Raw genomic sequence first — 72,089 nt, 5'->3', positions numbered from 1 at the left:
CCATTAGCCCTCTTTCTCCTTGGTATCTGTGGCCACTCGCACCTGGTTTCCCTGGGTTTCTGTGGCTATGAGTTATCTTTCATTCTTACTCCACAGTATAAATATTTCCCACTTTCTCTGTCTGCTAGCTGTGACAAAGAGTCATCGGACTCAAAACTTTAGCTCTTTCCTCTCCTTACAGATGCTGCCAGACCTGCTGAGATTTTCCAGCATTTCCTCTTTCCCTTCCTCCCTCACTTGTACTGTGCCCGCGCAGCAGCTTGTCGCTTCAGTTGACGTGTGAGCATGCGGCTGGCCTTCTCCACATACTCGAACAGGGCCCGCCTCGCTCTCCGAGGCTGAACCACCGCCTTCCCTGTCACAAACAAATCGAATTCCTCTTGCAGCTTCTTCCGCCAAGAGTTCCCTGGTCAGGGCCATAGAGTACTGCCCATCCACCTCCAAAATAGCACCCACCAATCACCGCCTCTCCACCTTCTCCCAATGGACCTGGTAGAAAATCACCTCCCGCCGCACCATCACCTTCTACACCTCCCACAACATGGTGGATGAGCCCTCCCGGTTCTGATTGAACTCTCTATACTCCTTAATTACCAAAACCATCTTTCCGTAAAATGTTTCATCCGCCAGTAGCGCCGAGTCCATCCTTCATGGGGAGACCCTGTGATTGGCCCTCATTCAACCTCACATCCATAAAATGCGGTGCATATGTGGCATATACCCATATGCCACCCCCACTATCCCAGAGAGAATCGAGTTGCCCACCACGAGAAACTCTATACGGAGGTACACCTGTGCACATGGGAGAAATATGAGAACTGCTTCCTTCCCAGATGCTGAAACCACCTCTCCCTCCCCATTTGGTCCACAAACACCCCTAGTCCCTTCACCATTCCTGACCTAACCAGTGTCCTTGGGCTCGATAGTTCCAACTGAGGCTCCATCACAGTTTAAATTGTCACCCAGTATTAATTTATGCGAGTCCAGATCTGAGATATCTGCCACCATCTGCTTAACAAATTCCCCGCTATCCTAATATAAACATAAACATTTATTAGCATTACCAGGGCACCCTCCAAAAGACCACTGACCATTACAAACCTACCTCAAAGTTCCTGCAGCTCCCTAGCCGTCACAATTGTCCCTTTCTTACTAAATAGAATAAGAACCAGTCTCGACTTGGAGTCAAATCCTGAATGGAATGTCTGACCATCCACCCCTTTCGCAACCTCACCTGGTCCTTAATCTGAAAGTGTGTCTCCTGGAGAAACACCATGTCCACTGTCGGACTTCTCAAATGCGCAAATACCCGAGAACACTTCATCAGCCTACTCAACCCCCTCACACATTCCAAGTCATTTTCCTCACCGGGGGTTTCTGCCCCCCATCCACAAATTTAAATCCATAAGACCATAAGACATTGGAGCAGAATTAGGTCATTCGATCCATCGGGACTGGTCCGCCATTCAATCATGGCTGATATGTTTCTCATCCTCATTCTCCTGCCTGCTCCTCATTCCCCCTGATCTGCTTATTAATCAAGAACCTATCTATCTCTGTCTTAAAGACACTCAATGACTTGACCTCCACAGCCTTCTGCAGCAAAGAGATCCACAGATTCACCACCCTCTGGCTGAAGAAATGTCTCCTTACCTCTGTTTTAAAGGATCGTCCCATCAGTCTGAGATTGTGCCCTCGGGTTCTAGTTTCTCCTACCACTGGAAACATCATCTCCACGTCCACTCTATCTAGGCCTCTCAGTTTCCTGTAAATTTCAATGAGATCCCCTCCTCATCCTTCTAAACTCCACTGAGTACATATGACCTCATATGACATCCCAATCCATCACCAAACCATTTCTACCCACATTTTCCTTCTTGTCCAAGTCAGCCCAAAATGGCCGCTCACTCCCCTTTGCCCTACTTTTGCACAGTAAACTATCCGGCCCACTGCATCACCAGCACCCTCCCCCTCCCAAAATCCCACTCCACCGACCAGTCCCACCGCACCTACTTCCTGCCCCCCACCCTGGCTACGCGTTGCAGCCTCCACCCCCACATTGCTTCTGTTTACCAGCATGCTTGTTAGAATCCCAACTCCCACCTGAAGACCAAAAGAAATGTTCCCCTGCACATATCACCCAAACAGGCCCTCCCCCCACATTGCCTACCCACCTCCAACCTTTGGAAGGGTCCTGGCCCTGACCCACTCCCCCACCTAGATCTTCCCCCGCCCCCAACCAACAGGAGTGGGACACCCATGATTTCAACGCATCCCCCTTCAACCATGTAAAATACCAACAAGGCCAACATATGAAAATAGCTCAAAACATTACTAAACATTCTACACGCATTTCATAAAACCCAAAGCATCCGAAAACATTCATCCGAATTAACCCTCCTCCAAGCCATGCTCTTTAATAAAGCTGTGTGCCTCTTCAGGTATCGCAACATAATGCTCCTTCACCTTAAAGGTCACCCAATGTTTGGCCAGACACAGCATGCCTGATTAAAGCCAGCCTGCCATTTGGCCGGGTCAGCACCAATGTCTATGTATATTCCAATACGCTGGCCCTCCCAAGTATAGTTTCTTGTAGTCCTTGCCCTCCTCAAGACCTGCTCCATCACTTGGAATCAGTGCTTTCTCACTATCACCGCCCTCGGTGACTCCCCTGCTCTCGGCTGCTGCCTTAACAATTGATGTGACCTGTCCACCTCCGGGGCCTTCTCACAAACCCCTCGTCCACCAGCTTCGTCAACATCTTCGAGGCATAGGTTGTGGTTCCCTCCACCCTCTCTGGCAGGCCTACAATGCGTGGATTATGCTGCCTGGAAAGATTTTCCTGATCATCCACCCTTATTTTCAACTCCTTGCAGACTGCACCCAGCATCGCCATTTCTGCCTCCAACTCCACAATCCGATCATTGTGGTCTGTGGCTGCCTTTTCCACCTCTTGGATTGTCGTACCTTATGGCTCCAAGCGCTTCTCTGCCTGCTCCATGGCGCCCGGAAGAGGGACAACTGCTCTCTCAATCGCCATCAACCAATCTTTCTGCATCTCTAGCCAATGCTGCTGAAGTTCTCCATTAATCAGCCCACCAATTGCTCCACTGGCAATGGAGTGGACGAAGGTGATGATGCCCCCGTCTCCACCATGCCTTCTGCAACTGCGCCACGCAGGCCCTCCACCTCCAACATCGGCACCTTATTCGACTTCTGTCGAGTGTAGTAACCCGCCGACATCCCACCTAGGAGGAGAATTCACTTCCCAACACTTATTCCACAAACATTCCGACCAAATAGCTCATAAAGTGGGCAGAAAGGGCCAAAACCGAAACCTTCAAATCAGAGCTACCCTGTGTGCGACCAATCTGCCCATAAATGCCACCAGAACTCCCCGGACAGGCGCCGGAATGTGGCGACTAGGGGCTTTTCACAGTAACTTCATTGAAGCCTACTCGTGACTAAGCGATTTTCATTTCATTTCATTGGATTTATTGGTGACTCTCTTACATTTTTTAAACAATATTTTTATTCGCCTCCTTTTTCACAATTTCTCCCGAATTTACACCCACCATCAACAAACAATAATCAACAACAAATATGTCAAACCCCATAACAATAACAATGATCCCATCCTCCCACCAACCCCCAAACATTAGCCCGCATGTTCACACAAACAAATGACAAAAAGGAATCGGGATTACCCATAGTCACCCTTAATACACACAGCCTCCTCCCCCCCAAACCCTCCCACCCATCCCCCCCAATTAATGTTTGATGTTATCCAGTTCTTGAAAGTGCATAATAAATAGTGCCAATGACTTGTAGAACCCCTCCGAGCTTCCCCTCAGTTCGATCTTAACCTTCTCAAGGGTCAAGTATTCCAACAGGTCCCCCTGCCACGCCAGGGCACAGGGTGGAGAAGCCGCCCTCCACCCCAGCAGGATCCGCCTTCGGGCGATCAACGAGGCGAAGGCTACGATATCTGCCTCCGCACCCGTTTCCAACCCTGGCTGGTCCGACACCCCGAATATGGCCTCCCGAGCACCCGGGTCCAGTTTCACGTGCATCACCTTGGAAATTACCCTAAACACCTCCTTCCAGTACTCCCCAAGCTTCAGACAGGACCAAAACATACGAACGTGATTGGCGACCCCCCCCCCCCCCCCCCCCCCCCCCCCGCCCCCCCCCCCCCCCCACCACAATGCTCACACACATCTTCTACCCCTTCAAAGAATCGGCTCATCCTCGCCCTCGTGAGGTGTGCTCTGTACACCAACTTCAGCTGTATCAGCTCCAACCTCGCACATGAGGTGGAGGCCTTCACTCTCCGGAGCACCTCACACCAGACCCCCTCCTCCTATAACCTCTCCCAACTCTTCCTCCCACTTTGCTTTGATCCCTTCCAGTGGTGCCTTATCCTTTCCCAACATAGCTCCATACACCACTGGCACTGCCCCCTTCTCCAGTCCCCTTGCCTACCTGCTTTCCCCTGCCTGCCTTCCCCTCTGTAGCAGCACATTCCTCACTCTGGCCACCTTCCCTCCCCATATGAACAAGGTAATCCTTCCCTCAATCTCCCTGAAAAAAAAACTTTGGCAGGAAAATCAGTCGGCATTGAAAAATAAACAGAAATCGCGGCAACACATTCGTTTTAACCGCCTGTACCCGACCCGCCAGTGACAGCGGGAGACCATCCCACCTTGCGAGATCGGCTTTCACTCTCCCCACCAAACTAGTGATGTTGTACCTGCGAAGCCTTCCCCACTCCCGGCAAACCTGCACCCCCAAATACCTAATGTGAGTCCCTGCCCTACGGAATAGCAGCCCCCCCCCCCCCCACCCTGCCCCCACCCCCGGCCGAGACACCACAAAATACTCACTCTTGCCTAGGTTCAGCCTGTACCCCGAGAAAGACCCAAATACCCGCAGTAGCTCCAATATTCCTCCTATCGACGCACTCGGTTCTGACACATACAGCAGCAAGTTGTCGGCATATAAGGACACCCTATGCTCTATCCCCCCCACGCTATTCCTTTCCATGCTCCCGAACTTCTTAATGCGATGGCCAACGGCTCAATGGCGAGTGCAAACAGCAGTGGGGCCAGAGGACATCCCTGCCTCGTCCCACAGTGGAGAGAAAAGTATCTCGAACTGATATTGTTCATGCGGACACTCGCCTTTGGCTCCTTATATAATAGCTTTACCCAGTTCACAAATCTTGGTCCAATCCCAAACTGCTCCAGAACTGCCATCAGGTACCCCCATTCCACCCGATCAAACGCCTTCTCGGCATTCAATGCCACAACCACCTCTGTTTCCTTCCCTTCAGCCGGTGCCATAACGACGTTCAAAACCCTCCCAATATCCAAAAACAGCTGACTCCCTTTCACGAACCCCGTCTGATCCTCACCTGTCACATTCAGGAGGCACTCCTCCAGCCTAGCCCCCAGTACCTTCGCCAATACTTTTGCGTCCACATTCAAAAGTGATATGGGCCGATACGACCCACACTCCGTCGGATCCTTATCTTTTTTTAGCAACAGTGAAATCGATGCCTGCCCCAAGGTTTGTGGCAGCACTCCCTTCCCTATCGCCTCTTCAAACATCCCCACCATCAGGGGTGCCAACTTATCTTTAAAATTTTTATAATATTCCACCGGAAACCCAACTGGCCCTGCCATCTTCCCCGACTGCATCCTCCCAATTGCATCCTTTATCTCCTGCTCCAGTATTGCTCCTTCTAATGTAGCCCTGTCCCCCTCCCCTAACCTCGGGTACTCCAACCCATCTAGAAATTCCTGCATTTCACGGCCTCCCCCGGGTGGCTCTGACCTGTACAACCTCTTGTAAAACTCCTCAAAAACCTTGTTAATCAGCTCCGGAGCCACCACCAACTTCCCGGCCCTATCCCATAGCTGAAGAATTTCCCTTGCTGCTGCCTCCCTCCGGAGCTGACCCGCTAACATACGCCTTATCTCCATGTTCATAAACTGCACCCCTTGCTCGTCTCAGTTGGCGCACTGCCTTCCTGGTGGACAGTCTGTCGAAGCTCCTTCCTCTTTTCCAGCTTCGCTGTGTCTCCATCTTCTGCATAACTCCTATCTAACTCCAACATCTCATATATTACCCTCTGCCGCTCCAGCCTCTCCTCTTTGTCCACCCTGGCCTTAAACAAAATTACCTCACCCCTCACCACCGCCTTTAGAGCCTCCCAGACGACTGCCTTCGACACCTTACCCGTACAGTTGAAACCTACATATTCCTTAATTACCTTTCCAATTTTCTCACAGAACACTTGGTTCCCCAAAAGCCCCAGTTGAAACATCCAGTTTCTATCCCGGCCTCTGCGCTACCCCCTTCTCCAGCACCATATCCACCCAATGTGGAGCATGATCTGACACAGCAATTGCAGAGTATTCCGACCCCTTGACTCCAGCCAGCAAAGCCTTTCCCACCACAAAAAAGTCGATCCGCAAGTATGCCTTATGGACTGCTGAGAAAACAAGTACTCCCATTCCTTTGGGTGCAGGAACCTCCAAGGGTCCACCCCTCCCATTTCCACCATTAGCCCAGCCAGCGCCTTCGCCCCCTCCCCCTGATGGGACCAGCGAGCGCAGCCGTGATCTGTCCAACCTTGGTTCCTGCACCAAGTTCCAGCCCCCTCCCACACAATCAGCTCATGTGTGTCCAAGTCGGAATGGCCCCAAACACCTTCCTCGCGAGTCCCACATTGTCCCAATTGGGACCATATACACTTACCAGCGCCACTAATCTCCCGCCCAGCGCCCCTGCCACAATCACATATCTAGCCCCCTGATCTGCCACCACCTTCTCCATCTGGAAGCGTACCCTTTTGCTGACCAACACCGCTACCCCTCGAGCCCTTCCATCAAATCTAGAATGAAACATTTGACTAACCCAGCCCTTTTTAAGTCTCACCTGGTCCTTCATCCTCATGTGAGTCTCCTGCAGCATTGCCACATCGGTTTTCAAACTTTTAAGATGCGAAAGCACCCTTGACCAGACCTCCTAGCCCTCTCACATTCCACGTGACTATCCTTACTGGGGGTCTCTCCCCCCCCCCCACCTTTCTTATCCACCATCATCATACCCCCAGGCCCTGCCCCATAAGCCTGACCCGCCCCTGTCCATTGTTAACATCGAACCACTTCCCCCCCTCCCGAGAACCCCCCTACATTTCCCCCTGAAACAACATCCCCCAACATCCATCCCTTCCCCCCCTCTCACTCGCCTCGTAGGCCCATTGAAGCCTGCTATCCAGGCTCCAACGTCCGCAGCCTTCCTCTCCCCTCACCTCCGTTCACTAGCTGACTTTAGTTAGCTAGTGCGGGTGGCTCCCCCCCCCCCCCCCCCCCCCCCCCTCCCTCCCCGCCAAGACATATCGTCCCCTTCCACCCAGTCCCAGAGAAAGAAACAACAAAACAGACCCAACAATCCAACCCCTACAATTCACTAACATAACATTTAACCATCGCAACACAGAACGCCAATCAACCCACCATTAACTTGAACTCTGTAACAATGCAAAGAGAAGTAAATTACAGTACAAATCCGGAAAAAGAAATTTGTGACATTTATATATTTCCAGCTGTTCAAACACAGTCCACAGTCTCTCTTCCAGTTCCGCTCTTCACGTCTGTCCCAAGCCTTCTGCCCTCACGAATGCCTCAACTGCATCCGCTGTCTCAAAATAAAAGACTTTGGCGTTATACGTTACCCTCAACTTGGTGACTCTTACATGTAAAGCTGTTGACTTCTAAACAAGTGGGAACACCTTTGTTACATCTGGACTAACTTCAAACTTTTACTTGCACCATAAGCAATGTATAATATTGGAATTTTTAAGGTTATGTATTTAATCAGGTTATTTTACTTTTTAGTTTTTAATATTGATAATTTTTTAACTCAAGGTGTAGATATTAAATTAAATCTTTGCCTACAGATGTAGCCCTAGACGCCTTCTTGTGTTATGATGATGGTATGTGAAGGTTCACACCAACTTTCATTCACAGAATCAGAGTGAAAGAGAAAAGTGAAAGTGAGAAAAAAGCACAAATGTGAGAATGAGAGAACAAGAAAGAAAGAGAGAGAGATCAAGAAACATAGCAAGAAAGAGGAAGAAAGAATGAGAGAGAGAGAGAGAAATACAACTGCATGCACACCTTAGCCTCTGTGAACATTATGCTCTGCTCACAGCCTCGTTCTCTCTCACCGCACTGTTCGGGGCATTAACCTCTGTGAAGGTACGATTCAGGGCCTTAGCTGAACACGGAGACCATTCTGCTCACAGCCTCGCCTTCTCTAAAGCCATGTATATTGAAGAAACGAACAGAAAAGGATGTGTATGATAGATATCAGGTGGATCAACAATTGAGACTTAGCCTGGATTTAGGAGGTTCAGCGCGGAAGCCAGAAAACAAATAAAAGAAACCAGAAGAGACGATGGTTGGAGACTGGCAGCTAGCTCATTTCTAACCGGGGTACTGGGCCACAGTGAGTTCTACCAGGGGTAGACTGAGCTGCGGTGAGTTCTGCATGGGGTAGACTGGGTCACGATGAGATCCTACCCTTGGTAGACTGGGCCGCACTGAGGTCCTACCCAGGGTAGACAGGTCTGTGATGAGGTTCTACCCGGGATAGACCAGTCCACGGTGACTTTTACCTGGGGTAGACCGTGCCACGGTGAGGTCTCCTGGGGTAGACTGGGCCGCAGAGGGTTCTACCTGGAGTAGACCAGGCCACGGTAACTTTTACCTGTGGTAGACCATGCCATGGTGAGGTTCAGACAGGGTAGACGAGGCTGCGGTGAGTTCTATCCAGGTTAGACCAGGCCGTGGTGAGGTTCAACCCAGGGTAGACAAGGCAGTGGTGAGTTCTATCCAGAGTAGACCGTGCCGCAGTGTGTTTTGCCCGGGGTAGACCCGGCTGTGGTGAGATCTACTCGTTGTAGACCGTGCCATGGGGGGTTGTACCCAGGGCAGACCGGGCCATGGTGAATTTTACCCAGTGTAGACTAGGCCACAGTGAGATTTACCCGAGGTACAATGGGCACAGTGAGATTTACCTGGAGTAGACAGGCTGCGGTGAGATTTACGCAGTGTAGATCGCGCTGTGGTGAGTTTCTACCCAGGGTAGGCTGGGTTGCATTGAGTTTCTATTGTGGTGGGCTGGGTTCCATTGAGTTTCTATCGGGCTGGGCTGGGTTCCATTGAGTTTCTATTGGGCTGGGCTGGGTTCCATTGAGTTTCTAGCGGGCTGGGCTGAGTTCCATTGGGTTTCTATCGGGGTGGGCTGGGTTCCATTGAGTTTCTATCGGGCTGGGCTAGGTTGCATTGAGTTTCTTTCGGGCTGGGCACCATTGAGTTTCTATCGGGCTGGGCTGGGTTCCATTGAGTTTCTATCAGGCTGGGCTGGGTTGCATTGAGTTTCTATCGGGCTGGGCTGGGTTCCATTGAGTTTCTATTGTGGTAGGCAGGGTTCTATTGAGTTTCTAGCGGGCTGGGCTGGGTTCCATTAGTTTCTATTGGGGTGGGTTGGGTTCCATTGAGCTTCTATCAGGGTGGGCTGGTTTCCATTGAGTTTCTAGCGGGCTGGGCTGGGTGCCATTAGTTTCTATTGGGGTGGGCTGGGCTGCACTAAGTTTCTATCCGTGTAGACCGGGTTGCATTGAGTTTCTACCCGTGTGGACTGGGTTGCATTGAGTTTCTACCCGGGGTAGACTGGGTTGCATTGAGTTTCTATCCGGGGTAAACTGGGTTGTATTGATTTTCTACCCGGGGTAGACTGGGTTGCATTGAGTTTCTATCCGGGGTAAACTGGGTTGCATTGATTTTCTACCCGGGGTAGACTGGGTTGCATTGAGTTTCTATCCGGGGTAAACTGGGTTGCATTGATTTTCTACCCGGGGTAGACTGGGTTGCATTGAGTTTCTATCCGGGGTAAACTGGGTTGCATTGATTTTCTACCCAGGGAGACTGGGTTGCAATGATTTTCTACCCGGGGAGACTGGGTTGCATTGACTTTGTACCCGGGGGAGACTGGGTTATGACGCTAATTTCGGCGCCGCCTCCTGGGATGTCGACGCGTGTTTACGTCGTGACGTTATTGTCCCCGCAGCAAGATGGCGGCGGACCCGGAGTCTCTGCTCCGCTTCCGGAGTCAGTTCCGAGCGGAGGGACCAGCCAGGGTCATCGGGGAGTATGTGCGGCCCGGGCCGGAAGGTGAGAGGAAATGGCGACATTTTTACTGCAACCCAGGCAGCGGGAAATGGGCGGAGCTCGACCTGGGACGACCCCCTCCCACCCACGACCCCCATCCACCCACGACCCCCATCCACCCACGACCCCCATCCTTCCCCTCTCTAGCCCCCGCCCGCCCGCTTTCTCTACCCCCTCCTTATTTTCGCCCACTCTACCCTTCCCCTGTCTATCCCATCTCTCTACCACCATCTCACTGCCCCCTACCCTCCCCATCTCTCGACCACCATCTCTGTGCCCCCTACTCTCCCCATCTCTACCCTCACCCTTGTTCCATCCACCCCTTCCCTCGCCATCCTGTTGGAGTAGGCTTGCCAACCCTTCAGGATTTTGTGCAAGAATTGAAATCAATTGCTGCTGGGTGCAGCCCTGGAGAAAAATCATTGGAACATTAAGAAAGATGGTTTCAAATGTTCTTTGGACAGATATTGAAATTTTGAAAAAGGTGGAGGAGAGGCTGTTTGGTGGACAGTCAAGCATCATCCAATTGGGCAATCAGTCGTTTTACTTTTCAATTGGGATCAGAAGGTAGTGTGTCACATGGATGGATGTCTTGGCTAAGTAATAATTGGAACATTTTTTAAGTCATATGATGAAATCTCCAGGAGTACATTTACTCACATTTGGCACCCCTGGTTGTATTGAAGTGATAGTTCTGTGTGTCACCAGCACACATCTGGAAGCCAATCCGTTGCCTCTTGATGATGTCATTTGGGGACTGCATGTGGGTATGAGAGGATTATGGGTCAGATACAGATCCTTGGAAGATTCCAGAAGTGCCAGTATGAGAGATGCAAGTGAAACTATTTCTGGCAATGGTCTCGCCACGGTTTGGATCATTAAGTGCGAAACCCAGTGAAGAAAGTAGCACTGAGATGGGAAGATTGACTAGGGAAAGCACCGGTTCAGGGAAAGCAGGGAAGAGCTTGAGAGAGGATTGGCTAGCTGGGAAAGGAGTGAGCCAGCTGGAAAATAAGTTTCCATCTTAGTGACCACAAGTTCTGTGCAAATTTTTGAGTTGTGGGTGGAGGAAGCAGGGAAGAGGTGTTTTGGTGATGGAGTGGAAAAAAAACTAGGGTCGTCTTTGCTTACCAGGATGTTCTTGGTGTAATTGCTGGTTTTGGCAGGAGAGTGGACATTTTATTCTCTCTATTACACAGCAAACATGTTTGATTGATTCACACAACTAACAAATGAGCAGATCTTGTGAAGTAGCATTTGTGTCATTGTGTGTGAAAGCAATAATTGTGGTAAGATTCCAATACCCATTTGAAGGAAAGACTGGTGTTCACATTTCATATCACGTAACATTTTTTAGAATGGGGATGGAGAGCAAAACAAAGATTAATGGTTACGTTTACATTTCATTTTTTATACGATTTGTGTTCAATGCCATTAGGCGTCAAAAGGACTCTCCAGACACACGGGAACTGCATTAGACAGGGCCACTTGAAAATAAGGGGTTGCCCATTTAAAACATGGCTTAAACAAAACATTTTCTCTGAGGGTTGTTGGGTGTTTGGTGCTCTCTTCCTGGAAAGGCGGTGGAGGTAGTCTTTGAATATTTTTAAGGCAGAGGTGGATAGATTCTTGGTAAGCAAGGGGGTGGGAAGTCATTAGGTGGGATACAGATTTAAGGCAACTGATCACATCGGCCTAGAAAGCATCCTAATGGGCTGCATCACAGCCTGGTATGGCAACTGCTCGGCCCAGGACCACAAGGAACTTCAGAGAGTCGTGAATACCGCCCAGTCCATCACACGAACCTGCCTCCCATCCATGGACTCCATCTACACCTCCCGCTGCCAGGGGAAAGCGGGCAGCATAATCAAGGATCCCTCTCACCCGCTTACTCACTTTTCCAACTTCTTTCATCGGGCAGGAGATACAGAAGTCTGAGAACTCGCACGAACAGACTCAAAAACAGCTTCTTCCCCACTGTCACCAGACTCCTAAATGACCCTCTTATTGACTGACCTCATTAACACTACACCCTGTATGCTTCATCCGATGCCAATGCTTATGTAGTTACATTGTATATCTTGTGTTGCCCTATTATGTATTTTCATGTATTTTCTTGAATTTTGTTTAATTCCCTTTTCTTCCATGTACTGAATGATCTGTTGAGCTGCTTGCAAAAAAATACTTTTCACTGTACCTCGGTAGATGTGACAATAAACAAATCCAATCCAATCCAGTGATCTTATTAAATGGCGGAGTAGGCTTGAGGGGCCACTTCTGCTCCTTGTATGGTTTGTATGTACTTCATCAGTCTTTGCTGTCATACAAGCTGCTCACATATCTTCTGTACAATATGAAAGTAATTGCTGATCGACTAGTATTGAGCAGTTTTAACAATATCCTTTGTTTATAAGCAGATTTGGATGATGAAGAGAAGAAAAAGGAAAAACCGCTTCCTCGATTTAATATGCACTCTGTATTCTGGATTTTATCTTCAATTGCTGTGACGTATTATGTTGAATTTTTTTCCACAATTAAAACAGATTACCGAATAGAAGGGTAAATCATCTGAATATGTTTAACTTTTCATATCTCTTATTGGTGTAATTTGAAGTTTCAGAATGTGGGATATTAGGAACGTTTTGCTATTTTGCCCAACAGCATTATGATGGGTGTTCTTGAAGTCTACTGCTAGAGGCAATGCGAAGAACATTAAATGTTGCTACAATCTGGCAATATCCCGTTGAACAGGCTATAATACACATGTGAAAATGGAGACTCGCATTACTGTGGGTCAATTCCACAACCATCAGGCTTCCACCGCCTATCTGTTTGTGCTTCACAATTGCCGTGTCTCGATTTAAATTTATCACTTGTGAAATAAAAACTCTAATGGTTTTCAAATCCCTTTGGAAAAATGTAAACTCTCATCTTTCAACTCTGTTGAATGCAAAAATTGTAGTCTAAAAATTGGACAAACTGCACATGCTCAGAGTGCACATTGTAAAACTCTGTTGTGAGTAACAATATTCAATTGAAGCCCAGGCTTTAAAGACTGACAGAGGAGTTCATGTTAAAACCCTGAAGGAATTAAAGAAAGAAATGTGAATTTAATGGAAATGTAATTGTTACTGTACAATGTAATTTTTTTGGGATTAAATTTGGGCATTTCAGTTACTGAAAGAGGACAGCGAAAAAAATCTTCAGAGAAAACATTTGTGATTTTTGCACCATCACTAATATTTTAGTTATTAAATAGTACCAGTTGAAGTCATAGAATCCCATTTGGCCCATTGAGTCTACACTGACCCATCTGATAGAGCACCCTATCTAGGCCCCTCCCTTCCCGATCCCTGTAGCCCCCCCGCCCCACCTAACCTACACATTTTTGGACACTAAGGGGCAATTTAGCATAGCCAATCCACCTTACCCGCATATCTTTGAACTGTGGGACGAAACCAGAGGAAGTCCACGCAGACACGAGAGAATGTGCAAACTCACCCAAGGCTGGAATTGAGCCCATGTACCTGGCACTGTGAGGTAGCAGTGCTAACCACTGTGCCACCATGCTGCCCTTGAAAATCTAAAGATGAAAATATCACCATCTTACAGGAATGGCATTTCCGTGCTCAGTGGGCACCGCAGGAGTTGGACTGCCTTATCGACCCCGATTCTCGCACTTTGATTTGACGGGTTATGTTACGTTTCTGTTTCCCTTCTTGTTCCTTTTGGGCTGTGCTCCACTTGTTGTTTTGGAGCACCCCCATTTTGTTTTATCTACCAGTTACTTTGTGTTTTGCTTAGTTGACACACCGAGCATCATGCCAGTATAAGTGGCGGATGCCGTATTGACTCCTGCTACGTGTAGATAAATGTAGCAGGTCAACATTTCACCAAAAGTCGCAAAAAAATTTTTTAAAAATACAAAAACAAAAAAAAACATTTTCTTTTTGCCTTTCTGGCCTTAAAATTATAGTAGTTAGACCTTATAAAAGGTCCAGGAGTGGCATGTAATGCAGGTGCTAAGATGTTTCATGATGAGTATTAAGCACAGCTGCTTGATAAGACTAAATGTCTCTTCCACTTCCTACTTGTGATGCAAGTATTTATAATTTGGTCGTACTTGCTATACCTTGCCCTGATATGTCTCCGACAGTACATGAACTACATTTCTGCTACTCATATCTGTTTCTTCTTAGTAATCCTTTTCTCTCTCTCCAAAACAGTCGATGGTTCCTTTTAGGCACCTCACTGCTGATTATTAGCCTGCTGATTGCCTTCTACTGCATCTTCTACCTGGAATGGTACAGAGGAATTGGAGAATATGAGCAATATAATCCTACCCTTGTTCCTTCAGCCACAGCTTCTTTCATTGCTGCAGCAGTGTGGTAGGTTTTTATGGTCTGTGCCCTAAAATCAGCCTGCTGATTTTTAACTTGGGGTTCTGTCTGAAATAAAATGTAATTAAATTGAGCTGCTGTGATGTGCTGGTACTAAATGCAAATCTTAAAACTTGCTGTCCTAGTCTATATTCGGAAATAGTGCAAAGGGGTTTTGGTGGTTAAATCTTAGTGGGATAATTGGAGGAATTACTGTTGATTAAAGCCAAATAAGATGATAACCTAATTTATACTATTTGTTTCACATTCTTTATCCTTGAGTGTTAGCTTAATTTAGGGGTCAGGGGATACTTGCCTTCAAGTTGGAGTGAAGCTCCACTGCAGAACTGACATGTTTTCCAGGCAACAACTTCAGTGCAGCAGTGAGGGAGTACTGCGTTTTAAAAAAATATATATTAAAGGCATTTTACATATATACATAATAATATCAGAAGTCCAAACAGCAAGGAATCCTGCGTTGTTGATGTCGTTCAGATGCAGTGTTTTAAACGGAGACTTCTACAGGGAGAAGTACAAGACCGCATGGCAGTATTTGATGAAGAACAGCGAGTTGTTCAATCGCCCTGCTGAATATCCCCCATCCCTATCATTTTTCTGTAATGATACAAAGGCCCAATTATTCAAAAGGGATTGGATAAACACGTGGTTTTATTAATTTCAACTAGGCACATGAAAACATATATTCATGGGTTGAAAGTTGAAGATATCAGCAGCTGACCTTTGCGTGCATGTGTTCTGCTCAGGGACCAAGTGAAACTGAGGCTGGATCACATCTGGTGATGGCATGCTGCTATCCCACACCAGCATTGACACTTAAAAAAAAAAGGCTATTTGTCCCATTTGTGAAGTGGGATCTTGCTGTGCACGTTTGCCAGCTTACACAATCATGAATGCACTTGGAAATAAATGTGTTGGTTGTGGAATGTGTGCTACAAAATAATTTGGTGTTCATTTTTTTACTTTAATATATAAATTATGCACAACTGCTTTAAACTGATCGCAATGCAGAAAGCTTTAATTTTGTGATTATAGAGTGAACATGTAGAATCTTCAAACTAAACAGTGGCAATTCATCTTTTCTGATTAAGAATTGAATACAGTTTTTGCTATTCAATCCATATTTACCTTTGCCTCAGGGGGTCACAGCTACCTTTTTTATTGTTCTTAGAAGCAGTTTGTGAAATCAGAAAGGAAATATAATTCCCCAGTTTCTAAAGTAGAATGTCCACTGTCAAAAACATAACTTGCTTCTGGTGTAAGAGTCTAACTTTTAAGCTGGAAGTAACAGTTTACATAATTAAGAATCTTTTTAATTTGTAGTATGTCCTGAATAATTTACTAATCATGTTTAGCATTTCATTGGGTATCTTTTGTCTTTCATGATTTTATTCTGTTTACTTCAGTAATAAACGTGGGGCGGGAAAAGGATAGATGAGTATGTTTAACAGTAAACACAATAAACAAATAAATATTTTTATTGTCACAAGTAAGCTTACATTAACACTGCAATGAAGTTACTGTGAAAAGCCCCTAGTTGCCATATTCCAGCACCTGTTTGTGTACACGGAGGGATAATTCAGAATTCTCAGCTGGTACGGGAATTGAACCCGCACTGCTGGCCTTGTTCTGCATCACAAACTAGCTGTGTAGCCCACTGAGCTAACATTGCAGTCTGTGCAATGTTGAAAAAAATCTGCAAAAAAAAAAAGTGAATCTTTATCTTGGTTTTTGGATCTTCGACTCCTTAGAGAAGTGTTCTAAAAGGGTACTGGCGCAATAATAGAGCAATTCTATTAATTCATTTGTTTGCTCAAAAAAACTGGAATCTAATTCAAATTCTGCAATTTAAATAAAACAAAAACAAGTATTTTTCTGCTGTTTTAATTTTAATTCGTTGATTTTATTAACTGGCAATGGTCAAAATGTTTGTCAGTCTTCTACTTTGGAGCCCAAGCATATGCACTCTGACTTCCTTAGAAAGAACTCTTCTTTGTTCGAAGTTTCAATCATTGACAGTGTGTTCTTAGTCAAGTTTAAGTGAAAATAGTTCAAACGTTTGTATAAATTATTTTTCAATTAATTTAATAAATGTATTTTGTGATGGACCTTGGAATGGATCACAATTTGTAACCCCATCCATATAGTTGAAATTTATGAAGTTCTCAAAGTAAATTAGGGGTGTGCAATAAATGCTAGCCTAGCCAGCAATGACTGCACCCATGAATAAATTTTTTAAAACGTGCTGCACTGCTTCTGCATCACGTTATTTGAAACTAAATGGCAAGGTTTGAATGGTATTGTCACTCAATAATTCAAATTCCAATCTATTTTCTGTTTATGTATATGCAGTAATTACATAAATCAACTATTGGACTATATTGGTAATAGAAAATTCTAAAGATACCATAAGGTGACCAAACATCAATCAAGTCCCTCAGTGTGTAGCAACTTTTCTAGTTAACACTTTACAAATTTCAGTGATATATAAAGAAGTTATCTCCGGTCCAGAAATACACAGATTGTAATATAGGTATAGCACATGTTATTGAACTTGACTAAGTTCTTATTTTCACAATGCAATTAATGTCAATGTGTACCAGACTGTACGTATAGAGTTCAGATACCTCAAGGACTGAAGCTAGATTGTGTGTTATCACATTTGAAATGCAGAAGCACTCAATATATCTGTAAACAATATACTGAATTTAATCTTTCTTTTTACAGCTTTAACATTGCACTGTGGCCTGTGTGGTCTTTCTTTACTCCTTTTATCCTTTTCACTCAATTTATGGGTGTCGTAATGTTTGTATCATTGCTGGGATGATGTTCTGCAGGTAAGTTTCTAATAACAGTTCCAATTGTTTTTGACGAAATGGATTTTATAATTCTCATGTTCTGGGAAGCATTGCAGTTGGTGGTGATCAACAACATCGACAAGTGGTTGTTAATTGATCTCAGTTGGGGTGCTACAGTTCTCCGCACTCCTGGCCTTGGTGGGAGTAGAGTGAATTCATCCAGGCTTCTTTCTCCCGATTGCTTTCCATAATCACTGCTGGAAAGTGCATGTGAATGCTTGGTGAAGGGAAGATTGGGTTCAGTTGTGAAAGCCTCCATATTTGAAGAGCTTGAATTGTGCTTACTGACCAGGGCCACAAGGTGAATGGCTTCTCCAGGGCACCCACAGAACCACTGTGTACCCTATCAAAGATGAGTGGCAAGCAGGAGAGGAGCAAAAAATGAAATAGTTTAAAAGGAAAGGATTTGTTCGTTTGGATCTGTTAAAAATAGAATTTTACAATATAAACAAAGAATTTGTAAACTAACATCAGTGGAAAAATAGGTTTTCTTAAGCTAATTTAATCATTGCTCCATTGATTTTTTTTTGAGTATTTTGCTTAAATCTTTGTCAAATTTCTGACCCTGACCCAAAAATAAATTGAGTGTCCATAAGTTCTTCTGACATTGGTGACTTTATAGCTCTCATAATTTCAGAAGTTTGTGCCTGCATAAAGTAAGACAAAATGTGTAAATATTTAGTTTGTAGCAAAAAAACTGAAACTAAAGCTTTTGGTTTCATTTTTTTTTCTTTTTTTTTAAATTTAGATTACCCAATTATTTTTTCCAATTAAGGGGCAATTTAACGTGGCCAATCCACCTACTCTGCACATTTTTGGGTTGTGGGGGCGAAACCCACGCAGACACGGGGAGAATGTGCAAACTCCACACGGACAGTGACCCAGAGCCGGGATCGAACCTGGGACCTCAGCGCCGTGAGGCGGTTGTGCTAACCACTAGGCCACCGTGCTGCCCAAGCTTTTGGTTTCATGAAGTGAGCTGAGCACAAGTACATTGCTGCTGCCATTCACTTCGCAATCAACTGAAATATAAGGAAAAAAGTGCTGAATTTCATGTTTTCAACTTAATTTTCAATTAATTAAGGTAAAAAGGCGCATTGGCCTCAGTTTTCCTCCCCATTTCTACTTTAATTATGTCGATCTCCTTGGTCAGTTATTGCAACCTAGCATAAAGAGCAGGCAGGCAGACTAGCTGCTCTCATCGTTTTTATATGATCAGCTGCTGAGAGATGCTCAAGAAGAGGCCACACGTCTCTTTCTCCCCTGGCTTTTTATCACTACCTTTCTGATCAAGCATTGGAATTGGAAGTGTGAAACATTGATCATGAAAATCAGATATTTTGCCACTCAATGGCACAGCTCTTGAGGATCCAGCAGCCATGGTTGTGATTATATGTACACCACATTTATTACTTTTTCCCACAATTAGTCTGCATCCAATCAACTCTTTAATATTGCCTCATTTTGGAAAGAAATTGACAAAATTAACTTAATTATAATATAGTTGAGAATTGTCTAGTTGTGCCAGTGAACTTGTTAATATTTTAAATATATAAAAATGCGTTGTAAGTTGATTATTTTCTTAAGGAATTCTTAATAATTTTTCTCATTTCAGAGTTCAGCTTGATGTATCCTGTAAATATAGAACTTCTCTTTCAACAGCCTGCAATTGTTACAAGTAACTGAAAAGAAAGCTTTAGTTCAATTAATTTCATTGTTTAATAAAAAAACATAATTTATCCATGATCTATAATTGTGTAAAAAAAGATTGCTTTATACAAGATGAAGAAAATTACAATTGTGTGATCTTCCGTGAATAAGTCGATGTAATTAAAGAATTCAATGAAGTCCATTTGAAATATCATGAACAAATATAAAAATGACCTGCAAAGACAACATTAGGACTGCCTGAAATCAGAGTGAGTGCAAATTGTTTTAGGTGATTTGTTGCCAGCGAATGAGGCTCCCTGATACACAAACAAGGGAAATTGCCCCATTCCTTGACTGGATTCAGATTCTTCTCATTTGTTCTCTGGTTTCCTCCTGTGGTAGCAATCGAGAACCTGCAGAAATGTAACCTGATTCCAGTCCTCTGCAAGTATCCTGAACTAGCAGTTATACTATTTTTCCCCTTCCCAAGTGGAGCAACTGCTGATCAGCACCCATGACTGCTGCCTTTATATGAATTTTAAATTAAAAAGTTACCCCTTTAGAAGTACATCACCGACTTAGAAGATGACAACCGTTGCTTATCACCCACAGACTTACAGAAGGACAAGTACTTTGCTTGTTTTTCTGCCAGAAGTGATGCAAGATATACAAAACAAAATATTCCAGCAATCAAATGTTTGAATTTTATTTTATGTGTAGGGAGTGTTTGTATCTAACTGGGGGAAAATAATTTGAATGTGCTTTATTGGTTAAATAGATTGATGTTTCTTCTGGCCTAACTCAATGGAATAAGTATGCAGATTCTTAAGCATACAACATGCATAAATTTGATAAGTAATTTTGTTTATCAAGTTGTAATATGACATTAAATTTATACAGCATTTCTATAATATATTTAAACTACTGGGCCATTTGTGTAAAAACTAAATGAATTATGTACTTTGGTTCTTGTTTAAAATGTGCATGTTGCCAGTCTATTCCTTATATTTGAATAAAAACGTGCCACAAAAAACCCACAATGTTTGCATCACCGAGCTACCTACAGAACTACAATGTGCGTCTGATCATTTTGTTTTTGTATGATTCACAAAATCTGAAAATTAAATCGACTGATGAATCAAATTGTTGTAAGTGTGCTTTGTGAAATCATGAATCTGGTGTGCATTGTTCCACAAGAGGAGACGGGGCCCATTTATCCATAGATGTTCTTGGTGCAGTGCCAGTGCTTATCCACAGTGTATCAGAACTCTTGTGCTTGCAATATTCTATGCATAAGCAATTTGGTTGCAACCCCTGATTATGAAATCTCTTTTTTTATTAGGTATCGTGTTCCAACACTTGATAAATGGACTTCTTGTGCTGGCAGTTATTTATGACCAGGATATTCTGTAATAGAAAGTTTGCAATGGCCAGTTTGTTAATATATATGCAAGATTATTTAATTCCTTGGAACAGGTATTCTGACTTTTTGGGTGGCTGGTCACATCGAAGCACCAGAAAATAATAAGCTTTATTTACTGCTCAGACAACTGTGTACCATAATTTAATTTATATTGTTGAATGAAGTCATACCTGATGTTCAGGTTATCAAGTTCTAAAGTATTTGATTTTCAGAAGAATGGTTGCAGTGTTTATGTACTCAGATGTCTTCAGGTTAACAGGCCTTCCTTGGCATGCGATTAACTATGTGTAAGCAGCAAGGCTTATGCGTATTGATGCTAGGGAATATCTTCCAAAAAATTAACGGTAAAAAAATTGTAGAAAATCATTTAAAAATGTTTAAAATGTATACATTGATAGAAAGCAATGCACATAAACATTGATTTTAAAATATTGCACGACACCTGGGAATTTAGTATACACTTAAGCATACTCTGGGTGGAAAGGCAGAGGAAGCCCGCCAGCAGCCGTGCCAGGTTTATTGCGCTGTATTTTAGACTCACCTGATGAAGGAGCTGTGCTCCGAAAGCTAGTGATTCCAAATAAACCTTTAACCTGGTGTAAGACATTTTACTGTGCCCACCACAGTCCAACGCCGGCATCTCCATATCATGTATTTGTAATCACTGAGAGTGAAAACAATGAAAAGAGGCCGACCCACAGAGCCGGATGCCTGTAACCTCGGTTCCTGACAGATCTGGGTGACATTTTCAAAGGGAGTCTCGATCTAATAAAATTTAAAAATAGAATTGTTCCCCCACCCCCAGGACACCGCATGCCCTACCACCCCCAGGGACCCCCATCCTATAACTCCCCAATGAACCCCCCCCCCCCCCCCCCCAAGGCAGTGCTCCATGTTGGTCAGAGTACTGGGCATGACCCTCTATCCTCTGGGGGTGGTGTGTCCCCGGTGTGTTCTGTTTGCCAGTTCCCTATAACCCGGGGAAATCCCTACGTGGGGGGATGATACAGCGGGCAGGCTGTCACTGGTGAATTTAGGATAGTTATGCATTAATCTCAAAATAATAATCTTAATTAGTGTCACAAGTAGGCTTACATTAACAATGCAATGAAGTTACTGTGAACATCCCCTAGTCAGAAGTCTTAAAACAGCAGGTTAAAGTCCAACAACAGGTTTTTTGAAGGAGCTACGCTCCGAAAGCCAGTGATTTAAAAAAAAAACTTTGACTTTACCTGGTGTTGTAAGACTTCTTACTGTGCTCACCCCTTCCAACACTGGCATCTTCACGTCATGGTGTCCCCCTCGTTACCACACTATGATGCCTGTTTGGGTACACCGAGGGAGAATTCAGAATGTCCAATTAACCTAACAGGCACGTCTTTCGGGACTTACGGGAGGAAACGAGCACCCGGAGGAAACCAACGCAGGAGAATGTGCAGACTCCGCACAGACAGTGAGTGACCCAAGCCAGGAATCGAACCCGGGTCCCTGCCGCCGTGAAGCCGCTGTGAGTAAAGATGGCAGGGCAGGTGACGTGTTGCAGCTTTTGCATATGGGTGTTGCTGTATCCACAGTAACTGCAGCATGTGGAACTTCAGCTCCAAGTTGATGAGCTGGAGTCTGAGCCTCAGACATCATGATGCATCAGGGAGGAATAAAGTTACCTGGACACTTTATTCCAGGAGGCAGTCAGACCTCTTTGGCTATGTACATCAGATTTGGTCCATGCACAAGGACAGCAGAGTGTGTCTGCACGTGGGACAGAAATGGGGATGCAGAACCAAAACAGAAAATACTGGACAATCTCAGCAGGTCTGACAGCATTTGTGGAGAGAAAGGGGAGCTAATGTTTCTTGTCTGGATGACTCTTTATCAAAGCTGGAGAAAACTGGAAATAGGGTCAGATTTATACTGCAGTTGAGGGGTGGAGCGGTGGGGCTGGATTGGGGGCCAATGATTGGTAGAGATAGACAATGATGTTGAAGACAGAAGATAAAAGAAATGTAAATAGGGCTGATTAATGCTAAAATGGGGTTGATAGTGGCACATAAAGAGATTAGAATGTGTGAATGGCAGAACAAAGGTGGGCAATGCGTCAAAGAGCAACTCGGAACAGTTGGCCCAGGCGGAATGGGGGGGAGGGAGGGGAAACAATGGTGAGGGAAAAACAGATAAATGGAAGAAATGAAAATAAACATAAATTGATAGAAATAAAAATGGGATGCAAGTGGAGGAGAGGGTTCACAGTCTGAAGTTATTGAACTCAATTAAAAAAAAAATTTGGAGTACCCAATTAATTGTTTCCAATTAAGGGGCAATTTAGCCTGGCCAATCCACCTACTCGGCACATCTTTGCGTTGTGGGGATGAAACCCACGCAACCACACGGAGAATGCGCAAACTCCACACGGACAGTGACCCAGAGCCGGGATCGAACCTGGATCCTCGGCAATTTGAACTCAATGTTAAGTCCGGAAGGCTGTAATGTGCTTAATTGGAAGATGTGCTGGGCTTCACTGGAACAGTGCAGCAGACCAAGCACGGACATGTGGACGTGAGAACAGGACGGTGAGTTGAAATGGCAAGTGACAGGAAGATCTGGGCCTTGCTTGCGGATGGGCCGAAAGTGTTCTGCAAAGTGGTCACCCAGTCTGCGGTTTACTCTCTCCAATGTAGAGTAGACTGCATTGGGAGCAGCAAATTCAATAGACCAGATTGTAGAAGGTGCACGTAAAGCACTGCCTCACTTGAAAAGAGTGTTTAGGCCTTGGAATGGTGATCAGGCAGTAGGTAAAGGGGCAAATGTTACATCTGCGATTGCATGGGAAGGTGTCATGGGAAGAGGGTGAGGGATGTTGGAGGTGCGGACCAGGTTATGCCAGAGGGAATGGTCCCTACGAAATGCTGACATTTTAGTGCTGGTGGAATCATGCTAGAGTTTGTGGAGGATGATTCCAGCACTGTTTTGGAAACTGGCATCATCTGAACAGGTGCAAAATGTCATGTGAGAGTGCCTTTAAGAATTGGATGTTTAAGAAATGTACCTTTAAGAAACGGAGCTGATCATATTACTGAAGTGATGTCACAGGGGGGTAGCTGAGCTCACGTCTGCTTTTGGGTGTTTAGTTTCAGTTTGAAGGAAGCTTGGGTGTGGATGTGAGCTGTATTGCTAGTGATCTCTGCCATGAAGGACTATCTCTTAATCCTTTAGTGAAATCGGAATTGTAAAAAGGTCTCAGTATTGAATATAAATCTAATATGCTTCTGTTTGAAGAATTTGTTAAGTCTTTTGGATGTGTAAAGGAACAGTTTGCAGGATTAGGTAGTGTTGTATTATTTTCGGGGTTATCTTTGAAGTAAGGGTGTTAAGAGATCCAATGATTATTTAAAAGGTTAATTTGAGTTCATGGAATAAACGTTTTGTTTTAAAAACCACATGTCCATAATTGTAATATTGCACCTGGGGAAAAAGCTGTGTGCTTCAAAAACAACAATCCATTAAAGGTGGGGGTTGGTTGAACTCCATGATACATTTTGGGGTTTTGAAAACACCTTTCCCATAACAATTGGGGACTCGAGGGGGATCAAAGTCTATCTACTGGATTGGCTTTTGTGAACTTAAAGACAGTGGATTGTTGCTTTTCCGGTGTGGTATTATAAGTGGGGAGTGTGCTGTGGACAATGGCTCTTTCAGAGGCTCAGAGGTTTTTGGGGGTGGACACGGTAACATACAGTACCTTACGGACAGAGACTAAAAGCAGACTGTTAGATTTGGCAAAAACATTGCAGTTAACATTACCTGACAAAATGCAAAAAGATGAGGTAATTATGGTGGCGGCTAAGCATTTAAAGTTGCTTGAGATACAATTTGACTTATTGAAAATGGCAAAAAATTCAGTTGCAAATTAAACATATGGAACATGAAAAGGAATTAAAGCAACTTGAATACGAAAGAGAGAGAGCGGAAAAAGAAAGAGAGAGAGAGGAAAAAGAAAAGGAGAGAGAAGAAAGGAAAAAAGAAAGAATAGCCCTAGCAGAACAAAAAGAAAGAGAAAGGGTGATACAGATCAGAGAAAAATAAAGAGAGAGAGTTTGAACTTCAGAAAATGGCCATGAAACAAGACAGTCAATTAAATTGGCAGATGTAAAGGGAAACGTACAGTTGGATGATAGTGATGAGGATAGTGAGAAAGAGCGTCATAGTCGAAGGCGTGGCGGGGATCTATTTAAATATGTCCAAGCATTGCCAAGATTTGACAAGAAGGAAGTGGAAGCCTTTTTCATTTCATTTGAGAAGGTAGCTAAACAAATGAAATGGCCACAGGACATGTGGGTGTTAATTCAAACAAAGCTGGTAGGTAGAGCTTGTGAAGTGTTTGCATCACGACCGGAGGAGGTATCTGGAACATATGAGGAGGTGAAGAAATCCATCTTAAGTGCATATGAGCTAGTGCCTGAAGCTTACAGACACAGATTTAGAAATTTAAGGAAAGAATTTGGTCAAAAGTACATGGAGTTTGAAAGACTCAAACAGAGTAATTTTGATAGGTGGATAAGGGCTTTGAAAATAGACCAAACGTATGAAGCTCTCAGATCAATTATACTTTTGGAGGAGTTAAAAATTCAATTCTTGATGTAGTGAGAACTCATGTGGAAGAACAGAGGGTTAAAACTGCGCGATTAGCAGCAGAAATGGCAGATAATTATGAATTAGTTCATAAATCAAAAATTGGTTTCCGACATCAGTTCCAGGGATAGAAACTGGGAACATGAGAAATGCTCAAGTGGTAAAGGTAAAGGTGATCTGATGGGAGACAATAAAGAGAGTGACCTTAGATTAAAAAAGAAATACAGGAGGGTGGAAAAGAAATGAAAACTTTCAAATGTTTTAACTGTAATAAACTAGGCCATGTAAAGTCACAGTGTTGGTGGTTGAAGAAAAGCACTGGGAAGGCTGATGTGGTAAAACATGATAAGACAGTGGGATTTGTTAGAGTGGTAAAGGAAAGCCCAAGGGAAGCGAAGGAGGTGCAAACGATTGTACAGCCTGTTCAAGAAGTAATTGTTAAGAAGGTGCCAGATGTCTTTGAAGAATTTACTTGTGTGGGTAAAGTTTACTCATGTGTATCAGGAGAAGCAGGTAAAGAAGTCACAATTTTAAGAGATACAGGGGCTAGTCAATCTTTAATGGTAAGAGATGAGGAATTATGTAGTTTGGGAAGAATGTTGCCAGAAAAGGTGATGATATGTGGAATTCAGGGTGAGAGGAGTAGTGTTCCATTATATAAGGTAAGGTTGGAAAGTCCAGTGAAGAGTGGTGAAGTGGTAGTAGGAATAATAGATAAACTATTTTGTCCAGGAATACAGTTTATCTTGGGTCATGATGTAGCTGGATTTCAGGTAGGAGTGCTGTCTACTGTGGTTGATAAGCCAGTGGAAAATCAGACAACTGAAGTGTTGAAGGACGAGTGTCCTGGGATTTTTCCGGATTGTGTAGTAACAAGGTCGCAAAGTCACAGGTTAAGACAAGAGGAGAAATCAAAGATTGAAGATGAAGTTGAAGTGAAATTATCAGAAACGATTTTTGATCAGATGGTTGAAAAAGAACAAGAACAGGTGGAGGATGAGGCGGATATTTTTAGTTCAGGAAAATTGACGGAGTTACAACAGAAAGATGTAGAAATCAAACGGATATATCAGAAAGTATATACAGAAGAGGAATCTGAGAGTATACCAGAGTGTTATTAACGTAAAAGTGATGTCTTGATGAGAAAATGGAGACCTGTACATATGCAAGCGGATAAAAAGTGGGCAGAAGTTCATCAAGTAGTATTGCCGGTAGGGTATAGAAAGGAGGTGTTGCGAGTTGCACATTAGGTACCAGTGGGAGGTCATTTGGGAATCAGGAAAACTCAAGCTAAAATCCAGAAACATTTTTGTTGGCCTGGACTACATAAAGATGTAGTTAAATTTTGTCAATCATGTCACACATGTCAAGTGATAGGGAAACCTCAAGCAGTGATAAAACCAGCGCCCTTATACCCATTCCAGCATTTGAGGAACCTTTTACGAGGGTCCTAATTAATTGTGTAGGACCGCTTCCTAAAACGAAAAGTGGGAATCAATATCTTTTGACTATAATGGATGTGTCTACTAGGTTTCCAGAGGCCATTCCAGTACGTAATATTACAGCTGAAAAGATTGTGGAGAAGTTACTTAAATTCTTTACTAGATATGGACTACCCACAGAAATACAATTGGATCAAGGATCAAATTTTACCACAAAGTTATTCAAAGAAGTTATGGATAGCTTAGGATTAAAACAATTTAAATCAACTGTATACCATCCAGAATCGCAGGAAGATTTGGAAAGGTGGCATCAGACATTAGAGACAATGTTGAGGGCTTCTTGTCAAGATTATTCAGAGGATTGGGATAAAGGAATTCCATTCATACTGTTTGCAATTAGGGATGCACCTAATGAGTCAACTAAATTTAGTCTATTTGAACTAATTTTTGGTCATGAGGTAAGAGGATCACTTAAATTGATTAAGGAAATATTGGTGGGTGAGAAATCGGAAATTACACTGTTGGATTACGTGTCAAATTTTAGGGAACGATTAAATAGAGCAGGTGAATTGGCTAGACAACATTTGAAAGTTGCACAAAACGTGATGAAACGGGTAGCGGACAAGAAATCCACAGTTCTTAGTTTTGCAAGTGGAGATAAAGTTTTAGTGATGTTACCAGTGGTAGGGGAGCCTTTAAAAGCTAGTTTTTGTGGGCCGTATCAGATTGAAAGGAAATTAAGTGAGGTGAATTATGTGGTAAAAACACCAGATAGAAAGAAGACTCACCGAGTGTGTCATGTGAATATGCTTAAAAGGTACTTTGAAAGGGAAGGAGAGAAAAAGGAGGTTTTAATGATTCTAACTCAAAGTGACGAACCAAATCCAAATGACTGTGAATTTGACATACCTCAAATTAAATTGGAAAACGAGGATGTTCTTAAAAATTGGGATGAATTGTTAAGTTACCTTCCAGAGGAAAAACGAACTGACCTGAAAGAGTTATTGATATCACATGGGCAAGTTTGTAGAGATAAATTGGGAAGTACTAAGATGGCTATACATGATGTAGATGTGGGAAATGCTGTTCCGATCGAACAACATCCATATAGACTTAACCCTTTAAAATTGGCACAGGTTAACAAAGAAATTGAGAGTATCCTTAAAAATGGCATAATTGAAGTGGGTTGCAGCCAATGGAGCTCACCCATAGTGATGGTACCAAAACCAGACGGTACCGAACGGTTGTGTGTGGACTATAGAAAGTTGAATGCAGTTACAAGAACTGACTCTTACCCTATCCCACGTTTGAAGGATTGCATTGAGAAAGTGGGACAATCTGCTTTTATTTCCAACTTCCAGACATGGAAAGAACATTTTAAACATTGTATGGAGTTCTTCGATCGACTTCAGGTGGTGGGTTTGGTGATGAACCTAGCCGAAAGTGAATTTGGAGAATCCCGAATCACTTTCCTTGCAGAGTTTCCGATAGCCTCAAGACGAAGGCAAATAACGCGATCTCTTAGCATGAATTAATTTGATCGAACCTTTGTGCAAAAGATTTGTAGCGTGGTTGCTCCACTGATGGAATTGCTGAAGAAGCTTAAAAAATTTCAATGGACAGGGACTTTCAACAGCCATTTGACTGCCTGAAAGCTGTGATCACCAATGCTCCTGTGTTGGAGAATTGCAAGGGGCTCTGTGGTCAGATTGAACCAAAGTATCTGATTCTAAAGAGAAATGCCGAGGCGTAGAGGAATGGATGGATTGTTCAGAGACTTTCTTGTTCAAAAAGATTGTCAATCGAGAAGGTTTTCTGGAGGAAGAAGAACGGGAAAGCTGGACTTTATTATTATGTCTGTTGTGTGTGTTGTTTTGTTTTAAAGAAAAATGTATATTTATTGTGTGCATTTCTTAGTGGATAGTGTAAAAGTAAAAAATGAAATCATCTTGAAGTTAATGGTTTATTTTCTTTTCTTGGGGGTGGTGTCTTGTGAGAGTGCCTTTAAGAATTGGATGTTTAAGAAATGTACCTTTAAGAAACGCTGCTGATCATATTACTGAAGTGATGTCACAGGGGGGTGGGGAGCTGAGCTCACTTCTGCTTTGGGGAGTTTTTAGTTTCAGTTTGAAGAAAGCTTGGGTGTGAATGTGAGCTGCTTTGCTGGTGACCGCTGCCATGAAGGACTATCTCTTAATCCTTTGGTGAAATCGGAATTGAAAAAAGGTCTCAGTATTGAATATAAATCTAATGTACTTCTGTTTGAAGAATTTGTTAAGTCTTTTGGATGTGTAAAGGAACAATTTGCAGGATTAGGTAGCGTTGTATTATTTTTGGGGTTATCTTTGAAGTAAGGGGTGTTAAGAGATCCAATGTTTATTTAAAAGGTTAATTTGAGTTCATGGAATAAACATTGTTTTGTTTTAATAACCATGTGTCCATGATTGTAATACCACACCTGGAGACCAAGCCGTGTGCTTCAAAAGCAACAATCCATTAAAGGTGGGGGTTGGTTGAACTTCATGATACATTTTGGGGATCTGAAAACACCTCTCCCATAACAAACGTAATTGGGAGAATGGGATGCTTTAGGATGTAATTTATCCTGTCAAATTGGTCTGTTGAAAATGCACTCAAGCGAGTAAATAGGAACAAATAAAAATTGGACACATCCTGATGCCAAACGCAAAGTGCCCTTCCCACACTGTGATTACTAAAATGATATGAAAACAACATCACATTCAGATAAATTTATTGTAAGCACGACCCACTGTAGTAAGTACCAGGGTAGCTGCCACACACTGATCAAAACAAAAATCATTCTAGATAATGAACCAGCGGGAGGGCGAGCAGGCAACTTCTTGATGGGTTAGCAACATCAAAGTGGAAAGCTGGGCTGGGTGAACTGGGTCAGTTTTCACAAAGCAGTACCTGGGATTTGAGCGAGAAAGGGATTAGACGTTAGTCCGACCCCTGTACATTTTGCAGACTCATAATGACGCCTTGATCTGTGTATAAAAAGGTACGGATGGGATGGGATCAATAAATCACACGCTGGCAGGAAATAGTGGAACCTTGCTCCTTGAAACCTTTCGGATTTTTTAAGGAGTGAGATTTCAGGTAAAGTTTCTGGTTGAATACGACACGCTGGCAAGATGAGCACAACTTGCCTGGAGCAGTGGAGCTTCATTCACAAAATCCGCTGGAAGTTGAATACTGGCAGCCAGACAGCAGCGTGAAATATCTAATGGGAAACATTGTTAAACAGAATCAGATCGAGAAGTTACTCCATTCGATGAATTTTCGATCTCAAAATAAACTCCCCCATGTGTATCTACCTATCTGTGCCTGATCCATGTTAGTGGAAGTTGTCTATCTGAATTTGATATTAACTGATTATTAGTGAAATAGACGTTTTTAATCTGCCGGGGATGTCTTTACAGGAGGAGAGGGTTTGTAACTATTTCTTGACAGGTTATTTTTTTTCCAGATCAGGCTGTGTCCACATATCGAGTCGCTAGGCGGCGATGGGTGAGAGATACAGATTAGAGGTTCTGTGTCCCAGGAAGCGGCGGAGCAACCTGTGCCTGGCAGAGGAAGATCCAAACTTCGGCAGCTTCCCCAGGTCCTCAGCAGAGAGCCAGCCGCTGAAATATGCGGTCACCCTGAGCGCCCAGTACGGCATCAATGTGTTTGTGCTGGGACTGGTGCTGACGGTGGCAGGGACATTTCACAAAGCCGGAGTGGCAGAGGAACACACCTTAGCCTACCTCAGCACCCTCATGGCGATGCAACTGGCGTGGATGCTCTGGTACTTCCTAAGGATGCACGGGAAGAGAGGGCAGGTGACCGAGAAAGATGACCACGCCGGACCAAGGTGGCTGAGAGGTACAGTATGCATGTTGCCAAAGCACATTTCCGTTGTGACTTCTGACCATTTTGTGGTCTGGGGAAATGTTTCGACATTAGGGTTCATGTTCCTCATTAATGATGACCATTATTGGTAATTAATGGCGGTGCAGTTATCTGTGGTCGCTGTATTTTTTAACATGATGCAATTGGAATCAAACGGATTATTGCTACTGCCTGGAACAGTGTGCTCGGGTGCAGTGTGTGACAAATCCAACTTTTATAAATTCATTTACAGAATGTGGGCGTCCCTGGTTAGGCCAGCATTTACCGCCCACACCGAGTTGCCCTTCAGAAGGTGGTGGTGAGCTTTCTTCTTGAACTGCTGCAGTCTCTGAGGTGTAGGTACACCCACTGTGCTGTTAGAGAGGGATTCCAGGATGTTTCCCCAGTGACAGTGAAGGAATGGCCATATATTTCCAAGTCAGGGTGGGTGACTTGGAGGGGAGCCTCCAGGTGGTGGGGTTCCCAGGTATCTGCTGCTCTTGTCCTTCTATATGGCAGTGATCGTGGGTTTGGAAGGTGCTGTCTAAGAAACCTTGGTGAGTTTCTGCAGTGCATCTTGTAGATGGTACACACGGCTGCAACTGTTTGTCAGTGTGGAGGGTTTGAATGTTTGTGGAAGGGGGAGTGATCAAGCAGGTCTATACGGTTCTTCATGTCATCACTGAGGTGTTCATAGGGTCAAGAATTTGATTTTAGCGCGTTCCTCCCCATTAACCCCACCGTTTATGGGGGCAATGCTGAGGCCGAACATGTTCAGACAAATAGGAAAAACCCGTTCAAAATGTTCAAATCCCAGCAGAAAGTCAGAAATAACAGCACCATTCATACCAGGGTTCTATCTGAAAGGTATAAAAGACCGGTTTGGACAAGTTTTACTGGTACCCTTCATTTCCAAGTTTTGCTGGGTTTTTTTCCTTGTGAAAAAGTGCTAAACTAGAAATGATTTACAACATGTCAACTATGAACTTTGAAGAATGGGGAACCGGGCCAATTTGTGTTTCCGTCGAGTTTAAAGTTTGGTACATTTCATTTCTAGGTGGTTTAACCTTGTTTGCCATCTTGAGCTTAGTTCTGGATATGTTTAAAATTGGATACTACATTGGATATTCAAGCTGCCTCACAGTCGCCAAAGGTGTCTTCCCTGCCGTCCATGCAGTGCACACACTCTCCCAGGCATGTATATTGACCTGACTTACTGAGTGCTGTTTATTATTGACTGGTGCCAGTACATTCTGTGTTTTTGTAAAACAATATGATTTATTTTCAGGTGTATTTCCTTTGGTTTCATGCAAAGGATGTCATTCGAACTTTTCAAATCATAGAAAGGTAAAACCTGTTCCAGATCTAAATTTGCTTTATAGTTTTTCAGTTATATTGTATAGTAAATTCCCAGGCATGGATTTCAGGTTGAAATGTTTAGAATCGTTCAGCACAAAGGGATGCTATTCGGTTCATCGTGCTTGTGTTGCCTTTGTGGCAGCTATCCAATGAATCACACACTCCTGCTCTTTCCTTTCAATCATTTCATTATCCTTTTAAGTATTTAATTTTTTTAAAAATCCAATGAAGGGGCAATTTAGTGTAGCCAATCCACCTACCCTACATATCTTTTGGTTGTGGGGGTGAGACCCACACAGACACGGGGAAAATTTGCAAACTCCACACGCACAGTAATCCGGGGCCAGGATTGAACCTGAGTCCATGAGGCAGCAGTGCTAGCCACTCCGCCACCGTGCTGCCCTCCTTATAAGTATTTATCCAATTCCCTTTTGAATGTAACTATTCAATCAGGCAATGCATTCCAAATCACACCAACGTGCTGTGCAAAATAACACATGCTCATGTCGCCTCTTTTTTTGGCAATCACCGTTTTTTATTGATCAGGAATGTGGGCATCACTGGCGGTGCCAGCATTTAATGCCCATCTGTAGTTGCCTTTGAGAAGTTGGTTGTGAGCCACCTGCCTAGCGGTTTGGTGCAGCATTGGTGGACCATGTCAGAAGACAGGTAAGAGCTAGCCACATTGCTGTGGATCTAGAGGCATTTGTGGTATGGATGATGTATAGATAGCAGATTTCCTTCTCTAAAGGTCATAAACGAACCAGATTTGTTTTGACAACAATCCAATTGTGTCAGGGTCGCCATTACAAATACAAACTTTTTATCCATATTTATTGAATTAAATTAATTTGAGTTCACCAGTGCGATTTAAACACATGACCCCGAACCATTAATCCAGGCCTCTACTCATCCAGCAGCATAATCTATTGTACCCATAAAGCATACCCCATAAAGTCTGAAATCAATGTCTTTCTGCTACTGTAAACAATTTCTCCTTATTTACTCTATTAAAAACTTGATTTTGAAAATCTCTATTAATTCTCCTCTTAATCCTCACCATTCTCAGGAGAAGAATCTCAATCTCTCCACATAACTGAAGTTCTTCATTCTTGGTTCCAATCAAGTAAAACTCTTCTGCACTGCCTCTAAGGCCCGAACATCTTAAAGTGTGGTGCTAAGACAGAGTTCCCGCTGAGGCCTAACAAGTGTTTTATTAAAGTTTAGCATAAATTCCTTGCTTTCGTGTTTATTCCTCTATTAATAAAACTAAGGACCCATCTATGTTTCTACACACTTCTCAACTTGTCTTCCACCTTCATTGATTTGTGTACAGATGCTACCAGGTCTCCATTACTTCACCTGCTTTAAAATTGTACCATTCAGATCATATCACCTTTCCTTATTCTTCTTAAAATGTATCAGTTCACACTTCTCTGTAGTCAACCTCATCACCATGTGTCTGTCAATTTTGCCAGTTTACTGCCACCTAAGGTCTGTTACTATTCTGTGCAATGCATATACTTTCTGAGTTTTGTGTCAACTGAAAACCATGAAATGATGCACCGTGTACTCAAGTCCAGGTCATTAATATAAATAAAAATAACTGGTCCCAATACTGACCCCTGGGGAACACCAATGTGTAATTCTGTCCAGTCTGATAAACACCCATTCACCAGTACCTCCTGCTTTTTGACCTTTCGACTACTTTCTATCCATTCTGCTACTGTCCTTTGAGTGCCAAAGACAAGTTTCTTATTTGGTACTTTGTCAGCAATTTCTGAACATCCATATATACATCAACCACACTTACTTCATGAAAAAAATCAAGTTGGTCAAGTAGGATTTACCTTTAACAAATCTGTGTTGATTTTCATTTATTAGCCTCTCCAAATGCCAATTAATTTTGTACTAGATTATTATCTCTGGAAATTACCTAACCACTAAGGTTGAGCTGACTAGCTTGTAGGTGCAGGGTTTACTCCTCCTCCCTTTTCAACAGGGGTTTATTTTTAATCGGTCGGTCCTCTGGAAGCACCTCACTATCCAAGGAGGATTGGAAGATTATGGTCAGAGCTGCAGAAAATTCTATTTTTAATTCTCAAAAATACCTATGATGCATTCCATCCAGACTGGATAACTTCTGTACTTTGAGGACCATCAACATTTCAAATATATTCTTTATTTTTATCATATCCATACCACTCTACTCTGCCTTTATGGTTAAATTGACAGCATCCTCTTCTCTAGTGAAGATAGATGCAAAGTGTTAATTTGTACATCAGTCATGCCCTCTGTCTCCACATGATCACTCCTTGGCTCCCTAATCAGCCCACTCATTCTTTGACCACTCTTTGCTATTATGTTCATAAAAGACTTTTAGTTCCTTTTATGTTTGCCACTTATGTTTTCTCATACTCTCTCTTTGCCCCTTTATTTCTGTCTTATGGATGTCATCTGTACTTTCTATATTCAACTTGATTTTCTACTGTATAGTCAGCACATGCTCAAAGTTTGTTCTGTTCCTTTTTACTTCCATATCTGTATTATCCAGGAAGTTATAGTTATCTATGCCCCTTGTTACCTGCCACATGGAAATATGTTTACATTCTACCCAGAACCCCCTCTTTTACGACCCCTCATTGTTCAGTTACTGCTTTGTCTATTAGTTTTTATTCCCATGCACCTGGATCAGATTTATTTTCAACTCACTGAAGTTAGTCCTCTTTCAGCTATTGTTTTTTTATGCTTGAATGTACCTTTCCCTTTTCCAGAACTATCGTAATCCTGATGATATTTTGTTCAGTGTCCCCAAATGGTCTCCTGACACAAGCCTCTGGCATTTCATTCCCAGAACTAGACCCAGCACTGATTCACTCTCATTGTGCTGATCAAGATCGTTCTCTTGTACAGATTTCAGAAAATCCTTCCCCTCTTTTACCCTTGGTTGCTATCCTAGTCTCTGTTAAATGAAGTGGAGTCTCCATTGCCACTGCTCTGTAATAGAAGCAGAATACCATGGGTGTTGGACATCTAAAATAAAAACAGAAAATGCTGGGAAAACTCAGCAGGTCTGGCAACATCTGTGGAGAGAGAAACTGAGTTTTTTTTTAATAAATGTTTTTATTGGGTTTTTTTTTTAACAAGGTATAATTACCATTATGTACACAGAATAAGAAACACACATATATATATATATATATATATACACACATTTAGAGGAGAAGGGCACACCCCAACATAAAAAAAATACAATAACATATGAAATGGAATAACTGGTGGGGTATTGTGCACCAGCTCGACAGCGGCATCTCTGTACATCTGGCAAAATTACCCACACCACATAAGTAGGCGACTGCCTGCGGGGGGGAGGGGTGGCGGGGACTTGGGAGTCAAGCACACCTTTGGGTGCCGGGGAGAAAATCACAGTGTGCGATATTTGGCTGTGCTGTGTGTTGCTGTCGCCTGCCCTTCCCGGACGGGTCTCGCTGCCGTTCCACGCTCGCCCCCGCTTCTGCCGCTCCTCCCGTCCTCCATCTCCAGTTTGCTCGTTCCCCGCTCCTGGAGATGTCATGCACGTTTTGGCATCCCGTGCCCTCCCTCCGGCTCCCGCTTCCCTGAGAGAAACAGAGTTAATGTTTCAAGTCCAACATGATTCTTCTGTGGAGCTGGAGAGAGGTAGGAATGTGATGGGTTTTATGCTGTCGACAAAGGGGAGAAGTGCAGGTGGAGCAAAATAGGTCAGGGATAGATTAAAGGGCAGGAGGCTTTAAATGACAAAGGTGTCATGGAACATTAAAAAAAGGGAGTGGTAATGATAGTATTAAAGAGGAGGTGGCATAGTGGCACTGTCACTGGACTGGTAACCAGAGATCCAGAGTAATGCTCTGGGGACCCGGGTTCAGATCCCACCATGCCAGATGGTGAAATTTGACTTCAATAAAAATCTGAGATGAAAAGTCTAATGATGACCATGAAACCATTGTTGATTGTTGTAAAAACCCATCTGGTTCACTAATGTCCTTTAGGGAATGAAATCTGCCGTCCTTACCTGGTCTGGCTTACATGTGACTCCACAGTAGCATTGTTGACTCTTAACTACTCCCTCAAGGGCTATTAGGGATGGGCAATAAATGCTGGCACTGCCTGCGATGCCCACGAGCAAATTCCAATGAATGAGTCTAGAGAAGGTGTTAGTGACACTGTCTGAAACCAAAATAGCAGAGTGTGTTAATAGCAGAAAAAAAGGGCTCAGTGCTATCTGAAACAAAAACATGAGAATAAGATACAGACTGGCATTGGGGGAAGGAAGAATCAAAATGGCGGACAAAATTCATAGACTAAAGTTGTTAAACTGAATGTTGAGTCCATAAAACTGTACAGTGTCTAATCAGAAGATGAGGTTCTGCTCCTTCAGCTTGCGTTGGGTTCACTAGAATATCGGAGCAGGTCAAGGACAGCTATGAGGCGAGAAAGATGGTGAATTGAATTGGCAAGTGCCAGGAAGGTCGTGGTCATGCTTGTGGACTGAGTGTAGGTGTTCTGCAAATACCAGAATTCAGAAGAAACATCCTTACTAAAGTGTGGCGAAAATGTGGATCTCATTACCAAAGGGAATGATGGAGATGAATAGTAATTCTTATACTTAGAAAGGAGGAGAGAACGTGTCTTGGGAATTATAGACCAGAAGGCTTAATATTGATGGAAGGAAAAACAATGGAATCCTTACTAAAGAAGAGAATAGAAGAACATCTAGAAATGGGAAAATGGTCAGCATGGATTTAAAGAGGAGAGAAATCTTGCTTGACCAACCGTATCACATTTCTTGAGGAGTTCACATAGAGAGTAGACAATGGTAAATACTGTTGTTATAATTTACTGGGACTTTCAAAAGGTCTTTAATTAAGTGCCCGATAAAAAGTAATGAATAAAGTCAGAGAATGTGGAGACAGGGGAAAATGGCAGAATGGATTGCGAGCTGGTGTCAGACAGAAAGCAGAGAGTGGGAATAAAATGTAGTGATTCAGAGAGGCAGAAGATAGGAAGAGTCAGCCCTGTAACCGTTGCTGTTCACAATTTTCATCAACAATTTGAGCGTTGGAGTCCAAAACACAATTTCTAAATTTGCCAACCACACCAAATTGGGGGGGATTGTCAATACTGAGGAGGGTGGAACAAATTGCGGGAGGACATACATAGATTTTCAGAATGGGAAAATAACTGGCAACGGAAATGCGACACTGTTAAATGTGCGGTAGTAGATTTTGGTAGGAATAATGGGGAAATCACATTACTTGGAAGGCGCAAGTCTAGGTGGGGTTGAGGAACAAAGAGATCTTGAAGTAAAATATATCAGTCAGGTGAAGTTGCACCACGGGTGTGAAGGCCGACAAAAAAACAAAAGCCAGAATTAACATTAGGGGAGTAACATGTAAGGAACCTTGATTGGACCACAGTACTGCAAGTAATTGTGTTCATTATATTGTTAAAATTATACGGTTGACTGTGGGTGATTCCTGATTCCTTTTTGTCATTTGTTTATGTTAACATGCGGGCTAATGTCTGGGGTTTGGTGGGAGGATGGGATCATTGTTAATGATATGGGGATTGACAATACATACTGATTATTGCTTATTGTTGGGTGTAAATTTGGAAGAAAATGTGAAAACAGAGGAGAATAAAAAATATTTTTAAACAAGTAAATATGATATGGAGGCACTGGGGAGGGCACAGGGATGACTTATTTGGATAATACCAAAAATGTATGTATATATATGTCAGGAAAGTGTTAACAGACTGGGTCTCTTTACTCTTGACAAAAAGAAGGCTGAAGGGTGGCCTAATAGAGGCCTTTAAAATGATGACTGGTTTAGGTCGGGTGGATACAAAGAGAACGTTTCTTCTTGTGGGCAAAAGCATAACTGGAGACTGTTAATATAAAATAATCATCAAGAAATTCAATACAGAATTAAGAAGAAACTTCCTCACTAAAGTGTAGCGAGAATGTGGACCTCATTACCAAAGGGAGTCATGGAGGTGAATAGTATGGATGTATTTAAGGGAAGGTGAGACAGGCATATGGGGAGAAGACAATAGATGGTTATGATCAGAATATTGTTTTTTCATTTGCGTAGTCTGGTGAAGTTATCTCTTAATGTATAAGTCACTGCAGTATCGTGTGAGAAATTGCCACTGGATTTTACAGCTGTCCATAAAAATAGTCAACAGAGACCTTGGTACAATGGTGATGGAGTCACAAATAATAACTTGCATGTTCTTGTTAAATGTTATACTTTATTTTAACTTTATCTTTGAACGATAAACTACATTAGGTATTGTTTTAAAGATAAAGACTGTCATTAAGATAAATTTATCTTTGAAAAGTGAAATAATTGTCACCTAAAAGCAATTTGAAGATCTAATATATTAAAAGTAAATGTTGTTCTTTTAATTCTCATTTTTTTAAACCACTGTGGGCTCCAGGGAATAATTTTCCATGATAAACTTTTTGTGCATTACAAGTTCACTTTCTTTTTAGATTTGGAATGATTCATTCTGTCTTTACAAACCTATTGTTGTGGGTGAATGGTGTAATTGCAGAGTCGAAACATCAGCTAAGTGACCACCAAAAGCGACTGGCAGTGCTTGGCTTTGCCAACTTAACTGTGGGTAAGACATTTTAGTAAGTAAGGTCCTAAATTAGAGGACATTGATCAGTTGCAGAGAATTTTTCAAATGAATGTGCACGCCCAATCTGGAACGAAGTATACGATCTAAACTGATTAGTTTCAATTTAGATGCACTTAAGGTCCCTTAAAAAATCTGGGGCAGGATTCTGTGATCCTGAGGCTAAGAGTTGACGCCATCAGAAACACTGTCGCGTTTTTTGATGGCGTCAGCACAGCCTCAGGATCAGCAATTCTGGCCCCTACAGGGGGCCAGCACAGCACTGGAGCGGTTCATGCCGCTCTAGCTGCTGATCCCGGCATCAATTGGGTGCCGCGGGATCCGGGCATGCACAGTGGCACTGGCACCAATGCTCGCATGCGCATAGAACATAGAACAGTACAGCACAGAACAGGCCCTTCGGCCCTCAATGTTGTGCCGAGCCATGATCACCCTACTCAAACCCACGTATCCACCCTATAACCGTAACCCAACAACCCCCCCCCCTTAACCTTACTTTTATTAGGACACTACGGGCAATTTAGCATGGCCAATCCACCTAACCCGCACATCTTTGGACTGTGGGAGGAAACCGGAGCACCCGGAGGAAACCCACGCACACAGGGGGAGGACGTGTAGACTCCACACAGACAGTGACCCAGCCGGGAATCGAACCTGGGACCCTGGAGCTGTGAAGCATTTATGCTAACCACCATGCTACCCTGCTGCCTGGCTTCCTTCAACATGGCCCAGGGCTACAGGGGCTGGCGCGGAAGATAGGAGGCTCCCAGCCAGAGAGGCCCCCTTTCATGGCATTATCTTCATTCTGAAACCAGCAAGACATCTTGTAACATTCTAAATTAATGGCAAATTACATCAATTCAGCTTGAACATAAAATTAGTGAGTAATCCATATAGCCAGATTGCCACAGTGGAGTTCTAACCCTTATGTTTGCATCTGACAGATTATGGAACCAAAATTTTAGAAAATCAGTAACATAGAAACCAATCCCCTTAATCAGGTACCGAAATTTTCCATGTGTTGTTGGAGCAAAAGTCAGATTGTGAGAGTGAAGGGAGAAGGGGTAGCACAGTAGCAGAGTGGTGAGCATTGTTGCTTCACATGGTTTTGAGGCTGGTTTAGCACACGGCTAAATCGCTGGCTTTGAAAGCAGACCAAGGCAGCCAGCAGCACGGTTCAATTCCCGTACCAGCCTTCCCGAACAGGCGCCGGAATGTGGTGACTAGGGGCTTTTCAGAGTAACTTAATTTGAAGCCTACTTGTGACAATAAGCGATTTTCATTTCATTTCATTTTCATTTCATTTAATTTCACAGTGCCAGGGTCCCAAGTTCGATTCCCGGCTTGGGTCACTGTCTGTGAAGAGTCTGCACATTCTCCCCGTGTCTGCGTGGGTTTTCTCCGGGTGCTCCGGTTTTCTCCCACAATCCACTCCCTCCGTGTACCTGAACAGGCATTGGAATGAGGCAGTAACTTAATTGCAGCGTTCATGTAAGCCTACTTGTGACAATAAAGATTATTAATTTTTAAAAATAACAAGCTGTGTCAGTATGCTGACCAGTTAATATACTCTACATAGAAATCAACAAGAAACACAATGCACTCACTAAACAACACACTGATAGAGTTTACATTTTGAGAATACCCTGGGCTAGATTTTCAATGTAATCAACATCAGATGGATTCTCTGATGGGTGATCCACTCTGTCAAATGTGAAAGCAAAAAGTGAACCCAAAGATTACACAATGAAGTAGCAGCTCTCACTATGAAATCAAATTAACTTTAGCAGTTGTTACAACAGGTTAAATAGTATCTCTGCACTGCTTTCGGGGCTGGTTTGGCAGAGTGGGCTAAATAGCTGTCTTGTAATGGAGAACAAGGCAGCAGCGCGGGTTCAATTCCCGTAACGTCCTCCCCGAACAGGCGACGGAATATAGCGACTAGGGGCTTTTCACAGTAACTTCATTGAAGCCTACTTGTGACAATAAGTGATTATTATTATTTTCAAAGATTTCCCATATTTCTGAATTGCAGTTTGTTAGATTTGTTCTGTCCCGATATAATGATAGTCAATATGCCATGAAAGCAGGTTTTGGCAGTTACACAGTGCTTAATATATGCTAAGTAATGTCCTAAAGCTTTTGTGGCCAATTAGTTACTTCTTTGAAGTAAAGGCAAACATTATTTATTTTTAAAAAATTTTAGAGCACCCAATTTTTTTTTTCAATTCAGGGGCCAATTCACCTACTCTGCACATCTTTTTGGGTTGTGGGGGTGAGACCCACGCAGGCACGGGGAGAATGTGCAAACTGCACACGGACAGTAACCCGGGATCGATCCTGGGTCCTCAGCACTGTGAGGCAGCAGTGCTAACCACTGTGCCATCGTGCCGCCCTAAAGTAAAGGCAAACTGGCACAAAAAGTCATATAAGTAACAATGGAATCAGTAAGCACTTGATCTGTTCTTGATGCAACCTGACCCCATATTTCCTCCATGACAAAGACCACCTAGTTTCACTTCTGTAACATTGTCTGTGACTGCCAAACTCACCCAATCTGACACTGACATCCTCATCCATGCATTTGCCACTTTGAATTCTGGTTAGCCTCCCATCTTTCACTCTCCAGTCACTTAAACTCATCCAAGGCTCTGCTGCCTTATCCTATCCAACACCAAGTTCCACTTTCCCATCAGCCGTGCCCCCATAAACATTTTTCATTAGCTTCTGCAACCCCCCTCGTTCCACCCCCTCCAACAGTTCAAACTTAAAATTCTTATCTTCATGTTCAGAACGATGCACCTTTTTACCCATTCCCCATAACTTCTTCTGGCACTGTAACCCCAAAAACTCTCCATTCCTCTGACTCCAACTTCTTGTGCTCTTGTTGTCCAGCATTGGGTACACCCTCTTCAGCTGCCTTGCTTTCGCACATGGGAATGTCCTTCCTAAACTGTTCTACTGTTCTGTCCCCTCCTTTAAAACTCCCCATTAAAACAAAAGTCACACATCTCTTCTAATATCAGTTCTTTGGCTTAGTATCGATTTTTAAACTTGCTTCTCTCGGAAAGGGATTTTGAAAAGGGCACTGTTTGACGTTTCATTTGAAATTGTTGAATTTCCATTAATTAAATTGCTGTAGTCATTTAGGACTGATAATGTATTTTGTATGGGCATTGTCAATAATGTGATTGAAAGTCAGACATGACAACCAACCTGGAGGCCCAGGCCCCGATAGTGATTAGTGGCTGGAGTTTTCCAAAACATCTTTTTATTGTCTTGGCAGTAATTGTATGCCAGTCTTCCCATCCACACTCTTATTAGTGTCAGGGGCAATCACTTTCAGGATGCAAAGCTGTCTGAACACAATTGGATAGATTTCATTCAGAAAGTAACACTTTGGGATAGAATATGTGAATAACTGGAGACATGAGGGGGGCACGGTAGCATAGTGGTTAGCACAGTTGCTTCACAGCTCTAGGGTCCCAGGTCAATTCCCGGCTTGGGTCACTGTCTGTCTGGAGTTTACACTTTCTCCCCGTGTCTGCGTGGGTTTCCTCCGGGTGCTCCTGTTTCCTCCCACAGTCCAAAGATGTGCAGGTTAGGTGGATTGGCCATTCTAAATTGCCCTTAGTGTCCAGAAAGGTTGGGTGGGGTTACTGGGTTGCGGGGATAGGGTGGTGATATGGGCTTAGGTAGGGTGCTCTTTCCAAGAACTGGTGCAGACTCAATGGGCCGAATGGCCTCCTTCTGCACTGTAAATTCTATGATTCTATGATGCACTCAGTGTAGCACATTTAGAAGGAAAATGGTGACTTTAGATTGCAAACTAGTTTGATCAACGTTAATTGTAATAATTAGTCAATAACTCCATTATCTTGTACTATGCAATTCCCAGAGCTTTAGAAAGCCAGCTGGATGAACCCTGTTTTTTTAAACACGACATTCCTCCATTCCTATCAACATAGGGATGACACAGCGATTGGGTGGTTCAATGTTCTGATCATAATGGATGGGACCACTGATTCTGTACCTACTGCATCAAGTACACAGTGCATACCTACACTGCCACTGTTACATTAACAATTCCCAAACCCAATCAGATTATACTGCCCTCTACCTTTTACAAGTTCTTTTTAATTTGTGTCTTTTCGCTCTCTCAATCCACTGTCTATTCTCTCTTCCCTCCATTTATTGCCCTCTCTGTCTCTAATGTGAGTTTAGTATACCCCATCCCACGTCCATTGTTCGCTGTTTCCTTTCATGTGAGGAGGTAGGACATTGCAAAGCAGTCACCAGCTTCCAGAGCGATTTGTTTTCAGCTCTGAGACATTAGTTTCCACATTGTGGGCAGCACGGTAGCACAAATGACTAGCACTGTGGCTTCACAGCGCCAGGGTCCCAGGTTTGTCTCCCCGTGTCTGCATGGGTTTCTTCCGGGTGCTCCGGTTTCCTCCCACAATCCAACAACGTGCAGGTTAGGTGGATTGGCCATGTTAAATTGCCCTTAGTGACCAAAAAAAGGTTACGAGGGGTTATTGGGTTACGGGGACAGGGTGGAAGTGAGGGCTTAAGTGGGTCGGTGCAGACTCGGTGGGCCGAATGGCCTCCTTCTGCACTGTGTGTTCTATGTTCTATTCCAGGGATCTTCATCGCAAATGCAGCCTGATGTGAATGGGTGGGGTGGCTAATCCATCAAACATCGACCCGCCACACAATTGCTGAGCAACTAATATCCAAACGGATGACTAGAAAAATGGGAGTTATTTTACTGATCAAAGTGATTTGATACTGCTGCAATGCGAGTTTTTTAAATAATGTTTTCCATTACAAGTGGTTGGTATTACCTGTTGAATACTCTCTTACACCAGACTGGAAGAGTTTGCAGATGCATTAGGTCTTGAGGAGTCTCAGATTTAGCAACTTTCAAGGATAATCTGGACAATGTTTTATTCCATTTCATTGCAGAAAAGGCTGGACCAAATTGCAGCTGCACTATCAGTGCTTGCGCTGCTTTCTACAAAGGCTTCTATTACATGTACCCTTTCTACATTGAGTATCACGTATTCGCATCTGCCATGCTCTACATCATGTGGAAGAACGTCGGGCGCAAGATGGAACATCACAGACCCCCCAGACTCATGTTGAAAACACGCTACCACATCTTGCCAGGACCAGTGCTGGGAGCAGCTGTCTTCGCCACCACCATAGGAATCCTTGTTGTGTACAGCATACAGGTGGGCTACTCAAAGCGCCACCGACAGTCTGCTGTGACCATGTTTTACTTGTACAGTATCGCAGTACTCTGCTTAATGTCTGCAGCTTCCACAACCGGCCTGGCTGTTTACAGAATAGACGATGGGTCCATCGTGGATCATTCCAAAAATCCGTCCCGCAAGCTGGATGGCTGCCTGCTGGTCAGCACAGCTTGTGCCTCCTGGCTGCTGTCCTGGTGCTCAGTGCTGGCTGCGATCTGTGCACAGGCCCCCCTGTCCCATACCTGGCTCAGTATACCCGTCTCCGCCCTGGTCATCATTGAGAAATCGGTGCAAAACGTCTTCATCATCGAATCCCTGCACCGCCAACGGGACAAGGGCGAAGGGGGAGAGCTGGGGAGGATCCAGGGGTCCTTGGCCGGCCTTGCGGCTTCCAGCCGTCTCCCCGATTGTGGCATCGTCAACAGAGCCTTGGAGAAGGCGGAGCAGGGGGTGTGCTGCGCGGCTGCAGGGTGCATCACTCCCTCTCCAGGCGGCAGCAGCAGCAGCAGCAGCGGCGGTGTGTGCAGTGAGCAGCAGAGCCTGCCCCAGACCCCTGCTGACCCATTCCCTCTCCCTAACCGCGGGCACACGGAGAAACTGGACAAGAAGAGGATAATACTGAAGAACATCACCGCCTTCCTGTTCCTGTGCAATATTTCGGTAAGACAGAAACAGAACCAATTTGAAAAGAAACACATTCATTGACAAATTAGTGTTTTTTGTTCAGCAGCACTCACTGTGGTATCACCCAAAACAACCTGAGCAGAGTGTCAGATTTGTTAAACAAATCAGGAGTTTGTAAAAGAAATGTGTGGAAGGTAATGATCCTTCCACAAGTGGACAATTAAATCAAATGTGACATTTTTTAACAAAACCTTTAAGGGGGGAAAGGAGGGAGCTCGGTAAGTATCCAATGGGTGCAGTGCAAAAAGGATTACTTGAGATAAATGTAGCCAAAGAGATTAAGGATAATTTTGGAAAGTTATTCCAACTGTGCAATAGCGAAGAAGCAGTTAGAGGGGGAATTATAACAACTGCCAAATATAAAGGAGACAGTGAAGTTCAGAAATGCAACAGTTAAAATATTGAATAGTGGATGGGTCCGGCATTCTATTGCAAAAAACACCCCTTTTTGCCAATTCTGATCCCTTTGATAATTCCAATCTAAAAGTGCCGACGCTTCCCTGTCGCACCTGTAGGCGGCACTGTAACCACGGACTTCAGTGTAAACCTGTGATAAATTCAGTCCACCGAAACGGAAAGAAACTAGGGGAATCAGTGCTTGTTCACAAAGGAGGAGGCCTTCCTAAGAATACACACTGGAGCCTTTTCAAACTCAGCTTTTGTAAACTCTTCACTGTTATTTAAAAATCGTTTAATCAATAAACTCTGGGCATATGCAGGCCTTTGTAGTGTTAGGGTCCCTTCAATGTGAGAAAAACTGGGGCCTCCACATTCCCTGAAAATTGGTGACACCTCACTGCGTGTTTTCCAAATTTCCCCAAGCCGCGTAGCTCTCCACCAATAAGTACATTTCATAATAATTCCCTGACAAAAAGTCACCCAGACTCGAAATGTTAGCTCCCTTCTCTCTCGACGCTGTAGGACCTGCTGAGATTGTCCAGTATTTTCTAATTCCACCTGTAAATTGAGCTCCAAGGAAGAATGAGGGAAACTTAAACTTGTACCTCAGGGGACGGAAGTTGAGGGGAGCCTTATGGAGGTGTGCAAAGAAGGTAGATACAAATGACAATCTACAAGGTAACCAAGAAATTGGCTTCAATTAGACGTTAGTGAACACAAATTTGAAACAATTGCCTCATAACTTTTTTGGTTGGAGTAATGTACACTTTGAATAATCTATCAATTAAGCAAAGGAATATAGACAAAGTATTGGGGTGTTGTAGTACAATTAAGTGACATAATGGAAGAGCTAAAGCACACGAGGGGAAAACATTGATGGATTAAATGGCTATATTTTATCCCTCATTTTCCATGTGCTGTTAAGATTTTTAAAGTTCTTAACTTTGAATATTATGAACACCTGCAATATGTCATAAAGAAGGTAGAAATGTTAAATACAACTGGGCTCAAAAGATTCATGAAACTGTAACTCTAAAGCTGGCTGCATTTATGTACTATTACCCGGTATGCACTGCCTGTTATCTTCCTGCTGCCATGATTATTGACTGAGCTTTTGTGTCAATTGTTACCATTGTAAATGATTATGTCAACATGCCCCATCCAACAATGTAGTAAAAGTCCCTGAGCCCCAGGTGACTTTGTGATGTAAGGTCTTTTCTCAAATCTGTCCATATCTTGTATATTAACAAAAACTTTATGTTCATCAGCCAACTATTGACAATATAATGGGTCGTTTAATAGTTTCTTATCAATAAACCAATTTGAGTTACAAAAATAATCACAATGAAGGGTGTGACATGGTGGCATAGTGGTTAGCACTGCTGCCTCACAGCACCAGAGATCCGGGTTCAATTTCAGCCTTGAGTGACTGTCTGTGTGGAGTCTGCGTGGGTTTCCTCCAGATACTCCGGTTTCCTCCCATAGCCCAAAGATGTGCAGGTTATGTCGATTAGCCATGCTAAATTGTCCCTTAGTGTCCAAAAGGTCAGGTGGGGTTGCAAGGATAGGGTGGGGGCTTAGAGCTAGGTTGGGTGCTCGTTCAGAAGAGCAGTGTAGACTCGATGGGCTGAACGGCCTCTGTCTGCACTGTAGGGATTCTATGATTCTATGAAATGGCAAGTTAAAATGTGAACTAAGAGCTATTAAAACTTTTGAATAGCCACAGTAATCACATTTCTAAATGACAAAAGCATTAATTTGTTTTCAATTATGTAGGTAAAGAATAGGTTTTATTGCACCTCCATCTTCCTTCTACTGTTGAATCACTGGTTGGGACTCTATTCACCTGGTTCCATTCTTACCTATCTCAGCATAACCATAACCCGCACATTTAGCTCTGGTGTCCCCAAGGACCATTGGTTACATCATCCAAGGTATGTTGACAACACCCACTTCTACCTCATCACCACATTTCTCAACCCCTCCCCTGGCCCGACATTATTAGACTGGCGTCTGACATTTGGTACTGGATGAGGAGAACTTTCTTCCAATTAAATATTAGAGAAACTGAAGCCATCGGCCGGTATTCTCCATTGCGAGTCCACCCCGCAACAGCTGCTAATGAGGATGGAGAATTTGGTACTCAGCCAAATCTCCCATTCCCTGCAGCGGCACCGGAGAATCCCGCTGCTGTGAACGGTCAGAGAATCCCGCATTGGGCGGGATTCTTTGACTGTCAGGCTATGTCCTCATGCCGGCATGGGAATGGTGGCATTTTACGCCTGAAAATATGACGCAAAATGGCCATTGATCCTCTGTGTAGCTGGGGGCTAGGATGCCAGCAGCATAAGAGCACCCCGCTCTAGCTGCCAATACAGCCCAGAGAATTGCTGGATCCATAGCCGTGCATGCGCACGGCGGCGGCCTGTCACGGCCGCGCCATGCAACATGGCCCTAACCGCTCGCGGACCCGACCTGCGAAATAGTACCATCCCTTTGGCCGGCTCATGAGCCCCGGACCACCCACCAACAGTGCCCCCAGCCCCTGATAAAGTCCCCCCTGCCTGCAGATCAGCCTTCCCCTGACTGGTCGAGCTGGACTGAGTCCCCGACGGATGAGATCACACGCGACCGACGCTGTCAGGAACTCGGCCGGTTGGGGGTGGAGCATTGGGGGTGGGCCTCAGGCAACGTCCTGAGGCTGTCGGTATGGCATGCGGTGTACTCTCTGAGTATGCCACTTTGGAGGGGACGGAGCATCGTGAAAGCGGAGCCAGCCCCGATTTGGTCAAGAACAGGGATTCTCCGGCCAAACGCAATTTCAGCAACCGGAGAATCCTGCCCAATATTGTCTTTGGTTCCCGCCACAAATCCCGTTCCCTAGCCACTGACCCCATCCTTCTCCCTGGCAATTGTCTGAGACTGAACCAGACTGTTTGCAATGTTGGTGTCATCACTAAGACCACTTATTTCCATCTCTGTAACATTCCTCAACTCCACTCTTCCTCAGCTTGTCAGCTACTGACATTTATAAATTCTTTTGTGGCCTCTGAACTTTATTGCTCTCAAATCTACCCTCCATAAACTTGAACTTATCCAAAATTCTGCTGTTTGTCTTATAATTCACTCAAATCCCATTAAATCATTGCCACCCTGTGCTGGCTAAACTACATTAGCTCTCAGATAGCAAGCTTTGATTTTAAAATTCTGATTCTTATTTTCAAATCGGTTCTTGGCCTCATCTTTCCCTACCTCTGTAATCTCCTTCCGGTTCACAATTCTTGTGAGATATCTATGTTTCTCCAATTCTGGTCTCTTGAGCATCCCTGATTTTAATTGCTCCATATTGAATCATAGAATTTACAGTGCAGAAGGAGGCCATTCGGCCCATTGAGTCTGCACCGGTTCTTGGAAAGAACACCCTACTCAAGCCCAAGCCTCCAAGCCTTTCCTGTAACCCAGTAACCCCACCTAACCTTTTTGGACATTAAGGGCAATTTATCATGGCCAATGCACCTAACCTGCACATCTTTGGACTGTGGGAGGAACCCAGACCACCCGGAGGAAACCCACGCAGACACGGGGATAATGTGCAGACTCCGCACAGACAATGACCCAATTCGGGAATCAAACCTGGGACCCTGGAGCTGTGAAGCAACGGTGCTAACCACTGTGCTACCGTGGTGGCTGTGTATTCAGCCCTTTGGGCCCTAAGCTATGGTATTCATACCCAAAGGCATTTTGCCTCTCTATCATACTTTCCTCCTTTAAGACACTCCTTAAGGCTTAACTCTTTACCCAGACTTTAGGTCCTCTTCCCTAATATCACCTTATGTGATCTGTATCATACTTTGTTTTATCACTGCAATGGTGCTATATGAATACAACTTGTTGATGTTGAAGTATTTGCAAGTCATGCATCCTTTTTAAATTATCCAGAACCTGGAGAGTCTAAAGCTACCCATTACTTTCTCCATAGCAAAACTTTTGCCAATCCATGTCAACTTCCCAACCAATCAGCAGCCTTTGCTCCTGGACCATAAACTGTTGTGATAGTTTGATATTTGGAATTCTTGCATTTGTCCTGATGAGTGCAAGATGGAAAACTTTGACAGCCTCTCTCTTCTCAGCAATGTTGAAGTGTGTTATTAATGTAAATCATATATTTACTAATATTTATCAATGTTATGGCCAGTAACTTTTTTAAGTTGAGATTATCAATTACTCTTGAGTCAGACACTGAGGTATAAAGCTGATATATGCTTAGCAGCAATTCGGCGACATAACATGGATGTTAAATACGGCACTGCCAATATGAAGCCCATTGGAGTCAAAAAAGATTTGTACGAATGGCAAAGTTACTCATTTTAGTGTGTTGCATGTTGACATTACTCTCTTGCGGGTAAATAAGTATCTTATGATGTCAAATAGTAATCAACCTAACACTAAATTCTTTCTTTCCCTTTTAAAGTTTTGGATACTTCCAGCATTTGGAGCTTGGCCCCAGTTTGCCAATGGTTTGGAAGAAAATGTTTATGGGTTTGAAACATGGATTCTAATCGTAAATCTTGCAATGCCCTTTGCTATTTTCTACCGCATGCACGCATCTGCATCACTTTTTGAGGTGTTTTGTGCAACTTAGCTAATGTTTTAACTAGCTTTAATAAAATGCACATATTTATAAGATAAACCACGTCATTGGGTTTGATTTTCACGTACCTGTCAAGGATTTTAACTTTGTACTGTCATGTATTTAAAGGAATATGCTGGTATATGTAATAACCTATATTGAATTGCTGTTATATAAGTAAGATTTTTCGATATCACATGGATACTTTACATTGCATTTGAACACAAATGTTGTGACTGTTCTGTATTAGAAATAAGATGATGCATGCTTGCAAAATGTATCTATCCTGTGGTAATTCAATGTTGTTTGCTTCAGTTAAATGACACCAACACACAATACAGGTAACAATCCTTCACACATGTATAATTTAGCTTGTGACTGAGCTTTAACCACAGTTCATATTAGCATTGTGCATCTAGGCCTTTATAAAGTTTGTAGGAATTTCCATTTCATATTGGAAATGAAAGTTGACCCACTCAGCATGTTACAAGCTGAGAAATATTAGTAAATGCAATGACATACATGACCAACAATTAGTCTCTTAAAATATTGCTTCATAGTTATTGCTGATGTTTACAGCTTTGGAAAGCATTGCTCTTAGTAACAAAACATTTTATATATTTCATATCTATAATGTGCTTCCAATAAAATGAAATACTATATCTGCAGGTAATGAAACAGCAGGGTCGAATTTGTTGCTGGATTGCAGTTCTGGTTATTTTTTTGTGCTGTTATTTTCAGTGATCACAGCCTCTTCAGCTGGTTCCATACCATCTACGCATCCTGCAGTAAAAATAGCGACAATGTGGTTTCCCCAGAAACATTAATAGCCAAAAACAGAGCAAAGTTGGTTATGATCTCAGGTTTTGTGGAGCTTGTTTGTAATACGTGAAGCTGGATTTGTTAACAGTTGCTTTTGTTTCCAGGGTTATTTTTAACTACATGAATCACAGCAGAAGTGTTTTTTAACCAACGCTGCCTGACCTTGCTTTAATGCACCCTTTTATCTTAGCTCAGGTTTTTTTAAGTCACAGGAAAGAAGGTGGCTTCAACTGAATGCAATCTGAATGGAGTGTAGTTTATAACCAAGCCTAATATTCTGGGTGGTTAAAGACAAGCAGAAGGCTTCTGTGATAATAATGAGGCATTTGCTGCATGCCTGTGGTTTCTTCTTCCTCCATACTGAAGCACTAAAGTCAGTCAATGCCACTTAATGCTGCATATTGCAGAGAAGACACATTGCAGACTTGTTGATGTGTACAGATGAGTTGTAGCCATTTCCATTGGATAGAAATCTGTCTGACAGAGGGATAGGCAACCCAGGCTAGTGAGTCGCCGGAGGAGTGCCCCTCCTTCATCTCAATGGGCTGCAAGATTGAAATCAGGCCTGTTCTCGAACCCCATGAATAAGATTAAATGAATTTGATACAAACCAAACATTTCGTAACAAGTTATAAAAGTGCACAGTCATTTATATGCTAATGAAACTACCAACTTCAAATGGTAAAAAAACAAAAGAAATGTTTACACTTTGGATGCAGAGGGAACGCATGGCTCTCACAGTCAATGTTGTGTATAATCAGCCTGTACCTCACACCTACCCTTGCTTTATGTGTGTATCACTTGAGCCACGACAATAGGAAAAACCTGTGGGCGCGATTCTCCGCAAATGCGGAGAGTCGTGAAAGCTGCCGTGAAACCGGCCGTGTCCCACGGCAGCCTCCGCGCCCCATCCCGGGACCCGACTCTGCTCCCCGGTCGGGGCTAGCAGTGGGGCCCCGTGAACTTCGGTATCGCGGGCTTAGCGAATTTCGCTAAGCCCGCGCTCCAAAGTTAACGACAGCTGACGCATATGATGATGTCAGCCGCGCATGCGCGGATTGGACGGCTCCAACCCGCGCATGCGCGGATGACGTCGTCACACATATGCATGAAACCCGCACATGCGCGGGCCGTTATGCCCCTCAGCCGCCCCGCGGACTGATCCAGCGGGGTGGCGGAGGAACAAAGAGTGCGCGGGGTTCGTACCCGCTGCCCATGATCAGTGCCCACCGATCGCGGGCCCATGGCACCCTTGGCACGGCCGTGCCAATCGGTGCCATGGTTCCCCAGAACGGCACTTTGCGGCCGTTTTCACGAACTGTGAGAGCAGGTGTGTTGCAGTTCGTGAAAACGGCCGTAAAGGCCTGGGAAATCGGCCCATCGGCTGGGGGAGAATCGCTGCTTGCCGTAAAAAACGGCGAGCAGCGATTCGTGTCGGGGGGCGGGCGTGGGGGGCGGGGGAGAACCGCGCCCTGTGTGGAGGGAAATCAGCGGAATTCGGCAACCCTGCGCATGGGAAAAGGTCAACAAAATGTCTGGTGGGCCACATTCAGAACCCTGATAAACTGCATGTGGCCTCCGGGCCGCCGGTTGCCCACCACTGAGCTAACACGTTACTCTGAGATCTGATCAACTGGTTATGCCATTCCAAGTGGGTTCATCCATTCCATTCACGCACGTGCAGCCTATGGGGAAATTTACAACTCAGGTACTTTTCGCAGCTGTGTTTGTGTGGCGAAACCCCACGTGGGACCCGGGAAATAGTTTTGCAGATTAAAAAGAAAACCTTCAGCATTTGTGGTCAGCCATCTCTCGATTGACCACACTTTCAACTTGTTGAAAGATTCTGGCCAGGATTCTCCATTTCACCGCCGCTGTGATCGGGAATCCCAATCGGGCAGAGAATGGAGTGGCGGCAGAAAACTGGGATTGGCGCCGGGTGCCAGAACCGCAGCCATTCTCTGCTCCTCCTGCTGCCAGCTATAGCGTGCTACCAGCCCCGCGCAAATTATGCAATTAACAGGCTGGAAACTCGATTACCCCCCGACATCATGATGCTCCAATCCCCACAGCGGGAAATCTACCGGGTGGACTTCGATGTGAGGTTGGCCAAGCGTAGCCTTGGCATGGGAGAGCCCGAGGTGGGTCTCAAAGGGACCAGCTACTGATAGGTTGCCCCAATGCCATGCTGCTGAGCAGTGATCCAATAGTTCTGGGGATTGAATGGGCTCGAGCTGCAGGTGAGAGGTTGATCCCGGGCTCCCACCCACCCTGGGATGGGGATCCCGGGCTGGAGTCCCCACGCTGGTGTGAAAATGGTGGCGTTTTACGCCAGGTAAACTGGCGTAAAACGAGTACCGATCCCTGTTCCGGGGTCGGGGCTTGCAGCCAGGCAGCGTAGAGCTCCCAGCTCTAGCTGCAAATATGGCCTGGAGAGTTGCCACATGCATGCACACAGTGGCAGACTGCAGCGGCCGCACTGTGCTTCATGGTGGATGCCGCTCATGGACCCGCCCTGGACCGCCCCACCACAGTGCCCCAGCCCTGAATATGTCCCCCCTTGCACGCAGATCGGCCCTCTCCCAACTGTGATGGCGCTGGACTGAGTCCACAGCCACCAGGCTGAGTTCCCGACGGGTGAGACCATGAGAGACACACGCTGTCGGGAACTTGGCCGGTCGGGGACGGAGCATCGTGAGATGGGCCTTAGCCAACATTCGGAGGCTGTGGATATGCCGCTTTTCAGGGAGCGGAGCATCGCGAAAGCAGCACCGGCCCCGATTTTGCCTTCATCGGGTTTTCTCCTCCCTGTAGCCAAACGTGATTTCAGCATCAGGTATCGGAGAATCCAGCCCCCGTGTCTGGACAGCTGCTTCCAGCCCTGGACAACTTGATGATCACCCTTGGCATGGTGATCCCGGGCAGCCCTCTGCTCAACAGCACTCTCCTGTTTTTGAGTTATTTGGTTACGAAGTGGCCTCCTCAGCCTGAACTGCACTGCCTGACAGCTGAATAGCATTCCAGGCAGTCCAGTGAAGTAGCAATGCAGGAACCCTTTCCTAACATCTGCTCCCTCAGACAAAGGTCTTTAAAACAGCAGCTTATAGAAGTGCCAGAGGCTTCTTCGAAAGCCCACAACATTGGAAAGGCTTCAAATCCCTGAGATCCTTTGAAATGCTAAGCATCCAACACAGAGCAGTACCTTTCACTAGCCTGTGATTGACAGTTTAATGGTTCAAGAACAGGTGTTTGGTGGATTGTTTATTTATCTTTCCCATCAGGCTTGAATGCATCTCAAGTACTCTGCTTTGATGCTAACCACATTGTTTATAAACATGCTTGCTATGATTGACAGCTCCTCACCACATCAAAGGAGCTAAGTGATTTCTGCTGTGAGGAAAGAGGAAGTGAAACCACTTTGCTCCACTGATCACCGTCAGATGAGCGTGGTGTGGGGGATGCGGGGGTGATGACCATTATTCCCATGTTGGGGGGATGATGCCCCTCCTTGTGGGCGGGGGGGGGGGGGGAGGTGGCCTGCCGCCTGACTTTGCAATCAGGCGGCCTTCTCAAAATGGTGGTCTGATACCAGGACTCTGATGAAATCCAGCGAGCTCTCCACCATGCATACATTGCATAAGTATAGAATGAGACTCTCACTTGGGCACTGCTCCCAATGCCACTGGAGGTCAGTCCCAGTTCTCTGCTGCCGGGAGCATTTAGGCTCTGTAACGGAGAATCCTGGCGTCCATGTTTGAGTCATGCTCTTGTACCTGACCACAATAATCCCAGTTGACACTTTAGTGCAGTACAGAGTGACTCTTGCGCTGTCAGAAGTACCATCATTCCAATGAGGCAATAGTCTGAGGTCCCATCTCAGGTGGATGGGAAAGATTCCAATAGCAGGAGAATTATCCCAAGCGTCTTGGCCAATATTTATCCTCAATCAATATCACAAAACAGATCATCTGGTAATGATCTAATTGTGGGAGCTTGCTGTGCACAATTTAGCTGCTGTGTTTCCTACATTAGAACCATGGCTGCACTTAACAAAAAGTACTACATTGGCCGCAAGGCACTTGGGGCCAGCTTGTGGTTGTGAAAGATGCTTTATGACTGGAAGTCTTTCTTTCTCTACTGATTCTAGTTATTTATCCTTGATGACATAATCAGCAACCTCTTTAACAGATTCCAAGCTCCCATCCGCCCTGCAATGTAAAGATGTAACAGCCAGAGGCAAAGTGAGGTTATCCTGCAAGTGCAGTGCCAGAAATTCAGGCTTCACCTCCAGAAGCAGTGAGTGAGATGTGAAGTGTGCTGCTGCACAGCCGGCTGGCTGCTCAGTGTGGGTGTGGTGAGGATGAGCAGTGACGTGGGAGGCTTGTGTGAAGGGTGAGCACTTGCTGGGGGAAGAGTGTATGTGCGAGGCCTTGTGGGACAATGCAGCTTATGCCTGGGTCACCTCTGGAGGCTGGCATTGCTGTTGACCGTCTGGATCCAGAGCGAGCATTCGCTCCTGGAATGGCAAACGCCAGAGGGGACCATATTGGGCAATGCCGGATCGACAGGCTCCACTCAGTCAATGTGGGCGTGTGAGAACCTGCGTTCCATTGTCTGTAATCACTCACCCATACCCATCCAACCCCAGAAAAGTAGCCAGGCCGGGGAAACAGTGACCCACACCACCTTCTCCTCTCCCTCAGTGATCCAAGCAGGACTGCCTCTGGTTGACGCAGGAATCTTCACCACAACCTGAGATTCACTGCGCTCCATCCCCACAGGCCTTCCAAAGCTTGTGTATTCCATTTCCCATTTCCCATTTATCTGCTGTACATGCCCACGGAATGTTTAAAAACAATGCAGGGAGGACTTTGTTCTGTATCTAACAAGTGCTGCAACTGTTCTGGGAATGTTTGATGGGACAGTGGAAAGGGAGTCTTATTCTGCATCTAACCTCTATGTACCTACACTGTTAACATTTTATAAGACAGAGAAAACAGAGAGGGAGGCGTACATTGTATCTAACCTGTGCTGTATCCACTGGGAGTGTTTAATGAGACAGTTCACAGGCAGCATAATAAATACAGAGGGTCCAATTTAACCAAAACATTACTAAATATCATTTTGGGGAGTTTGGTGGGTGTTTCCTGCCGTATTTTTGGGATCCAGACCAATGTCCTGACAAGCAGGCTGTTTCAACCTAGAATCTTCTATTTAAAGACACATCCCGATTCGGGGTCCATGGACCAAAGTAATAAAATTAAGTGGGAAAAAGGGCAATAAACAAGAAGGACTCTTACAACAGGAATAGAGCTGACCCATGGATTCTGATTCAGTGATACTGAAACTGATGTCAGCTGCACCTCTTTGCTATTGCCCCCTTTCCAATGAAGTTATAGGGCTGTCTCCAGCAGTGAGATAATCATCAACGAGCAACTGCTGATGACCTTCTGGTGGAGAGAAAGCCATTGAGGAAACAGCTGAAGGTAGTAGGGCTTAGGAAGCTGACCTGTGCAATGCCTTCAGTGATGTCCTGTGGCTGACATGATTGCAACTGACAATCACAACCATCGTGCTTTGAGCCGTTTGCTGAAGAGTGTCCCCTGATTACCATTGACTTCAGTATGACTAAGACCTTTGGAGATGTGCTGGTAAAATGTTTCCTTGATGTCAGGGGCTGACACTCTCAACTCAGTTGTGGAATTTACCCCATGTCTACGACTAGAAAACTGCTGTTATGAGGCTTGGAGTTAAGTGGTGCTGGAAGAAATCAAACAAAACATCAGAGAATTTTCAGTAGTGCATTTTTAATTCTCTTTCCCAGAGAGCAGTGGAGGCAAGGGCACTGAATAATTTTAAGACAGAGGTAGATAAGGGTAAGGACGGCACGTTGGCACAGTGGTTAGCACCGCTGCCTCACAGTGCCAGGGACCCGGGTTCAACTCCAGCCTTGAGTGACTGTGTGGAGTTTACATGTTCTCCATGTGTCTGCGCCCAGTTTCCTCCCACAGTCCAAAGATGAGCAGGTTAGGTGAATTGGCCATGCTAAATTGTCCCTTAGTGTCTAGTACTCCGGTTTAAAACGATTTACATCTCCAAGCCCAGTTTAAAGGTGTTTCCTCATTTCATTTCCAATGGAAACTTGCGTATCCTTAATCCAAAACTGAGTATATGCTGAGTATATTCTTCCCCGCTGTTACCAGACTCGTAAACGACCCTCTTATGGACTGACCTGATTAATACTATTTTCCTGTGTGCTACACCCGATTCCGGTGTCCATGTATTTACATTGTGGACCTTGTGTTGCCCTATTATGTATTTTCTTTTTATTTTATTTTATTTCATGTATTAAATGACCTGTTTCAGCTGCTTGCAGAAAAATACTTTTTACTGTACCTCGGTACATGTGACAATAAACAAATCCAATATGCAGAGGCAATGAAAAATAGCAGGACGACAGAACGTTCTGAGGACTACAGCCTCTGCAATGCAGTATTTGCTTCGGGGAAATGGCTGTGTTACTTAAACCCCTACTATTATCGTATTTTCAAAATACATACTTCATTCACATAATTCATAAAAGTGAAATTGCATAAAGGTCAGTTTCTTTCAAAACAGTACATGAGGTGCCTCACTTCAGTCATTAAAGTTAATATTTACAATGTGCATTTACATTTCATGTCAAATATTCTCTGTTAACCACTCCAAGTGTATTACATCGATTCTAGTCCCTCAGTGGCATTTCCTCATTGAGCCTTTGCAGCAGCTGCCTCCAGCTTTAGTACATCCTTCAGGATGTAGGACATTGGATTGTGCCAGTCTGAAACACGATGGGCGAAATTCTCCGCACCCGCGGAAAGTCGGCAAACGGTCGTAAAAATCGGGACCGTTTTACGACGGTCGCGAAGGCTTCATTTCCCGACCGATTCACTTCCTGGAAATGGGCTAGCAGCGCGGCCGCGTCAATTACGTGCGTGATGACGACGGAACGCGACGACGACACGAACCCGCCCATGTGACGCCGCCCGACGCCGTAAAAAGGCGCGGGCGACCACAGAATCTGTCGGGCAGGATGTCGGAGCCTAGGCGAGCTGCACCTCGCTTTATTGATGCAGACGTCGAGGCGCTGCTCGATGCCGTGGAGCAGAGGAGGGGCATCATCCGCCCGCGGAGAGGGCATCGCCAACCTGCCAGCACGGTACGCCAGGCCTGGCGTGACGTGGCTGCTGCCGTCAGTGCTGTGGGGCAGACCCCTCGCTCAGCAGAGCAGTGCCGAAAGAAGCTACATGACCTCACCAGGTCTGCCAGGGTAAGTGCCATGAGGGTGCCCCCTAGTCACAACCATCCCTCCCCCTTAACTGCCCGGGGGGGGGGGGGAGAGGGATTGGGGCAGAGTTATTTGAGGGTGGTTCACAAAGTTGTCACAGACCCAGCGCTCTGGCCCCGAGGAGAGATGCAATCATCTGATGACAACTTGCCCCCCCCCCCAAACTGTGCCAGTATCAGAACGGACTTCTGAGACCTACCGTTTTGTAATGATCTACCTATGTTTCCTCCCCCAACAGGCCAAGGCCGGTCATAACCACCGTGAGCGGCACAAGACTGGAGGGGGTTCGCCCAACATGCACCCCCTCAGCACCTTTGAACAGAGGGCACTGGACCTTGTTGGGGGGTCTGCCACCCGCGATATCGCGCAATGCGAGGTTGGCGGAACTGCAGCAAGTGAGACAACCCTCCCTGACAAACACCCTCCCCCCCCCCCATCCTCTGTCCCTTCACACACCCTGCCCACTGGGACACCTCCCCATCCTCTGTCCCTTCACACACCCTGCCCACTGGGACCGTCCAGCGGCCTGCCGAGCAAATCGAAATAACCCGTCTCATTCTCTTCCCTAGGACGTGATGCCGAACGACCAGGGCCGTCTGGCTGCAGACGGAGACACGAATCTGCCGCCACCTCACCCGGGGCCTCACAACAGAGGGTGCCCGATCAGCGGGCAGCCCTATCTGCCCCAACCCAATCTGCGGACCAGGACGCACAGAGGGTTCGAGGTCCACCACCACCACCAGAAATGGCCAGGGACAACCCTCCTGTCGCTGAGCGGCCCCACACCCTGGACGAGGACCTAACCATTGAGAGCGTCGGGCTTGCGGCACTGCTTTCTCCCACCACTTCCATCATCCCAGAGATACACACCCCGGCGGGCCTATTTAGTGATGAGTCTCCTGGGGCACAGTCTGGTTGTCACATCACAGATGAGCAGGTACAGCAGGTGGAGGTCGGAGCAACAGAGGGCCCGGACTCGCGGAGTCCAGACCAGGCCCAGGATGCAGCTGGCTCCCAGACGTTTTCGGAGTTCCTGGAGTTTCTCAACCCACCCGCACAGCCGATGCCTCAGGAAACCCAGGGAAACAATGACGGGATGAGGGCTTCCTTCCAGACTCTGCAGACGCTGTTAGAGGAGTCGATCCGCGTCCAAGAGCAGGGAGTGGTGCCGCTCATGGCAGAGACCCAGTCCGACACCGCACGGGTGGCATCCGCGGTGGAGGCAATGGGTCAGGTTATGCAAGACGTTGGGATTAATGTGCACGCGTCATCCTCGGCCCTGGACAGGGTTGCCCTCTCACAGGCAGCAATGTGCCAGAGCCAAACCGACATTGCCGGCGCCCTGCGGGCCATGGCCGAGTCTCAGCAGGTCATTGGCCAGTCGCAGCAGTCAGTCGCCGAGAGCATCAACCGCCTGACACATGTGCTGGATGGCGTCGTGCACAATCAGGTTGAGATCGCACAGTCCCTGGCGGGAATGTCTAACTCCCTGGACTCCGTCTCTGCAAACCTTCGGATCCTGGTGGATACCGTTGCAGGCCTCCAGGACTGGCAGCGCCAGGTGTCGGTGGTGCGACGGGGAACCTCCCCGCTCGCACCTCTGTCCCAAAGTGAGGCCCGGGGGCCACCGGGCTCCCCGAGGGAGGAGGAGGTTTCGGGGCCCGTCCCATTAACTCCATCACGGGACGTCCCGGAATTCTCGGCCTCCCCCCGTCCCATCCCTGGTGCATCGGGTGGGCAGCAGGCAGAGCAGGGTGGCACAATGTCACCCGAGACGCCCGCAGAGCAGCCTGGCCCATCAAGGCCGGGTCGCCCCAGGAAACGCTTGGCCAAGGAGAAACGAGTCGAGGGGGGCGATTCGCAGCAATCCTCCTCCACTCCTGCTGTATCATCTGGGGATTCACTTAGACGTAGTGGTAGGGCCCGTAAGGCAACTAAGATAGACACTGAGTAAGTTGGCACGGGTGAAGGGCACAGTTTAGTTGTAGGGGTAGGGCACCTGTAAATAATTGTTAATATTAAACACACTGTTCCACCTTACTTGTAATACCGTGTGATTGTTCCACAGCCACAGGAATCGTGATGGTGACCGAGTGTCGCTGGGGGTGGCGGGTGGTGAAACCTCGGTGCCGGGTGTGCAGTCCCTGCCCCTACCCCCCTCCCACAGCTAGCCCACGCAGGCACGTGATGGAGTGTCAGTGACGAACTCAGCGGCCACCAAGGTGGATGGTTCAGCTATTGCCATGGGTCAGACTCTCTCTAACGATTCTGAGCTCACAGCTCTTCGCAGAGCGGGCTGTCATCATTCCACATGGCACTGATCACACCCGCTGACACAGCCATCAATGTTGTGCCATTCCGTCTGGACCCAGTGATAAGCGTCATGTCGAAGTGGAGCAGTGTACACTGAGGGGGGGGGGGTTTGGTGGTGGCAGTTGTGTGGTGACCCTCTGCATGACTAGCGATGCAGGTGGTGGTTTGGTGTTCATCGGGGACGTCACATGCGATGCGTGAACCGTGCTGCCACCATGGCGTCGCGTGCCCGCCGTCCTTGCCGGGTCCGTCGTGCCGCCTCCTGGACATCACCAGCACCTGGGTCGTGTCTGCGTGCTGCGCCCGCCACTCCACCAGCGTCCTCCTCCTCCTCCTCCTCCTCCTCCTCCTCCTCCTCCTCCTCCTCTGTGCTGGCACCACTGCCACTAGCTTCTCCCTCCGCCTCCTGCAACAGGTCATCTCCCCTCTGCATCGCGATGTTGTGCAGCGCACAGCAGACCACTACAATGCGAGCGACCCTGTCGGCCTGGTACTGCAGGGCCCCTCCGGAGCGGTCCAGGCACCTGAATCTCATCTTCAGGAGGCCAAGGCAGCGCTCCACCACACCCCTGGTTGCTGCATGGGCCTCGTTGTATCGTGTTTCCGCATTGGTCTGAGGCCTCCGTATCGGCGTCATCAGCCAAGACCTCAGCGGATAACCCCTGTCACCTAGCAACCAGCCCCTCAGCCGGGGGGGACGTCCCTCAAACATCGCAGGGATGAACGACTGCGCTAGTATGTAGGAGTCATGCACACTCCCTGGGAACCTTGCACAGACGTTCAAGAACCTCATGTGGGGGTCGCATACCACCTGGACATTAATGGAGTATGTCCCCCTCCTGTTTGTGAACACGTCCCTGTCCCCTGCAGGCGGGCGCATGGGGACGTGAACACAGTCGATTGACCCCTGAACCCTCGGTATCCCGGCCACACTGGCAAATCCACGGGCTCGTGAGTCTTGACTTGCTCGGTCCTCGGGAAAGGTGATGTAGCGATCGGCGATGGCATAGAGGGCGTCGGTCACATCCCGGATGCACCTGTGCACCGATGACTGGGAGATCCCAGAGACGTCCCCGCTCGGAGACTGGAAGGAGCCGGTAGCATAGAAGTTCAGAGCGACCGTCACCTTGATGGCTACCGGGATCGCGTGTCCTCCCCCCGTTCCACGTGGGGCGAGGTGCGACAGGAGTTCGCAGATATGTATCACCGTCTGCCTACTCAGCCGGAGTCTTCTCCTGCAGGTGATGTCCGGCATTGTTAGGAAAGAGACCCGGACACAGTACACCCTCGGCTTTGGTCGTCGCCTCTGACGCCGTGGCTGCACCCTCACTCTCTCCTCTTCCTCTTCCTCCTCCTCCTCCTCCTCCCCCCCCCCATGCTGCTCGACGACTGGCAACTCCTCGGCCCTTCCCTCTGCTGCTGCAGCTGGCCCTGCAGCCACTGCGGGTTGTGGGTGTGGATGCTGCTGCATCTCCAAATCCAGTAGAGCTGCCCCAACCACTGCGCAGAACATAGCCGTTCTGTTCCCATGCATCGTGCTAACCTACAGAAGGGTGGTGGGGGGCGGAGAAACGGGACATGTTAGACGGACGTTAGTCGACACCTCGGCAGCCGCCAGCCATGGGATACCAGTGTGTCCCGGTGGCCTGGTCGCGCTGCTGACACGCGGTCAGCCTAACCCCTGGTCACTTCCTGCATCCAACGGCCAGTAAACTATGTCCTCCTCACGGGTGCGTCAGTGGCCTGTGGCCGGAAGCCACAGGGGAACCAGCGGCCGTGTCCTCGTCACCTGCACACCATGGCATGGTGGCAGACATTTTGTTACGGGGTTGGACGGCTCACTCTCTACCTAAACCCCCCCCCCCCCCCCTGTCGCCCCCCACTGCCTCCCTCGTCTCCCCCACTGCCTCCTCCGTCTCCCCCACTGCCCCCTCCATCTCCCCCACTGCCTCCTCCGTCTCCCCCACTGCCCCCTCCATCTCCCCCACTGCATCCTCCGTCTCCCCCACTGCCCCCTCCGTCTCCCCCACTGCCCCCTCCGTCTCCCCCACTGCCCCCTCCGCCTCCCCACTGCCCCCTCCGTCTCCCCCACCGCCCCCGTTCTGGACCCCCTCCCGGTCCCAGGGATGCCTTCCCCGTTGTGGCCAGACTCGAGCGGTGCGCTGAGCGGTGCGCTGAGCGGTGCGCAGAGTGGTGCCCTGACCTCCTCCAAGCAGTCGTCAGCCAGGCCGACTGGTTGACGAATTTAAAAAGCAGGTGTGTTTCACGACGTCCAAACAGGGCGCCATGACGTCGGGACTTCGGCCCATCCGGGCCGGTGAATAGCGGGGGGGCTCTCAGTGGCGATTCTGGTCGTGTCAGGGGCGGGAAGGAGGCGTTTGTCGGGAAACGCGACTCCGACAATTTGCGGGGTTCGGAGAATAGCGGGAGGGCGTCGGAACAGCGTCGCCGTAAAAATTTCCGACGCCCGCTATTCTCCGACCCGTCGTGAGTCCGGAGAATCTCGCCCTTTGTTCTAGACAACTCTTCGGAACTCTCACTGGAAGAGCAACATCTTCTGGGCAGGCCAATGAGCATCTTCTACTGAGTTGATGGTCCTCCAGCTGCAGTTGCTATTTATCTTGGTGGGTGCCCCTGGGAACACCCTGTGGAGAACTCAGTCCTGTGTTATGGAGCTGCCCAGGATGAACCTTAACAAAGCTTTCATATCTTTCTAGATCTGCTTTGCAAAGTGATACAACCATGTGAGGAGGGATGAAAAAACTCCCCTATTCTAGCACTCCAGATTTGACCATAACAGAGATTAGAACATAGAACATAGAACATTACAGCACAGTACGGGCCCTTCGGCCCTCGATGTTGCGCCGACCTGTGAAACCATCTGAAGCCTATCTGACCTACACTATTCCATTTTCATCCATATGTCTATCCAGTGACCACTTAAATGCCCTTAAAATTGGCGAGTCTACTACTGTTGCAGTCAGGGCGTTCCACACCCCTACTACTCTCTGAGTAAAGAAACTGCCTCTGACATCTGTCCTATATCTACCATCCCTCAATTTAAAGCTATGTCCCCTCGTGTTGGTCATCACCATCCGAGGAAAGAGACTCTCACTGTCCACCCTATCTAACCCTCTGACTATCTTGTATGTCTCTATTAAGTCACCTCTCAGCCTTCTCCTCTCTAATGAAAACAACCTCAAGTCCCTGAGCCTTTCCTCGTAAGACCTTCCCTCCATACCAGGCAACATCCTAGTAAATCTCCTCTGAACCCTTTCCAAAGCTTCCACATCCTTCCTATAATGTGGTGACCAGAACTGCACGCAGTACTCCAGGAGCGGCTGCACCAGAGTTATGTATAGCTGCAGCATGACCTTGTGGCTCCGAAACTCAATCCCCCTACTGATAAAGGCTAGCACACCATATGCCTTCTTAACAGCCCTATTAACCTGGGTGGCAACTTTCAGGGATTTATGTACCTGGATGCCGAGATCTCTCTGTTCATCTACACTACCAAGAATATTGCCATTAGCCCAGTACTCTGCATTCCGGTTACTCCTTCCAAAGTGAACCACCTCACACTTTTCCGCATTAAACTCCATCTGCCACCTCTCAGCCCAGCTCTGCAGCTTATCTATGTCCCTCTGTATCCTATAACATCCTTCAGCACTATCCACAACTCCACCAACCTTCGTGTCATCTGCAAGTTTACTAACCCATCCTTCTACACCCTCTTTCAGGTCATTTATAAAAATGACAAACAGCAGTGGCCCCAAAACAGATCCTTGCGGTGCACCACTAGTAACTGAACTCCAGGATGAACATTTGTCATCAACCACCACCCTCTGTCTTCTTTCAGCTAGCCAATTACTGATCCAAACCGCTAAATGACCTTCAATCCCATACTTCCTTATTTTCTGCAATAGCCTACCGTGGGGAACCTTATCAAACGCCTTACTGAAATCCATATACACGACATCAACCGCTTTACCCTCATCCACCTGTTTGGTCACCTTCTCAAAAAACTCAAGGTTTGTGAGGCATGACCTACCCTTCACAAAACCGTGTTGACTATCGCTAATCAACTTGTTCTTTTCAAGATGATTATAAACCCTATCTCTTATAACCTTTTCCAACATTTTACCCACAACCGAAGTAAGGCTCACAGGTCTATAATTACCAGGGTTGTCTCTACTCCCCTTCTTGAACAAGGGGACAACATTTGCTATCCTCCAGTCTTCTGGCACTATTCCTGTCGACAAAGACAACATAAAGATCAAGGACAAAGGCTCTGCAATCTCCTTCCTGGCTTCCCAGAGAATCCTAGGATAAATCCCATCTGGCCCAGGGGACTTATCTATTTTTACACTTTCCAAAATTGCTAACACCTCCTCCTTGTGAACCTCAATTCCATCTAGCCTGGTTGACTGAACCTGAGTATTCTCCTCGACAACATTGTCTTTCTCCAGTGTAAACACTGATGAAAAATTTCCATTTAACGCTGCCCCTATCTCCTCTGATTCCACACACAACTTTCCACTACTATCCTTGATTGGCCCTAATCTTACTCTAGTCATTCTTTTGTTCCTGATATACCTATAGAAAGCCTTAGGGTTTTCCTTGATCCTATCCGCCAACGGCTTTTCGTGTCCTCTCCTCGCTCTTCTTAACTCTCCCTTTAGGTCCTTCCTGGCTAACTTGTAACTCTCAAGTGCCCTAACTGAGCCTTCATGTCTCATCCTAACATAAGCCTTCTTCTTCCTCTTGACAAGTGCTTCAACTTCCTTAGTAAACCACGGTTCCCGTGCTCGACAACTTCCTCCCTGCCTGACAGGTACATACTTATCAAGGCACGCAGTAGCTGTTCCTTGAAAAAGCTCCACATTTCGATTGTACCCATCCCCTGCAGTTTTCTTCCCCATCCTATACATCCTAAATCTTGCCGAATAGCCTCATAATTGCCTTTCCCCCAGCTATAATTCTTGCCTTGTGGTATATACCTATCCCTGCCCATTGCTAAAGTAAACATAACCGAATTGTGATCACTATCACCAAAGTGCTCACCTACATCTAAATCTAACACCTGGCCGGGTTCATTACCGAGTACCAAATCCAATATGGCCTCGCCCCTTGTTGGCCTCTCTACATACTGTGTCAGAAAACCCTCCTGCACACACTGCACAAAAACTGACCCATCTATAGTACTTGAACTATAGTATTTCCAGTCAATATTTGGAAAGTTAAAGTCCCCCATAACAACTACCCTGTTACTCTCGCTCCTGTTGAGAATCATCTTTGCAATCCTTTACTCTACATCTCTGGAACTATTCGGAGGTCTATAGACAACTCCCAACAGGGTGACCTCTCCTCTCCTGTTCCTAACCTCGGCCCATACTACCTCAGTAGACGAGTCCTCAAACGTCCTTTCTACCGCCGTAATACTTTCCTTGATTAGCAATGCCACCCCCCCCCCCCCCCCTCTTTTACCATCTTCTCTGTTCTTACAGAAACATCTAAATCCTGGAACCTGCAACAACCATTCCTGTCCCTGCTCTTCCCATGTCTCCAAAATCGCCACAACATCGAGATCCCAGGTACCAACCCATGCTGCAAGCTCACCCACCTTATTCCGGATGCTCCTGGCGTTGAAGTAGACACACTTCAAACCAGCGTCTTGCTTGCCAGTGCCCTCTTTTGAACTTTTAACCCTATCCCTGACCTCACTACTCTCAACATCCTGTACACTGGGACTACAATTTAGGTTCCCATCCCACTGCTGAATTAGATTATTTTGTGAATTTAGAGAGAATGCGCTTTTCCAATACTACAGGAGTTCCACTATTTGCACTTTCAAATCGTAATGAATTATTCAGATGGGTTTTCTTTGGTGGAATAAAAGAACAAGATAACTTTATTGAAACTATAACACAAATTTTAAAAACTAGGTAAATTGCAATCACATATCATTTGTCATACTCCTTTGCCTGAGTCCACACACACGTTAGTATAGATAGCAGAATAAGAGTTTTACAGTTTGTGAAGATAATAAAGCAAAGGAATACATGGTTAGCTGTCCGTTGGCTGTTCTCGGTGCAGTGATTTCATAGAACATAGAACAGTACAGCACAGAACAGGCCCTTCGGCCCTCGATGTTGTGCCGAGCAATGATCACCCTACTCAAACCCACATATCCACCCTGTACCTGTAACCCAACAACCCCCCCCCCCCCCCCCCCCCCACCTTACTTTTTAGGACACTACGGGCAATTTAGCATGGCCAATCCACCTAACCCGCACATCTTTGGACTGTGGGAGGAAACCGGAGCACCCGGAGGAAACCCACGCACACACGGGGAGGACGTGTACACTCCACACAGACAGTGACCCAGCCGGGAATCGAACCTGGGACCCTGGAGCTGTGAAGCATTGTTTTGTTCAATTGTCTTCCTGGGTGTAGTTGAAAACAGCATATCCCTATGTTTTATTCCCCAACAATCTCAGTTTGCAGTAGATTTCTCTTCTTCGGATGGTTACTTTGCAAATCCAGGCACAAGACTTCAAAGAAAGCAAACAGTTTTTGCAGCCTATTTCAATGCAGCATTTTGATCTTGCATCTCTCTCCTGCTAGGTAACAGTCTCTTAAAGTACCCTGCTGACTGTATATTCCAGAGGAATTCTATTAGTCCATATCTGCTGTTGACATTGTTGTTGAACAGCTAATTGCATTTTGATGTCTCATCTCAAAAACGTTTTCAAGCAGATATTGGAAAGTCAGCAGTAGATGTGATCTTTCATGTCCGCCATGGGAATGTATTTTTTCTCCATCCCAATTGGTGGAATGCAAGTTGTAAATTGTGACTGGGTAGTTTCTGTTGCTTTTAGAATCATAGAATCCAGTATTTACAGTGCAGAAGGAGGCCATTCAGCCCATCGAGCCTGCATCAGCCCTTGGAAAGAGCACCCTATCTAAGCCCACACCTCCACCCTTTCACCGTAACCCAGTAACCCCACCTAACCTTTTGGGACATGAAAGGCAATTTATCATGGCCAATCCACCTAACCTGCACATCTTTGGACTTTGGGGAGGAAACCGGAACACCCGGGGGAAACCCACGCAGACACGGGGAGAACTTGCAGACTCTGCATAGACAGTGACCCAAGCCGGGAATCGACCTAGGACCCTGGAGCTGTAAAGAAACTGTGATAACCACTGTGCTACCATGCTGTCCACAAGATTTTAGTTTTTTTCTAAATCCTGCCACGAAAGAGAAAAAAAAATGTGTTTTAAAAAAAGAGGCCCATCTTTGTAACAAAGGACACATTCCAATATGAGGTGGGCAATGGTGCCTTCCCCACTAAAGTCACTCAAGGGAGTGTACATTGGCGTTGAGACTCTGGGCATCCATGGAGAATATGACAGAGAGTCCTCTTCTTGTTTGAAAGTTCTGGTGATGAGGCATTCTGCCAAATGGCCTTGACACTCTGCCCCGGAACTATGCTCTGCTTTTTATACTACTTAACTAGTTGGTGGTTTTGCTAGAGGTCAGGCTTACGATATAAGTTAAGGGAAATTGAGTGAAACTATTGGCCACAGCCAGGTCCACCTAACATCATTTAAGTGCGGTGACATGGAGGGCAATTGTTGAAAGAATAATGAAGTTGCTTTTCTTTTGTAATGGTTTTGCTCAGTTTAACACCCTGACTATTCCACTATTTGTCACAAAATGTTTTTTTAACAAATATGTTCATTGAGATTTTGCGTTTTGTAAAGTAATGCAGCAAAGTCAGAAAATAAAACAGCCCCCAAAGCAAGGAAGGGACAAAACAGAAAGGGCTTAACCCACATGAGCAGAGCATGGGACCGAAGAACGACATCACCACTGGCTTAATACCATCAGCAGACAGAACTAGATACCCATATCACTCCACCAGAGACTGAGGGAGAAACATGATAAGGTAATGAAAACATGACAGCATAATAAAATGGTGCACACTCTTTCATGCTGTACAACCCTACAATCATCACGGGAGATCGGGATAAATTTCTCATGCCATGATCTGATGCATGCCAACATACATCCCCTCAACTCCAGCAGCGCCAATGGCACCAATGACCCAACACAACCTTCTCTTTCCAGATTCCAGACCACTTGAACTCATATAGGAGCCAGGAATAGTTTTGTCATACCCACCCTTGCAAATACAAAAGAAAATGCAAAGAAATCCCAGATCTACGGTGAGTTACATATATACTACATAAATCCCAAACACAGGCCCAAGGTCAAACCACAATTATAAAGAAAGAGAGGACTGACAACAGTAACAGCGTATTCAGACCATGGTCAAGTCCTGTGGTGATACGCATCACTGTAAATACACAAGGGGTTAATGTAAATACACTACGACTAAGTAAACACTAGAGGGAGCACCAGAGACGTCATGACATGCAGACATACAGCTAATGGACACATCGAATAGGACACGACCAATGGGCAGTCAAGACACCCAGAGGTGACACTACCACAAGGGGGCATTACACAACCTGTATATAAGGACAGGGCACACATGCTCTGTCACTTTCCACAGGCAACACTTAGAGAGTAGGACAGGGGCAGATCAGAAGCATCACACCCACCACGTGGCTTAGAGCAGACTGGTTAGTTAGACTGAGTTACTATAGCAGGATTAGCAGGAGAGTCGAACTCATAGAGAATTGTGTTAATGGTTCAATAAATCACATTGAACTTATTTCAATATCTGGGGTATCTTTTGGTCAAAGCTGCATCGCATTGTAGCCTGTGTTATCCCAGAGTACATAACACAACAGTCAAGTCCACAGGGTCTCCCAAAGTAAGAAAGAAGGAAAAGAGGAGTGAAAAAAATGCACACCTACCCAAGTTATCCCACCAGATGAAAACTCCCACCAGTGAAGAGGAGAACAGACCACTCAATCAATAAGAGGGCAACCCACTCCCCCTACCGTTCCTGCGTTGTTCCCGCCGGCAGCGACCAGGTGTGGACGGCACCGGTGTGAACCCGTCGTATTGGGCAGGCCGCTCGGCCCATCCGGGCCGGAGAATTGCCGCTCGCCCATTACAAACGGCAGGCGGTGATTCTCCCAGCGGTCAGCTGTAAATCTCGCCACGCCAGTTTGGGGGGGAGGTGGAAGAATCGCATGCGGGTGCCGAGGCGGCGTGACGGGACTCGCGGCGCCCTGGCGATTATCCCACCCGGCGTGGGGCGGGGGGAGAATTCCGCCCAAGGAAACTGGGTAGGAGGGCCAATGCCCTCCTCCCCAGCATAAATGCAGAAAAGACTCCCCAAACCAGCGAGCCAGATCAAGTTAAGAACCAACATAATGCTCACCTGAATGAAGAGAAAAAAAGAAGAGAACTCCCAAAGTGGGGACACCCAGCCAAGATCAAAGCAACGACCATTGCAGAAAGGATATCCAGAGCAACCTTCCTCCTCAACATCACAACCACCACAATAGCCCATGTGAAGAACACTCAGAAAGACCCAAACAGAGGCAAGGAGAAACTCAACCTCAAGAAGGAAATGAAAAATGAAATGAAAATCGCTTATTGTCATGAGTCGGCTTTAATGAAGATACTGTGAAAAGCTCCTAGTCGCCACATTCCGGCGCCTGTTCGGGGAGGCTGGTACGGGAATTGAACCGTGCTGCTGGCCTGCCTTGGTCTGCTTTAAAAGCTAGCTATTTAGCACTGTGCCAAACCAGCCCCTAATATGATAATAATAACTTATTGTCACAAGTAGGCTTCAATGAAGTTACTGTGAAAAGCCCCTAGTCGCCACATTCCGCCGCCTGTTTGGGGAGGCTGGTACAGGAATTGAACCGTGTTGCTGGCCTGCCTTGGGCTGCTTTAAAAGCCAGCTATTTAGCCCAGTGTGCTAAACCAGCCCCTATAATAATCACTTATTGTCACAAGTGGGCTTTAATGAAGTTACTGTGAAAACCTGCTAGTTGCCACATTCCGGTGCCTGTTCATGGAGGCTGGTACGGGAATTGAACCTGCGCTGCTGGCTGTGTTCTGCATCACAAGCCAGCAATTTAGCCCAGTGTGCTAAACCAGCCCCATTGAAATTTAAGACAGTACCTGTCTTAATTTACGCCGGTGGGACCAGCCGTAAATGGGTGGCCACTCAGCCCATCACGGGCTGGAGAATCGCCGGGGGGGGGGGGGGCGCTGCCAGCGGCCACTGACCGGCACAGTGAAATTCCCGCCCCCGCCAAATCGCCGGCGCCGGAGAATTCGGCAGCCAGCAGGGGCGGGATTCACGCCGCCCCCCGGCCATTCTCCCACCAGGCAGGGGGTCGCAGAATCCCGCCCAAGTTCTTTAATCACCTAACATTCTCTGTACTTTTATGACATTGAAACCATTATCATATGGCTCAGGAACGGATTATCCTTAATATGTTCCCCTTAGTTACGCAGCAGAATCAAGCTGAAACAATCGGATGACCCTCTCAAAACAATTTCAGAACTGTGAAAACCTTTAGTTGCTTTTCCCTGTATTCACCTTCATCCGGTTTTCTTCATAATTGTTCCTTTCTGCTATAATTCCAGTCACTTTCTGCTGTAGTTTTCACCTCTCTTATTCTTGCAATGATACAGCATTTGGCTGCTGATCGAATAGTCTTTGTATAAATTCAGCATCATTTGTGTTAAATGTCCCCATACAGGGTGGCACAATGGTTAGCATGTCTGCCTCAAAGCTCCAGGGACCCAGGTTCGATTCTGGCCTCGGGTGGCTGTGTGGACTTTGCACATTCTCCCCGTGTCTGCTCCTGTTTCCTCCCACAGTCCAAAGATGTACAGGTTAGGTGATTGGCCAAGCTAAATTGCACCCTAGTATCCAAAGACATGCAGGTTAGGTGGGGTTATGGGCATAAGGCAAGAGATTGTGTCTAGGTTGGGTGCTCTTTCAAAGAGTGGGTACAGAATCGATGGGCCGAATGACCTCCTTCTGTACCTTAGGGATTCTAGGGATGAAACCCACTCCTTTTACTTTTCCAAATAGCCCTATCGACCTGAACTTTAGGGCAGCACGGTAGAATTGTGGATAGCACAATCGCTTCACAGCTCCAGGGTCCCAGGTTCGATTCCGGCTTGGGTCACTGTCTGTGCGGAGTCTGCACATCCTCCCCGTGTGTGTGTGGGTTTCATCCAGGTGCTCCGGTTTCCTCCCACAGTCCAAAGATGTGCAGGTGAGGTGGATTGGCCATGCTAAATTGCCCTTAGTGTCCAAAATTGCCCTTAGTGTTGGGTGGGGTTACTGGGTTATGGGGATAGGGTGGAGGTGTCGACCTTGGGTAGGATGCTCTTTCCAAGAGCCGGTGCAGACTCGATGGGCCGAATGGCCTCCTTCTGCACAGTAAATTCTATGTAAAAAAAACTGCCACCTTACTGCATAATGTCCGTCACCCTGGGTCGGCCTAAATCTTAAAATTCTTCAAGTTTTGTCGCAGATCCCAACTATTTTACTCTTGCGACCTTCCCATTAATTGAATGGAGGGAGGCAAGACAATAGAAAAAAAGGAAAAATTACTTCCTAAACCTAAATATGCAATAGGCACAAATGATTCAACTGAAGCGAACGATGTCGAAATGATCTGAATTTTCGCTTCTCCTTGTTTAAAGTTGGACATTAAATCCGGAGCAGGTATTTCCCGGGTGTGCCCTAGTTACCGCTCAAACAACATTGAAGCGTCAGGATGCGCTAGGTGGCGATCGCTCGCTTCCACTCACTTTACATTTAGTTCATCAGAGTGTGGGAGAAGAGCCAGAGAAACCACAAGCTCTGGTTGAATAAATCTTTTTGTTTTTACCGCAACGCTCCAGTTTTTGTCGAGTCGGATGCTTAAACAAATGTCCAACATCCATTTCGCTCACACTTATGAGCTGAACTGCCTCGGACAGCTGGACACCAGCATCCTGTGAGTTGTGAGCTTCGAAAGAATGGATTACTCCATGTTTTCTTTTAAAATAAACAAAAAATGTTATAGCCCAGACAGTCCTGACCGTGAGTTGATTTGTCTTTTCAGAATCCACGAT

The 72,089-nt window shown here is 45.7% G+C and overlaps 2 protein-coding genes across 2 annotated transcripts; both read left to right on the top strand.

Moving 5' to 3' along the window:
• Window positions 1-10,102: 10,102 nt before the first annotated feature.
• On the top strand, window positions 10,103-20,292 carry tmem128 (transmembrane protein 128). Its single transcript, XM_038792071.1, has 5 exons — window positions 10,103-10,247; window positions 12,662-12,803; window positions 14,471-14,632; window positions 17,369-17,478; window positions 19,115-20,292. The coding sequence occupies exons 1-4, from the start codon at window positions 10,148-10,150 to the stop codon at window positions 17,466-17,468; spliced, it is 504 nt and encodes a 167-aa protein (XP_038647999.1). The 5' UTR covers window positions 10,103-10,147; the 3' UTR covers window positions 17,469-17,478; window positions 19,115-20,292.
• A 9,875-nt stretch (window positions 20,293-30,167) lies between these two features.
• otop1 (otopetrin 1) lies at window positions 30,168-50,180 on the top strand. The gene is made up of 6 exons (XM_038792983.1): window positions 30,168-30,528; window positions 31,592-31,728; window positions 31,823-31,881; window positions 38,432-38,562; window positions 43,549-44,498; window positions 49,393-50,180. The coding sequence occupies exons 1-6, from the start codon at window positions 30,168-30,170 to the stop codon at window positions 49,561-49,563; spliced, it is 1,809 nt and encodes a 602-aa protein (XP_038648911.1). The 3' UTR covers window positions 49,564-50,180.
• The last annotated feature ends 21,909 nt before the right edge of the window (window positions 50,181-72,089 follow it).

Source organism: Scyliorhinus canicula, chromosome 3, assembly GCF_902713615.1.
Source record: "Scyliorhinus canicula chromosome 3, sScyCan1.1, whole genome shotgun sequence".
In the NCBI taxonomy this organism is placed as follows: Eukaryota; Metazoa; Chordata; class Chondrichthyes; order Carcharhiniformes; family Scyliorhinidae; genus Scyliorhinus; species Scyliorhinus canicula.
This window is presented reverse-complemented; position numbering and strand designations above follow the sequence as displayed.

Coding starts and splice junctions, on each gene's coding strand:
- tmem128 (XM_038792071.1), top strand. CDS start 10,148: ATGGCGGCGGACCCGGAGTCTCTGCTCCGCTTCCGGAGTCAGTTCCGA. Junction 10,248..12,661: donor TGTGCGGCCCGGGCCGGAAG/GTGAGAGGAAAT, acceptor GTTTATAAGCAG/ATTTGGATGATGAAGAGAAG. Junction 12,804..14,470: donor ACAGATTACCGAATAGAAGG/GTAAATCATCTG, acceptor TCTCCAAAACAG/TCGATGGTTCCTTTTAGGCA.
- otop1 (XM_038792983.1), top strand. CDS start 30,168: ATGGGTGAGAGATACAGATTAGAGGTTCTGTGTCCCAGGAAGCGGCGG. Junction 31,729..31,822: donor CAGTGCACACACTCTCCCAG/GCATGTATATTG, acceptor ATTTATTTTCAG/GTGTATTTCCTTTGGTTTCA. Junction 38,563..43,548: donor CTTTGCCAACTTAACTGTGG/GTAAGACATTTT, acceptor ATTTCATTGCAG/AAAAGGCTGGACCAAATTGC.